General features: G+C 43.2%; 2 protein-coding genes across 2 annotated transcripts in view; both read left to right on the forward strand.

The window, feature by feature from the left end:
- The first annotated feature begins 2637 nt into the window (after positions 1-2637).
- LOC115103178 (protein FAM110B-like) lies at positions 2638-46868 on the forward strand. Its single transcript, XM_029623909.2, has 2 exons — positions 2638-2911; positions 42868-46868. The coding sequence occupies exon 2, from the start codon at positions 43211-43213 to the stop codon at positions 44447-44449; it is 1239 nt and encodes a 412-aa protein (XP_029479769.1). The 5' UTR covers positions 2638-2911; positions 42868-43210; the 3' UTR covers positions 44450-46868.
- A 24888-nt stretch (positions 46869-71756) lies between these two features.
- The window catches only part of bpnt2 (3'(2'), 5'-bisphosphate nucleotidase 2), a 1306-nt gene continuing 973 nt past the window's right edge, over positions 71757-72089 (forward strand). The window contains exon 1 of the mRNA XM_029621272.2: positions 71757-72089. This exon is cut by the window's right edge and continues 108 nt beyond it. Coding sequence (XP_029477132.1) covers positions 72020-72089 — 70 coding nt within the window. The 5' untranslated portion in view covers positions 71757-72019.

The raw sequence follows: 72089 nt of genomic DNA on the forward strand, positions 1-72089 counted from the left end.
CCCCTGATTCGGTTCAACCAAGAATCAAAGATGATTCAATTCACAAGACTCTAGACAACATGGGGATGCTGTGGGAGTTGAATCCTCGGTCTTATCTAATTCGGCTCACTGTGAACAATTGCTGGAAGTGGCGCAAGGATATTTATTTCCATTTTCTGTGATCAGGTTTTCCTGCGCTTTCCGATGTAACGCACGTTATGTTATAGCCACAGTCGTGATTTAACCAGTTTTAAAAACGTCCGAGTGTTTCCTATCCACACATTCTAACCATATGAACATACTATATTCCTGGCATGAGTAGCAGGGCGCTGAAATGTTGCGCGATTTTTAACAAAATGTTCAAAAAAGTAGAGGGTAGGAGCAACAGGTTATTTAGCTAGGCAAGTCAGTTAAGAACAAATTCTTATTTTACAATGACGGCCTCGCCCGGCCAAACCCTCCCCTAATAACCAGGATGACGCTGGACCAATTGTGTGCCACCCTATCGGACTCCCAATCACAGCCGGTTGTGATACAGCCCGGGATCGAACCAGGGTCTATAGTGACACCTCTAGCACTGAGATGCAGTGCCTTAGACCGCTGCGCCACTCGGGTCAATGCCCTGCTCTCTTGCTGTGTTCCATGGGAGAATCAGAGTTATGTGCTGCCACCTTAAATTTCCTGACTTCTGTTCCATGCGCCACTAAATCATCAGATGTGGTTGTCCTACTTCCTGTTGTTCTATTGTTCCCATTTCTCCAGATAGACATCAAATCTCCAATAACACCCTGTTGCCCATAGTGCATTGCAGAGCTCTAATGTGGCTCTGGTCAAAAGTAGTGCATTATTAGATACAGGATAGGTTGGGAAATGAGATGCATAATGAGCGAATGGTATCTGAAACCCTTCCCCATTATATTAGATATTCAATACCAAATGCCTCAATGTCTGTCCTGAGATGTCTTTTGTCTGAGAAGCATCTAAGGATATCCTCGAGAAAGGAAGGACTCAGTGAGTCTGAATATCTAGTAAGATGCTTCATGGATTGCAGTACAAGCATTGTTTTATTGATTTCATTTTTCTTCATTCTGACAGTCTCCCAACAGTACCCCCGTCTCTCATGCAGTCATGGAAACCCCTGGAGTGTCTGTGCCAATGGTGCCAATATCCATCCCCATCAGCTCAGAGGGAGCTGATGGCATTGTAGGACAAGCCTGGCACTGGTAGGGTTCCAGCAGGCCTGGCATGGGACACACAAGGGAGGGCATCCTAAATGGTTATTTGTGTAACAGTGGAACAGAGCTTAGCGTCATGTGTTTCTGAAGGTCCCTTTGGTGAGAGGGGGAATGAAGGAGCCGTAATCCTGTGGTGAGAGGGGGAATGAAGGAGTTGTAATCCTGTGGTGAGAGGGGGAATGAAGGAGCTGTAATCCTGTGGTGAGAGGGGGAATGAAGGAACCATAATCCTGTGGTGAGAGGGGGAATGAAGGAGCTGTAATCCTGTGGTGAGAGGGGGAATGAAGGAGCTGTAATCCTGTGGTGAGAGGGGGAATGAAGGAGCTGTAATCCTGTGGTGAGAGGGGGAATGAAGGAGCTGTAATCCTGTGGTGAGAGGGGGAATGAAGGAGCTGTAATCCTGTGGTGAGAGGGGGAATGAAGGAGCCGTAATCCTGTGGTGAGAGGGGGAATGAAGGAACCATAATCCTGTTGCATCTCCATAAATCCTGCAGCAATTAACATTAATGAGGCTGGTGAAAAGGCAGATGGGATGTTTACTGAGGGCCCTGAGACAAAAGAGGGTCTTTTGTACCAATCTGTGACTGTTCTGTCTAAAATACGAGGAAACCAGAATCTTAAGAGTTCTCAAGTGACTGCTTGTATTCACAGTGACATAATTTGAGGATTTTACTTTTCAAGGAGAGTGTTGGTTTATTTCTGACTGTGTAAGCAAGCATGGGTTGATGGTGAGTATGGATGTGGTAGAGACTGGGAACAGCACAGCACAGCTGTGTGTGTGTGTGTGTGTGTGTATTCAAGTGTCTCTGTGTGTGTGTGGGTGTGCATTCAAGTGTGTGAGCGTGTCTATGTGTGTGTGTGTGTGTGTGTGTGTGTGTGTGTGTGTGAGAGAGAGAGAGAGAGAGAGAGAGAGAGAGAGAGAGAGAGAGAGAGAGAGTGTGTCTGTGTGTGTTTTGGAGGTATTCCCTGTCTGTGTAGCCTACTTATAAGTGACCACTTTCATTCTTGCATAAAGAAGAAAAAGAACTTCGAGGCACATGATCATATGTGCTTTTGTTAAAAAGTCACAAGGCGCATCTTTCATTTCAAGGCACAGATTGGATCATGCTCTCTAATTATTCAATTAGGCTGATTAAAGTGATATGAGATGGACAAAATGAATATTAATATATAAACGAATGTATATGCCAATGCCTGAAGATCACCGGGTTATGGTTAGGGAAATGGTTATCATTAAATGATGTCACAGAAATATATCAAAACTGGAACATTTGCTCCGTTATTGCTTTGATGAAAGTGTATACCAGCCAGCATGATCCGTCTTCATAAAAAGGACGCATCTCCTTTAAGAGAAAATGGAGCGCAACATCTACAATGGTAGGGGTGCACAATCGACTGAGAATGAAAAATAGCATCATATCTCTAGCACCAATTATTTATCGTTAACAATTCATCAACAGTTATGTTATAATAATCAAGCAATGTGAACTTAAATCCTTATACGAAGATTCATATGCAAGAACATTTGGAATATGTCCCTTGTTACCCCTTTCCCTGGCGCCGTCATTGTATGGATACGGACTGTACAGTGCGCTGCAGATTGCGTTGAATTAGCTGTTTGGTGTTGCCCTCCCCACACGTTCCGTATAACGGAACGATATTGCAGGATCCTTTGTTTTCCTTCGCTGGGTATCAAGGTAAGGAATTGACCTATGGTTTACCATATGCTTGTCTAGTAGCCGATATATTCTGCACAGACTGGCGTTGCCATGCGTTCTTGACTTTTTTTCGTCCGTTTCCCTCAATTCTCCATCACCGTAGGCTGAATGGATTGTTTGAATGATGTCAACTAGCTAGCTAGTTATTAAACACAAAATATGGAATAAAGTCAAGTCTGAGTAAAGTCAATTTCAGAATAAATTCGTGATCATGTGCGACGTCGTGTTTCAATTGGCATGCAAGCACCAGGCAACGTTCGTGTGTACTCCACTGTTGTTTTTTTTTGGCTCACAATGCTCCATACAGGTTGTTGGTGGCTGTAATTTAGTAGCTACACTAGTTCTACAACGTTGCGTCATTACACCAGCCTGAAGCAGCAGGTCACAACGAAACGATGCAACTAAACCTCAATGCTGCTCTCTTTTTTTTGCGGTTTTAACATTCTGTCATTATGATGTTTTGGGTGGCTCGAGCGCTGGGGAATTGCGTAGTCAGCATCGTTATTGTATGGGGTTATGAGATGTGATTGCCCGCTAACAAGCAGGGAAACTTGGACTCGCCAGTCCACTGAGAACATGGCATACAGGACAATGTTATGGTTCTTCTGAGATATTGTGGTGTTTTTCTGTTTTGACTGACATTTTTAGAATGAAATTTTTAGTCTTTATTACATTAGTGGAAATTAAGTGCAAGTGTATTGCATTGATTATATATTAGCATTAGGTCTGTTTGCATCGAGTGCCAATAGTTTAAAGCGGCAATCAGAAGTTGAAACATTAACTAAGTGGATTCCCCGCCCCTGTTTCTGGTAAAAAGCTGAAGGATGGTGCTGGAGAATTGTAACAACTCTCAAATTCATAGACAGAGCTATGGCTGCAAGTACTGACCGTCCATGATATCAACATCATAGTTTTAACCATGTTTTGAGGCTCCTATATAGTGTTTGTTAACATTTACTTTGTTTACAAACATTGGATTGAAACAAGCTTATATTTAGGGTCTGATGGGGTACAACAGTGGAACTAAGTTGAACTAACTCTGGCTGAATCATTTGATCTACAGTACCTGGTACACAGCTGCACACAACAGGTTTAGTGTCAAAAGCTAAATATTGGGATTAGAGTGTGTGTGTTCGTTGGTAGGCTGGCGTGGAAAATGCATTTGGGTATTTTATATCATTGTGAACAGGTTCTCAGGAGAATACGAGGGAAAAGCATTAGGCTTGGATGAATTTAGCAGAAACACTTTATTTGAATGTTCCGTCATACTGCCTGCATAAGTCATAAACATGACTTAGTTTAACATAATATGTTTCCTATTGACAGTATGTTAAGCATGATATGCTTATATCAGGTTTATGACAGAGACCAACAGTGGGGTCATAAAGTAATGTCATGCCCCAAGTCCCTTTTATTACACATCAAATGTGTGCATTAAAAGTTAAGCAACCATTTAAAAAAAATATGCATTTGGCCCTGGCCTAATCATTTTAAAGGGATACTGCGAGATTCTGTCAATTATCTCTACAGGTATGCTAGCGTAATGCTACTGTACTTGTAGACTTCCAGTCACTGCGCTACTGCTAGTTAGCTTTGGCTCGCAAAACTAACTTCCGTCGCACTGCACGCAGAGACATTAAAATGGTATCCACGAGTTCTTCTGACTGTAGAAAAACGGCTTACTTGCCAGAATCTCACAGTATCCCATTAAAGCTTGACACTGTTGTGATGCATATTGCATAACAGCAGTAGCCGAACATTTTAGGCAAAAAACCTGACTGTGTGCGTCATAGGTTGCCGACTCGAAACAACACATTATGACACCGTTGACACATTCTGTCCCTGCTGTGTAATTGGACAATTTGAATTCCCCTCTTGATCACATGAATATTAAACACTAAACCTGCCCAGTTGCTCACCAATAAACTCATCCCTTATCTGGCCTGGCCATGCACACCTGGGCTGGCACAGCCAAGACAACAGCAGCTGTTGATTCTAGTGTTCATCACTAAAACGTTTTATTTGTGAGGAATGCTGAACCTTGACGAATTGGAGAGACTGACATGTCTAACATATGGGTCTCACAGTCAATGCCAGGTCAGTGTGATACATTTAATTCATTTCACTATTCCCAGTTATCTGGAGTAGTAGGCTGTGCTATTATAATCACTACATGTTTGTTGCCCCTTGCAAAGGGATATCATTTCGGCTAGCCTACACTCTGCTATGGCAAGCAGCAAGGGATAATGTCAAGAGGAACACAGAAAGGCAGTAAATGCTAACTCTAAATTGTATTACCTTCACTAGGGAGTCATTAGCTTCACTCCTGAAAGTGTTATGACTGCTGCTTGTACTGAATGTCCATAGTGCTGCTGCCTCTCTATGCCATAAACATGAACCAAAAGTACCCCCTTAACATCTGTTGGGTTTACATTAAAACAAAACATGAAGATGATAAGCTAGCCTACACATTTTTTTGCACAGGGAAAACCAGTAAGTCACTTGAAAATATGACTTGTATGAACATGTAGGCATGTTCCTAAAAACATTGAGGACATACAGTGCCTTCAGAAAGTATTCATACCCCTTGACTTATTCTACATTTTGTTGTTACCGCCTGAATTCAGAATGGATTAAATAGATTTGTTCTCTCACATGTCTACACACAATACCCCTAATGACAGTGAAAACATGTTTTTAGAAATGTTAGCACATTTATTGAAAAAGAAATACAGATATCGAATTTACATAAGTCAAATCAAATCAAATGTTATTTGTCACGTACACATGGTTAGCAGATGTTAATGCGAGTGTAGCGAAATGCTTGTGCTTCTAGTTCCGACAATGCAGTGATAACCAACAAGTAATCTAACTAACAATTCCAAAACTACTGTCTTATACACAGTGTAAGGGGATAAAGAATATGTACATAAGGATATATGAATGAGTGATGGTACAGAGCAGCATACAGTAGATGGTATCGAGTACAGTATATACATATGAGATGAGAATGTAGACAAAGTAAACAAAGTGGCCCATGAGTCAGTACCTTGGCCCATGAGTCAGTACCTTGTAGAAGCACCTTTGGCAGCGATTACAGAGTCTTTCTGGGTAAGTTTCTAAGAGCTTTCCACACCTGGGTTGTGCAACATTTGCCTATTATTATTTTCAACGTTTTTCAAGCTCTGTCAAATTGGTTGTTGATCATTGCTGGACAACCATTTTCAGGTCAGGCCATAGATTTTCAAGTAGATTTAATTCAAAACTGTAACTCAGCCAGTCAGGAACATTCACTGTCTTCTTGGTAAGCAACTAAAGTGTAGATTTGGCCTTGTGTTTGAGGTTATTTTAAGGTGAATTATTCTCCCAGTGTCTGATGGAAAGCAGACTGAACCAGGTTTTCCTCTAGGATTTTGCCTGTGCTTAGCTTCATTCCAATTTCGTGATATCCAATTGCGATCTTGTCTCATCGCTGCAACTCCCCAACTGGCTCGGAAGAGGCAAAGGACGAGTCATGCGTCTTCCGAAACATGAACAGCCAAGCTGCGCTTCTTAACACCCGCCTGCTTAAGCTGGAAGCCAGCCGCACCAATGTGTTGGAGGAAACCATAAAGGAAAACATAAAGCCCCCCCCCCCCGGGTTTGGACCAATTGTCCGCCACCCTATGGGGCGATCAAACCCCAGGCTGTTGCGATGCAGTGCCTTAGACCTGCTTTTTCTATCCTAAAAAAACTCCCCAGTCCTTAGTGATTACAAGCATATCCATAACATGATGCAGCCACCACTATGCTTTCAAATATGGAGTGGTACTCAGTAATGTGTTGTATTGAATTTGCCTCAAATATAACACTTTGTATTTAGGACAAAAAGTTAATTGCTTTGCCACGTTTTCCAGTATTACTTTAGTGCCTTGTTGCAAACAGGATGCATGTTTTGGAATATTTTATTCTGTACAGGCTTCCTGTAGTGACTGGGTGTATTGATAAACCATCCAAAGTGTAATTAATGACTTCACCACGCTCAAAGGGATATTCAATGTCTGCTTTTATTTTTACCCATTTACCAATAAGTGCCTTTTGCAAGGCATTGGAAAACAGCGTTGGTCTTTTTGGTTGGATATGTGTTTTGAAATTCACTGCTTGACTAAGGAACATTACAGATAATTAATTGTGTGTGGGGTACAGAGATGAGGTAGTCATTCAAATATCATGGTAAACACTTATTACACAGTTATTACACACAGTGACTCCATGCAACTTATTGTGACTTTTCTTGCAATTTTTTACTCCTGAACTTATTTAGGCTTACCATAATAAAGGGGTTAAATACTTATCTTTAGAAGTGAAGCTCTAAGCTGCTGCAAATGCCTGACCTGGAACAATCTGCGAACACATGAGCATCCATACATCATACACTGAGAATCATCAGACTACTAAAGCAGAGAGTATTAGCCGACGTAAAAGACCATCTTACACCTGTGTTTTTCAACCATTTCTGTGCCAGGGACTAGCAAGCTGTGGTTCTCCGCCTTATAGCTGAGTTTAAAGCTATTAGTTGAGAACTGATGAAATAGTGAGTTGACACTATCTGACAGAGCAGACAAGTTAGCAACATAATATGGACCGGAGCTGGTCAACAGAATAGAGGGTTGAGAAACCTTATCCTACTCCTCCTCTGGTCCTCTGCTGATGTAGAGGTTAACCCAAACCCTGCAGCCCCCAACATCACTCCCATTCCCCAGGCGCTCTCATTTGACTTTTGTAACCGTAAAAGCCTTGGTTTCATGCATGTTAACATCAGAAGCCTCCTCCCTAAGTTTTTTTTTTCTTCACGGCTTTAGCACACTCCACCAACCCGGATGTCATAGCCGTGTCTGAATCCTGGCTTAGGAAGGGCACCAAAAATGCTGAAATTTTCATCCCTAACTATAACATTTTCCGCCAAGATAGAACTGCCAAAGTGGGCGGAGTTGCAATCTACCGCAGAGATAGCCTGCATTGTTCTGTCATACTATCCAGGTCTGTGCCCAAACAATTTGAGCTTCCACCTTTCCAGAAACAAGTCTCTCACCATTGCCGTTTGTTATAGACCCCCTTCAGCCCCCAGCTGTGCCTTGGACACCATATGTGAATTGATTGCCCCTTATCTATTTTCAGAGTTCATACTGCCAGGTGACCTAAACTGGGACATGCTTAACACCCCGGCCGTCCTACAATCTAAGCTAGATGCCCTCATTCTCACACAAATTGTCAAGGAACCTACCAGGTACAAACCTAAATCCGTAACCATGGGCACCCTCTTAGATACAGTGGGGGAAAAAAGTATTTAGTCAGCCACCAATTGTGCAAGTTCTCCCACTTAAAAAGATGAGAGGCCTGTAATTTTCATCATAGGTACACTTCAACTATGACAGACAAAATGAGGGGGAAAAATCCAGAAAATCACATTGTAGGATTTTTTAAATGAATTTATTTGCAAATTATTGTGGAAAATAAGTATTTGGTCAATAACAGAAGTTTATCTCAATTCTTTGTCATATACCCTTTGTTGGCAATGACAGAGGTCAAACGTTTTCTGTAAGTCTTCACAAGGTTTTCACACACTTTTGCTGGTATTTTGGCCCATTCCTCCATGCAGATCTCCTTTAGAGCAGTGATGTTTTGGGGCTGTTGCTGGGCAACACGGACTTTCAACTCCCTCCAAAGATTTTCTATGGGGTTGAGATCTGGAGACTGGCTAGGCCACTCCAGGACCTTGAAATGCTTCTTACGAAGCCACTCTTTCGTTGCCCGGGCGGTGTGTTTGGGATCATTGTCATGCCGAAAGACCCAGCCACGTTTCATCTTCCCTTGCTGATGGAAGGAGGTTTTCACTCAAAATCTCACGATACATGGCCCTATGAATTCTTTCCTTTACATGGATCAGTTGTCCTGGTCCCTTTGCAGAAAATCTACGATATTATCTTCTGGGGATGAGTAGCAGGCAGTTGAATTTGGGCATGCTTTTCATCCAAAATTCCAAATGCTGCCCCCTTTCCTAGAGAAGTTAAATAAAGGTGAAATAAATAAATAACCATTAGCCAAGGCACAACCAGTTACTTTCCCACTTTCATGGTTAGTGTTCCTCCTTAGAAGAGAGAGGCAGGTATTTTGGGATGCTGATGTTTTACGTCCAACATTCTGTTTTATTGCTTGGCGTCTTGTTGAACAGTAAGACCTGCTACAGCTGTGAGAGAGTGAGTTTCTGCTGTTTTCCAAAAGGCACGACCAGACAGTCAGGTCTTCTATCCCCCTCGTTCTTCTTGTCGGGCGCAGCATGGGGTGCATCGTAATAGTCTAGAAAGGGCTTCCTTTCCCTCTCACTCTCCTCTTCATCTGCACTGATCTGAAAAGAAAGGGTAGATGAATCGTGAAAGGAAGTCCCTGGATACCTGCTGGGAATGCATAGTAGCCATCTGATTAATAGACTTGCAATGTGGTGGTTTTAGTCATTATAAAACATTTTATTGCAACACAATCACTTGCCAATCAATAAGGGATATGCTTTGGCTTTATGAAATAGCAGAGGTAAATCTACCATGTACATGGTGGTCAACTTCTGATCTCAGAGGACACAAAGCAACTTATTGTGACTCTTACAAAGGTTAGTTATGTCATTGAATTACACATCAAACAGATGTGGTACAGGTCCTGCTGAACATAGCACATGTCCTCTCTTCTATAATCTAGGCCGTTCCTTTCTCAGCCCCAGGGCATGATGTGGTGGTCAGCGAGACGTCACACATTTTGATTAGGACATTTTAAGGCTGGCTATGTTTGTCTCGAACATTTGGAGTCAAAGAATTGTTGGCACTGGCAGTGACATTAAATATCCATGGTTCCTGAGATAACTATGACTGCATAGCTACTCTACCTGGGGTCCAGCAAACACTGCTAACCAACAACCTCAGTTTCTGTACTCAAACAATAGGGCACTCTTGTACATGAGTACGCTACAGTGTCTGAGGCATGTTAGCATGCCGTCTGAGGAGCAATAGAGAGAGACTGGGTCAGTCAGACAGCGTTCACTAGGACAGCTCCACTGATATGATCCTGGAGGGAGAAGAAAAATGGGGAGAGAGGGAGAAAGAGGGCAGAGGGAGGAAGGGAAAAAGAGGGGTGTGAGGGGGGGTTTAAAGTGGAGCAGTGGAGTTTTACTGAGACTGGTTATAAAGCTGGCACTCAGGAGGGAGGAGGAGGAGAGGTAGAGGAGGGGTAGGAGGGAGAGTGAGTAGAGTACAAATACTTTTGGGAGTGGGCATTTACTGTAGACCGTGGGAGTCTTGAAGGTTGACCATAGACATCTCTAACTGTAGTGTAGAGAATCATTGTACCATCTAAACCGCTGTGAAATATATTTTCCATTACCAAAAATATTGTATTTTCAGCTGTTTGAAGCTGGGGTACAAAACCGAAAGTAAGACGCAAAAACAAAACTTTAAAACGGGAAGCATAGAAATAGCGTACATAACCGATCTACTGCTTCTTAGACTTGCTTTCAATGAGAATGACAATCTATAACTCACATTTCTATTTTGAATTTTGTCTGGTCACCCAAAAAAGTTACATATTGCAGCTGTAATGCGCTAAAACTAAGCTAGCTATAATAAAGCCTTGCAGTTGCTGCTGATGCTCGTGAATTTTCTCTGATGGTTGTACTATACTTGAGTTAATTTGCTGTTTACATTGTATGATAGTGGCATTTACTGGCTAGGTTGTATTGTGTCACTGTTATAGGCGTTGTTAAAGTGTGGCTGTAGTCTCAGCCAGGCTAGCTATTTTTATGTCTGGGCTGTTTGAGTTGGCTGGGCTAATTCAGAGATTGCTGTGGTGATAACATTGTGGCTCATTAGAATTCTCTGGAAGGTTAGGCTATGTGAAAATGTGACTGTGAAGTGTCAATTTAGGATTGTGATAATGCGACTTGATTGTGGTAATGAAGTTTTTGTCTGCATTTTGCTACAGATACTGTCTCTGTGTCATATCGGAGATTAAAGTGTGGCCATTTTATTTATGGTTATGTGGCTGTCTCATGTTTCAGTTATGTTAGTGTGTACTACTGAGTCACTTTTGTGATTGTCTGGCCATCTAGGCTAGGTTGTGTTATTGTGTTGATTGTTTCATTTTTCGGTTGTGATAGTGTGGCCATCTAGGCTAGGTTGTGTTAGTGTGGCCATCTAGGCTAGGTTGTGTTATTGTGTTGATGGTTGTGATAGTGTGGCCATCTAGGCTAGGTTGTGTTATTGTGTTGATGGTTGTGATAGTGTGGCCCTGGTCTCATATTTCTCAGCTCATGTGAATCCTCTGGAGGCAATTTAGACCCATCTGTCTGATTCCTGACACATCAATGGAGACGCAGCTGTAAAAAAACAGGGCCCCTTCAGGCTTTTTCCTGACAGTGAACACATCTCTGTGTGTGTGTGTGTGTTTTGCCTCCAGTCAACGGTTGCCCTACCTGCTGCTTGTTTTTTTAATGTCGAGTGCATCTGCCTCTGGAGAGACAAGCGAATTAGCTGATCTGATCATGTGGCCTAACACACCAGTGTGAGGCCTCCCGGATGGTCTTTTGACTCCCAAAACCCTGATACCTCAACCATTCAACACATAACAGGCCAATCAAACACTCCTGAGCCCTGGAAAATAGGCCTACTAATAATTTGCATACTGTACACATTTAGTGTAGAGCCCTGTGTAAGAACTCCTTGTCAGACACTGTGTATTTGCGCTTGATTGCGAGGAGAGCTACTTTCAGCAGCATTCAGGATAGAGGAACCTCCTTTTTTTTTCTGGGATGTGGGCCTAGGCCCAATGTCTTGTAATTTAAGTTAGTGTACATCTAAGCTACTTGACTTCCTGCCGTGCTGTTATGTGAGGAGGGTGCACATCATGCCCCTTTGTGCACACTGACTGATTCTCAAAGGGCCGAAGCCTCGACAGTGAATCATCTCGTTTTAGGATTAGATCCAGAGTGACATTTCTGTCCTGCTGGGGTTGTGCTTATGCCTCACCTTTGGTCTGCTTCTGCTTGGCGTTAAGCCTTCCTGGGTCTCAGGCTGTTATGTTGTGACTTCTAAAGGCCTCTCAGGCAGACCTGTTCATATGCATGTTCAAATGCAAATCTATTGTTTTTACCCTCCAAGAAACAACAAACACTGATAGGCCTGGCCTACATAGGGCTGGGTGATTTTGTTTGACATTCATGGCTATGTATTCATGGCTATGATTTTCAATGCATTCCTTGTCGATCACCAAACATTTCTGTAGAAAATCCAACGATAAAGGCTTGCGCTCCATTTTGTTCCATTTTTATTCGTGTTGTGAATTTGGCGGTAGGTGCACTTGATTCATAAGCCCTGCGCAGCAGGTACTCAGTGTTCACATTTTTAACTATTTAATTTGTTACAGAAGATAAACTCTGCCTACCTGGCAGACCGGTGACTAAATTGAGTGCTGCGACTACTCCGCTGGCCAATCGGATAGCTCAAATCACCATGCCCACAGAACTCTCATGACCCACAGCAAAGTTTGATAGGCTACTAGCCTATGTAAGAGTTAATAACTTTTAAAACCATGACCACATAGAGACCGTCCAAATTATACAGCAAAGAGCTGCTGTTTTTATGAGTGAGTTCATGTTACATTTTTTATTCAGGACTGTCAACACTGTTTTTATTCGACACTATTACAAAACATAAAACGCACTTCTCCTTACTTCCACTAGCGCTGCAATGAATGAGTAGCCAAGTGTAGGCCTATCAACGGCCCCGCGTTTTAGTATTAGTAGCTTGTCGTGTCTATTGTAATATCGTGGAATATTTAACTTTCTCATATGAACAACATGAATTTGTGCATGAGGCAGATGCAATCCGACTCGAGTTTAGTCATCAGGTGGAAGACCTTTTCCACCTCACTCTAGTCATCAGGTGGGAGACCTTTTCCCCCTCACTCTAGTCATCAGGTGGGAGACCTTTTCCCCCTCACTCTAGTCATCAGGTGGGAGACTGTTCCCCCTCTCTCTAGTCATCAGGTGGGAGACTGTTCCCCCTCTCTCTAGTCATCAGGTGGGAGACTGTTCCCCCTCTCTCTAGTCATCAGGTGGGAGACTGTTCCCCCTCTCTCTAGTCATCAGGTGGGAGACCTTTTCCCCCTCACTCTAGTCATCAGGTGGGAGACCTGTTCCCCCTCTCTCTAGTCATCAGGTGGGAGACCTTTTCCCCCTCACTCTAGTCATCAGGTGGGAGACTGTTCCCCCTCTCTCTAGTCATCAGGTGGGAGACCTTTTCCCCCTCACTCTAGTCATCAGGTGGGAGACTGTTCCCCCTCTCTCTAGTCATCAGGTGGGAGACCTTTTCCCCCTCTCTCTAGTCATCAGGTGGAAGACTGTTCCCCCTCTCTCTAGTCATCAGGTGGGAGACTGTTCCCCCTCTCTCTAGTCATCAGGTGGGAGACCTTTTCCCCCTCACTCTAGTCATCAGGTGGGAGACCTGTTCCCCCTCTCTCTAGTCATCAGGTGGGAGACTGTTCCCCCTCTCTCTAGTCATCAGGTGGGAGACTGTTCCCCCTCTCTCTAGTCATCAGGTGGGAGACTGTTCCCCCTCTCTCTAGTCATCAGGTGGGAGACCTTTTCCCCCTCTCTCTAGTCATCAGGTGGAAGACTGTTCCCCCTCTCTCTAGTCATCAGGTGGGAGACTGTTCCCCCTCTCTCTCGTCATCAGGTGGGAGACTGTTCCCCCTCTCTCTCGTCATCAGGTGGGAGACCTTTTCCCCCTCTCTCTCGTCATCAGGTGGGAGACTGTTCCCCCTCTCTCTAGTCATCAGGTGGGAGACTGTTCCCCCTCTCTCTAGTCATCAGGTGGGAGACTGTTCCCCTCTCTCTCTGTTCCCCCTCTCTCTAGTCATCAGGTGGGAGACTGTTCCCCCTCTCTCTAGTCATCAGGTGGGAGACTGTTCCCCCTCTCTCTAGTCATCAGGTGGGAGACTGTTCCCCCTCTCTCTAGTCATCAGGTGGGAGACTGTTCCCCCTCTCTCTAGTCATCAGGTGGGAGACTGTTCCCCCTCTCTCTAGTCATCAGGTGGGAGACTGTTCCCCCTCTCTCTAGTCATCAGGTGGGAGACTGTTCCCCCTCTCTCTAGTCATCAGGTGGGAGACTGTTCCCCCTCTCTCTAGTCATCAGGTGGGAGACTGTTCCCCCTCTCTCTAGTCATCAGGTGGGAGACTGTTCCCCCTCACTCTAGTCATCAGGTGGGAGACCTTTTCCCCTTCACTCTAGTCATCAGGTGGGAGACCTGTTCCCCCTCTCTCTAGTCATCAGGTGGGAGACTGTTCCCCCTCTCTCTAGTCATCAGGTGGGAGACTGTTCCCCCTCTCTCTAGTCATCAGGTGGGAGACTGTTCCCCCTCTCTCTGGTCAGTCTCACCGGAGGAAAGAAAGGAGAGCTCAGGGACCGTGAGAGGCGGGACCCTCTTCTGTTCTCTCCCTCTCTCCACTGATACTAAATCCGTGTTCAAAACAACTGGGAACTCAGAAATCTCAGACAACTGGGAACTACTGGGGAAAACTAGCTCCGACTGGGAAACATAGTTTTGAACGGTCATCCAACTCGGGATTCCAAGTCAGAAACTCTGGCATCTTTCTAGACCTCCGACTTTCCAACCTTAAGATCACTGACATCATGATTTTACCTTGGGCCCCAGTTGTCTTGAAAGCACCTTGACCAAACGCACATTTCAATTTATGCTCAGCTGTGTCTCACAAGTGCAACACCAACTGATCTATTTTGTTATCAAAGCTTGAGTTGTGAAATATAATATGGTCTGATTAACAATTTTGGGAGGCCAGTCATATAGCCAATATGCTGTGATAGTCCTACTGCACAAACCTCATTCCTACACAACTGGTTTTATTAGGTTCATCAAATCACATTTTATTTGTCACCTGCGCCGAATACAGGTGTAGACCTTAGTGAAATGCTTACTTACAAGCCCTTAACCAACAATGCAGTTAAGAAAAATACCTAATAAAAATAAAAGAAACAAAGTAACAAATAATTACAGAGCAGCTGTAAAATAACAATAGCAATGTTAAGGTAAAAAAAAAAAATAGTGGTAGATCTCTGCTTGTTTTTAGACTGCGAAAGTGATCTTACTGCACCAGTAACCGAAAGGTTGTTTGTTCGAATCCCCTAGCCAACTAGGTGAAAAATCTGTCTATGTGCCCTTGAGCAAGGAGCTTAACCCTAATCGTTTTGGATAAGAGCCAATTTTTGCTTGACACAATTTCATCTGTCCTGAAGGTAGAACTCCGCCTACCCGGCAGGCCCAGAGAGCAAATCAATTACACCTATAGGCCTGCCGCTGGCTAATTGGACAGCTCTGATCACCGTGTCTGCACAATTTTCTCGTGCCATAGACTGTAAAACAAAGCCTTGAACGCACAGCAAAGTTGATAATGTAAGATTTCAAAACTTTTAAGAGAATGACTATAGAGAGACTCAACGAATATAGCAAAGAGCTGCTGTTTTTATGAGTAAGTTCATGCTTAAGTTATTGAGCACTGTCAACACCTTGTTCAGCACTTTTTTTTTACGAGACATAAAATGTGAGCTCTCTCTACTTTCACTCACGCTACAACCAGCACTGCACCTGCAATGAATCAGTCTAGTAAAGTGTTTCCATAAGCTTGCGTTGCTTTTATTATTGTCTTGCCTTTTTTTAATATCCAGGAATATTTTACTTTCTCTGGTCATAGGAGTAACAACATTAATTGGTGCATGAGGCAGAAATAATGCAATGCGACTTGTGTTTCGCCATCAGAAGACTGTGTCCCATTTTCTCAGTGGAGGAAGGGAGAGAGGAGGGACGGTGAGTCTGGTGAGAGGCAGCCTCACTGCTGCTCCATCCCTCACCTCAGACTGACCATCAGCTGGAAGACTGTCTCCTTTTCTCAGTGGAGGAAGGGAGAGCGGAGGGACGGTGAGTCTGGTGAGAGGCAGCCTCATCACTGCTCCCTCCCTCACCTCAGACTGACCATCAGATGCAGGTCATCAGTCCAGTAAAAAAAGGAAATGATTATGCTCACTCAGCTGTGCCTCACAAGTAATAAAACAAAATGACCTATTACCAGTGTGATCATATACCTACAATTTTGAAATATCATTTGAAAATGGTCTGAAAAGAACCACATTGGCAGGGAATTTCAAGCATAGCCAATATGCAGTGATAATGTATTGGGCCTATAGCCTTCTGCACAAACAGAACTGTTTTTAATTGGTCAATGTTGCATAGGTTTACGTTTTTTATGTCACGTTTAAATCAAATCTGAGCGGTAGATCTTGACCTGCATTTTGAATTAGAATGTGGTCTTGACTCAGGAAATCTTGGTGACCACTGGTGTAGAGACTTATTTACAGATGGCTGGGCATGCTACCAGAGTCGTGAGATTATTCCAACATCAAGTCGAATGAAGGGGGATTATACGGCAGCACTGCTGTGAGTGTGAACGACCCACCAGAAGGTACTGATGAGACAGACCATATAGTACCCTGCCTGAGCAGATGGTCTCAACCAAAGGTCTCCACAGGAACAGTTGAAGGGTGCCAGGTAACGAGCAGTTCCATATTTCCCAAACACAAACAAGCGGTGCAGAGAGCCAGAGAAGAGCTGTGTCTGCAGTAGCACTGTGGACGATTGTGACATTGACAGTATTCGGATAAAGTCACTAACTCCTTTCTGCTTGTAAAGGCCAATTGATTTGGGTTTCAAATTACAGTACCAGTCAAAAGTTTGGACACACCTACTCATTCCAGGTTTTTTATTTTTTTAAATCAAATATTTTCTACATTGTAGAATAATAGTGAAGACATCAACACTATGAAATAACACATATGGAATCATGTAGTAACCAAAAAAGTGTTAATTAAACAAATCAAAATATATTTGAGATTCTTCAAAGTAGCCACCCTTTGCCTTGATGACAGCTTTGCACACTCTTGGCATTCTCTCAACCAGCTTCATGAGGTAGTCACCTGGAATGCATTTCAATTGACAGGTGTGCCTTGTTAAAAGTTATTTAGTGGAGTTTGAGCCAATCAGTTGTGTTGTGACAAGGTAGGGGTGGTATCAATGGTGTAAAGTACTTAACTTCTCTAGGGTAGGGGGCAGCATTCTGAATTTTGGAATGAAAGCATGCCCAAATTACACGGCCTGCTACTCGGGCCCAGAAGATATGATATGCGTATAACTGGTAGATTTGGATAGGAAACACTCTAAAGTTTTCAAAACTGTTAAAATAATGTATGTGAGTATAACAGAACTGATTTGGCAGGCGAAAACCTGAGAGAAATCCATTCAGGAAGTAGTTTCTTTTTTGGTTTTGTAGTTTTCTATTCAATGCCATTACAGTATCCATCGACTTAGGATTCAAATTGCAGTTCCTATGCCTTCCACTAGATGTCAACAGTCCCATTGAAATATTATAGAACATTTAGGCTAAAAACAACCTGAGGATTGAATATAAACATCGTTTGACATGTTTCTATGAACTTTACGGATACAATTTGGATTTTTTTGTTTGCCTGTTTTGACTGCGTTTGAGCCTGTGGATTACAGAAGAAAACGCGCGAACAAAACAGAGGTTTTTGGATATAAAGAGACTTTATCGAACAAAAGGAACATTTATTGAGTAAATTAATGTCTTCCGAGTGCAACCATATGAAGATCATCAAAGGTAAGGGATTAATTTTCTCTATTTCTGACTTGTGTAACTCTTCTACTTGGCTGGCTACTGTTTGTAATGATTTGTCTGCTGGGCTATTTTCTCAAATAATCGTAAGGTATGCTTTCGCCGTAAAGCATTTTAAAAATCTGACACCGTGGTTGGATTCACAAGAAGTTAATCTTTAAACCTATGTAAAATATGTTTTTGTTTTCTGAATTTTTATAATGACTATTTCTGTATTTGAATTTGGCGCTCTGCAATCTCACTGGATGTTGGCAAGATAGGACGCTAGTATCCCACATACCCTAGAGCGGTTAAAACATCTTAAGGCTCCTTTTATCTCAATTTCCGCCTGAATGACGTGCCCAAAGTAAACTGCCTGTTGCTCAGGCCCTGAAGCCAGGGTATGCATATAATTGGTACCATTGGATAGAAAACACAGAAGTTTGAAGAAATGTTAAAATATTGTAGGACAATCAAACACAATAGATATGGTAGGAGAAAATCCAAAGAAAAACCAACTGTAATTTTGTTTCTTTTGAGAGACCATCCTCTTAGAATGGCCAGTATAAGGGCATACTGAGAATTAGCTACCTGGATGTGATTCATGTGGCTTCCACAGGGTGTCAGCAGTGTATGTTAAAGGTTTCAGGCTTGTAAGTTCAAAAATGAATAACAAATATCAGTTTTAGTACAGGGACACAGTCTTGGAAATTAGTGTTTGCGCGCGCTATGAAGATAGGACGCACCTGCTAAAATCGGTTTCCTATTGAACATACTACTTTCCGTAAGAAATAATAGTTTGATTACATTTTAGGGTATCTGAGGAGTAAATAGAAACATATTTTGACTTGTTGAAACAAAGTTTAGGGGTAGATTTTCAGATTCCTTTCTCTCCATGTTGAACGAGTGGATTACGCAAATCGATGGCGCCAACTAAAGACTTTTTGGGATATAAAGAAGGATTTTATCTAACAAAACAACACTACATTTTATAGCTGGAACCCTTTGGATGACAAATCAGAGGAAGATTTTCAAAAAGTAAGTGAATATTTAATCGCCATTTGTGAATTTATGAAACCTGTGCCGGTGGAAAAATATTTTGATGTGGGGCGCTGTCCTCAAACAATGACATGGCATGTTTTCACTGTAATAGCAACTGTAAATCGGACAGTGCAGTTAGATTAACAGGAATTTAAGCTTTCAACCAATATAAGACACGTGTACCTAAATGTTTAATATCCATAATATTTATGATTATTTATTTGAATTGCGAGTCCTCCAGTTTCACCGGAAGTTGTCCCGCTAGCGGGATGCCTAGGCTTAAGAATTAACTGACTTGCCTAGTTAAATAAAGGTTAAATAAAAACATCTGTGAGATTGACTAACAAAATCAATGGGGGGCCCATTGATAATGTACTTTTTTACATTTTCCCTGACACCCAAAAGTACTAGTTACATTTTGACAGGAAAATGGTCCAATTCACACACTTATCAAGAGAACATCCCTTGTCATCCCTACTGTCTCTGATCTGAAGAACTCACAAAACACAAATGCTTAATTTGTAAATTGTCTGAGTGTGCCCCTGGCTATCCGTCAATAAAAAAATCTAAATTTTGCAGTCTGGTTTGCTTAATATAAGGAATTGTAAATGGTTTATATTTTTACCTTTACTTTAGGCACACTGCTTCAGTGTGTGCAAACCTGGTCAAGAACTACAGGAAACGTATGATCTCTAATTGCAAACAAAGTTTTCTGTATCAAATATTAGGTTCTGCTTTTCTGATGTATCAAATACTTATGTCATGCAATAAAATGCAAATTAATTACTTAAAAATCATACAATGTGATTTTCTGGATTTTTGTTTTAGATTCCGTCTCTCACAGTTGAAGTGTACCTATGATAACAATTACAGACCTCTACATGCTTTGTAAGTAGGAAAACCTACAAAATCGGCAGTGTATCAAATAGTTGTTCTCCCCACTGTAAGTACATTTTAGAAATTCAATTTACTTTTGATACTTAAGTATATTTAAAACCAAATACTTTTAGACTTTTGCTCAAGCAGTATTTAACTGGGTGACTTTTACTTGAGTCATTTTCTATTATGGTATCTTTACTTGTACTCAAGTATGACAATTTAGTACTTTTTCCCACACAAGGTGGTATACAGAAGATAGCCGTATTTGGTAAAAGACCAAGTCTATATTATGGCAAGAACAGCTCAAATAAGCAAAGAGAAATGACAGTCCATCATTACTTTAAGACAAAGTCAGTCAATCTGGAACATTTCTGTCGGGTCTCAACTTACTGTTATAGAATAATACACAAGGTGCCATTTCGAAATTTGGTTGTGCATCAGCAGTTTTTCTCTTATGTCAAGTCACTCAATTATCCCAAGCCTGCTAACTTTAGATTGGTAAGTTATTCTAGCCAGCTATTTTATTTTTATTTAAACTTTTATTTACATTACAGGTCGAAGAAACATTTCAAACTGAGTATAGAATCAATCATTGGGATGTTTTTATCATAATGTTCCAACCGGAGAATTCCTTTGTGTCTAGAGGAGCAATGGAACGCAGGTCGATATCATGTGGAATGCGCATGACCAGGAAATGGCTCTCTGCCAGTAACCTGACTCATTCAGCTTGTATTCAGTCCCACAACACAGTAGAAGCCTCATTCAAGTTTCTAAAGACAGTTGACATCTAGTGGAAGCCCTAGGAAGTGCAACTTCATTCATATCCCACTGTGAATTCAATAGGGCCTGGGTTGAAAGTCGACCAACCTCAGATTTCTCACTTCCTGTTTGGATTTCTTCTCAGGTTTTTGCCTGCCATATGAGTTCTGTTATACTCACAGACATCATTCAAACAGTTAGAAACTTCAGAGTGTTTCCTATCCAATACTACTACTAATATGGGCATATTAGCAACTGAGACTGAGGAGCAGGCCGTTTACTCTGGGCACCTCTGGGCACATTTCATCCAAGATACTCAATACTAGAGGTCAACCAATTAATCGGAATGGCCGATTTTAATTAGGGCCGATTTTCAAGTTTTCATAACAATCGGAAATCGGTATTTTTGGACACCGATTTGGCCAATGTAAAAAAATATGTATTTTTAAATATTTGTATTTTTTTTACACCTTTTTATTTAATATTTATTTAACTAGGCAAGTCAGTTAACCTCTTCAACCTATGGGGGCGCTATGTCATTATTGGATAAAAAGACGTGCCCGTTTTAAGCGCAATATTTTGTCACGAAAAGATGCTCGACTATGCATGGAATTGACAGCCTTGGAAAGACAAAACTCTGACGTTTCCAAAACTGCAAAGATATTATCTGTGAGTGCCCGAGAACTAATGCTACAGGCGAAACCAAGATGAAACTTCAAACAGGAAATGAACAGGATTTTTGACGCTGTGTTTACTAACGTCTCCTTATATGGCTGTGAATATGCTGTGAACGAGCTTATGCGCTCTGCCGTTCATCCAAGATGTCTGCAGCATTGTGGTGTATTTGTAGGCATATCATTGGAAGATTGGCCATAAGAAACTACATTTGCCAGGGGGCCGTCCAGTGTCCTTTGTCTAAATCGGTGCATAATTCCCAGCGGCAACCATTGTACCTTGCGTTACAGAAGGAGACTCACTTCCAGGAACGATACATCATTGAAGAGATATGTGAAAAACACCTTGAGGATTGGTTCTAAACAACATTTGCCATGTTTCAGTCGATATTATGGAGTTAATTTGGAAAAAAGTTTGGCGTTTGGATAACAGAATTTTCGCTTTTTTTTTTGGTAGCCAAACTTGACGCACCAAACGGACCGATTTCTCCTGCACAAAAAATCTTTCAGGAAAAACGGAACATTTGCTATCTAACTGAGAGTCTCCTCATTGAAAACACCCGAAGTTCTTCAAAGGTAAATTATTTATTGAAAGTTTTTGCTGGTTTTTGTGAAAATGTGGCCTGCTAATGCTAAATGCTAGTTTGCTATGGTGGAGAAGCATATTTTTGAAAATCTGAGATGACAGTGTTGTTAACAAAAGGCTAAGCTTGAGAGCTAGCATATTAATTTCATTTCATTTGCGATTTTCATGAATAGTTAACGTTGCGTTATGGTATTGCGCTTGAGGCTATGATTACGCTACCGGATCCCGGCATGGCTCGACGCAAGAAGTTAAGAACACAGTCTTATTTTCAATGACTGCCTAGGAACGGTGGGTTAACTGCCTCGTTCAGGGACAGAAAGACAGATTTTCACCTTGTCAGCTCGGGGGATCCAATCTTGCAACCTTACAGTTAACTAGTCCAACGCTATAACCACCTGCCTCTCGTTGCACTCCATGAGGAGACTGCCTGTTACGCGAATGCAGTAAGCCAAGGTAAGTTGCTAGCTAGCATGAAACATATCTTATAAAAAAACAATCAATCATAATCACTAGTTAACTACACATGGTTGATGATATTACTAGTTTATCTAGCATGTCCTGCGTTGCATATAATCTGACTGAGCATACAAGTATCTGACTGAGCGGTGGTAGGCAGCAGCAGGCTCGTAAGCATTCATTCAAACAGCACTTTTGTGTGTTTTGCCAGCAACTCTTCATTGTGCGTCAAGCATTGCGCTGTTTAACTTCAAGCCTATCAACTCCCGAGATGAGGCTGGTGTAACCGAAGTGAAATGGCTAGCTAGTTAGCGGGGTGCGCGCTAATAGCGTTTCAAAGGTCACTCGCTCTGAGACTTGGAGTAGTTGTTCCCCTTGCTCTGCATGGGTAACGCTGCTTCGAGGGTGGCTGTTGATGTTGTGTTCCTGGTTCGAGCCCAGGGAGGAGCGAGGAGAGGGACGGAAGCTATACTGTTACACTGGCAATACTAAAGTGCCTATAAAAACATCCAATAGTCAAAGGTTAATGAAATACAAATGGTATGGAGGGAAATAGTCCTATAATTCCTATAATGACTACAACCTAAAATTTCTTACCTGGGAATATTGAAGACTCGTTTAAAGGAACCACCAGCTTTCATATGTTCTCATGTTGTGAGCAAGGAACTTTAAACTTTAGCTTTCTTACATGGCACATATTGTACTTTTACTTTCTTCTCCAACACTTTGTTTTTGCATTATTTAAACCAAATTGAACATGTTTCATTATTTATTTGAGGCTAAATAGATTTTATTGATGTATTATATTAAGTTAAAATAAGTGTTCATTCAGTATTGTTGTAATTGTCATTATTTAAAAAATATAAAAAAATTGGTCGCTTTTTAAATCGGTATCGGCTTTTTTTGGTCCTCCAATAATCGGTATCGGCGTTGAAAAATCATAATCGGTCGACCTCAACTTCTTATGGCTGCAGGAGCAGTATTGAGTAAACTGCAGAACGACAGATTTTTACCTTGTCAGCTCAGAGATTTGATCCAGCAACCTTTCGGTTACTGGCCCAACACTCTAACCACTAGGCTACCTCTCTCCCCCAGATTTCACATTAAAAACTGCAAACATTTCTCCCCACCCTATGAAAATAATGTGTAGAGTTGCAGGAAATTTGCTTTAAAACGGCTAATTCTTCTTTCCGCCCCATGGCAAAATGTGTGGAATTGCAGGAAATTAACTTAAAGCTAAAATGTTTAGCTTGCAAGATGGGGGGAAACACAATTTCACTTGGAACCCCCAAAAGACTAGGGCCCATTCTGACTATGTGTGGATGTGGGTACGCCGACCGGCGAGCCTCTGCAGCCCCTCATGATGAATTCAGATCCCCCCCCCCCCCCTAGAAAACCTTTCTAGTGTTTTTATGTCAATGATTTGTGATCTCTGCAATACTAACAAGGGACATATGAAAGTAATAGGACCAAAAACAGACAAATTTCCACCTACAGGTGTGCATAGTAGTGAAAATATTTGACAGAACTTCCCTTAATGCAGACAGGTCTTCCTGGGATAAGGATTGAGTCACTACCATTCTAACTCCGTTCAAAAGATTTGCATAGAAGGAAATGAGCTGTTTCTATTCAGCATCTGAACTGACTTGACCCCAACCCCGCCGGAGGGTTATTTTGAGGTCACTTCATGACCTAGTACACTACACAGTATCCCTGGTTCACCCATAATGTTTATCTGTGCGGTATAACATCGTAAGCTCTTAAGACCTTTTGGGGCCATGATCCTCTTGGCTCTCTAAGACTTTTAGACTGAGACCACGGCTGTTTCAGAAGGCTCATCATTCTTTATGAGTGTGCGTGAGTTTATTAGCCCTCTCTGATTTGAGCCAGGGTTGTTTTGTTAGCCTATTATTTGTGGATGGGGCAATTTTGTCTGATCTTCCTCAGTGAACTCCGTCACCCGCTGTATTTGGACAATAGGCAGTGATTACTGTGCTGTACAGTCGATCTTTGTGAATTAACCTCAGGGCCAGTGAGATCAGTCTAACAGTCTGACAAGGGGATTAAAGGATGACCCAAATCCTCTGCATGGGGGGTGGGGTACTACTGTACCAGGCACTAGAACACGTTTTCTGGGTTTCCACAACTGACTTTTTTGTTTCTCTCATTCGATCACTCCTACATAGGTCATAACGAGGGCAGTTGTCTCTAAAGTCTACTTTTGTTAGGTGGCATCTACTGGCCTTCAAGTATTTGGTATTCCTGAAGTAAACTGCTGCATAAAAGTAGTTGAAAATAGGAATTGACTGGCGGTCAAGTATCTCAATATAACATAAAAAGCCTGTCTTCAGTTAATATATATACACACACGCGCGCACCGTGCATTCGGAAAGTATTCAGACCCATTCACGCTTTCCACATTTTACGTCACAGCCTTATTCTAAAACGGATGAAATCGTTTTTCCCCCTCGTCAATCTACACACAATACCTCATAAGAATGGGAGAAACTCTCCAGATTCTGGTGTGCCAAGCTTGTAGCGTCATACCCAAGAGGACTTGAGGCAGTAATCGCTGCCAAAGGTGCTTCAATAAAGTACTGAGTAAAGGGTCTGAATACTTATGTAAATCTTATGTACATTTTATAAATATGCAAAAAATTCAAAAAATGTACTTTTGCTTTGTCATTATGTTCATTTAAGAATAAGGCTGTAACGTAACAAAATGTGGGAAAAGGGGTCTGAATACTTTCCAAATGCACTGTATATATGCACCATTTAGCAGATGCTTTTATCCAAAGCAACTTAGTCATGCGTGCATACATTTTAAGTACAGGTGGTCCCAGGAATCAAACTCACTATCCTGGCATTGCAAGCACCATGCTCTACCATCTGAGCTACAGAGGACCAGGAGGGTTTTTGCATGGACCTCCCCTTGGATACAGACTGACTGTCATCCAGACTAAGTAGTTTTCCGGCGAATCAAAAGAAGAGGATTAGTACTAGGCCTACTCAGGTTGGTGGATTCAGCTCCCCTCAGCCAAATAGGTTTCTCTGCCATAAAAAACAGAACCTGGCCAAGTTAATACTCACCTCAATAACCAGATCCTGTCCACGTTAATACTCACCTCAATAACCAGGTCCTGTCCACGTTAATACTCACCTCAATAACCAGGCCCTGTCCAAGTTAATCCTGTTGAAGTTAATATTTACTTATCATTTTTGTTAAACAACTCTGTAATGACAAGCTAGGACCTAATAGTGTTTTAACTTTGGTCATTCTGGTTGTCTCTCATAGTCAGTTAGTGTAGTAAGGCTTTAACCAATGTCTGTTAGAAGTAGGGTGCAGTTTCTCCTACAGACACTGAGTGTTAATCATTTACCCCCAAAATTTTTCAGGATAGGATTTAGGGAAGGCCAGCTGCTGCTAGATCTGTGCCTAGGTACAGCTTTTACCCTGAGTGATGTGTGAAATGGCTCTGAAGGATAGGTCTATTAGCAGCTTTTATCCTGAGTGATGGGGTGAAATGGCTCTGAAGGGTAGGCCTATTAGCAGCTTTTGTCCTGAGTGATGGGGTGAAATGGCTCTGAAGGGTAGGCCTATTAGCAGCTTTTATCCTGAGTGATGGGGTGAAATGGCTCTGAAGGGTAGGCCTATTAGCAGGGTCATGTTGTGCTAAATTTGAAGAAGCAATTAGGCTAGTGAAATCAGGTACAGGGTGGCCTGACAGCTTTTTAAAGTTTCTCATCGATGACAGTCTTTGTTATTTCTGAAATATATTTGCCCACACCAGTTGGTTTCAGATGAACCATGCTTTCTTTGCCAGTATAAATAGAAAGCGTTTTGCATGGTGCTTCTTATCTCGGTTGGCAACACCATTATCTGGTCTGAGTGTTCTCTAGTCTAGGTGTTAGCGAATTAGGTTGTGTTCCTCAGACTTTACCTGTGGACAGGGTCAAGCTTTGGCCTTTAATGTTGTTAACCCTTCATCATCCCACTTTGGAGAGATCATTACCCTGAGAGCCATTGGCCTAATCTGTGTTGAGGGAAGCACTGAGATTATTTCTCTCCTGTGCACATTTGCAGAATGTCCAAGTGATCTTGTACTTTCCATACTGAAAATACAGAGTAAGTTACTTTTGCTTTTCTGTGTTAACTTGGTTAATGATGGAATCCGCAGTAGGTGGAAACAGTGCCACTGTCACCCATTGTTTTTGCTTTGTTGACGAAGCATAGACAAAGACTGGGAGCTCTGGGGAGCGTCAAGTTTTTAAAAATGCAGTACATATTCTCCTGTTTTATCATGCGTGCAATGATGATCTTGAAGAACGATCTGGCCTTAATGACCATGTATTCTTATCTCCACTGGGCAAAGCCAGAAGAGGACTGGCCTCCCCTCAGAACTTGTTCCTCTAGGTTTCTTCCTAGGTTCCTGCCTTTCTAGGGAGCTTTTCCTAGCCACCGTGCTTCTGCATTGTTTTAGGCTGAGTTTCTGTATAAGCACTTTGTGACATCTGCTGATGTAAAAAGGGCTTTATACATTTTAAAGAAACTGTTTGTTTGCAGTAACTTCTTTGTTGTAATATCGCAAACGGTCAGTTTCACCATTAGGGAATCCAGCTTCAAGGTGTGGTTACAAGAGTCTTAGTCTTGCCGTAAGGGTCTTGCCACATGGTTTGGCTAGCAGTACTAGCATTTTCATTAGGCAGGATGTAGAGCTGTGATTAAGGCCCCAGGTAGATCACACTGTATTAGGCTAATGGGGTCTGAAAGCAGGTTAGCTCATGTCCTACTCAGTTATTTTCCTACGTGTGGTTATACTGTTAGGGTTGTAAAATGCTCCCATTCTGTACTGTGATTCTCTTTTTCCTGATACCGCAGCTCTGGAAAGTCCTTCAACATTTGAGCTGCTAGGAAGATCTGCTTAAGCAGTAAGTTTGTATGCTAATTAGCTTGTTTCTTGTATCAGGCAAAGTGAAAACAACCTGTTAGGGATGTTTATTGTTTCCTAGTAAGATGTGGCACATAGTTTGACAGTGTTGAACGTTTTCATTTTGATAAAGGCTAGTAGAGCAGTTGTGATTATTTTGCAATTGGTCTAGGCCCTACACAGGTCTGTCTTTCCCCTTTGACTAGTCTACCGTCCAATGGTATCTATGGCTACGCCTCAAGTCTTTTTCCAAGTAAGTCAGTGTCTCATGGCCCTGTTCAACTTACACAGAAAATCCCTGGTTTAAGGTAAAATAGCAATTCCTCCAACATTGCAAGAAAGTGCATGAAATTGACAATCATACAGTCAACTTATTTATTTTACTCTAGCCTGTTGTTGAATTATGTATCCAAATGTAGTTTGCTGAAGTGAAGTGTTATTTTCTCATACCCTTTCAACTTCTAGATACCAGTTTGTTTGAATACTGTCTGCCAGTGTCTTGTCTATCTTGATTTCATTGTGTCTCAGTACAACTGTTGAAGGTCAGGAGACATCCCTCTATCCTTTAGTGTCCTTAGAAATAAAAGCAGACAGAGGTAATACTAGCTAGTGGAATACAAACAGGGCATCATTGTCCTATTTTATTGCGTAGTGTCTGCGCTGGTTTAGATGATGGATTAATCATCATGCATTTGATTGATCAGACTAAACACATGTTTTATATGAGAAGATAATTGGCCTGCAATGGCCCCCAGTTGAGGGCAGTAATTTAGGCCTACCTCACAAAGAGGTGGCTGTATTGGATCTTAATACACATATGGTTCTTTTCCTGTGGTCCTGTAGGTCCTTTGTTGCAAAGAAGGTTACCCAGTACTTTATGCTAATAATGAACCAGCTATGGTTACGATTAGGGAGAGTCTAAGACAGATGTTCTGGGCATACTTGAACCAGTGCAATGACTCAGACCTTTTCATTTCGGTCACTGCAAAATTAAAATCTTAAAAGGAGAACAAATATTTTACGTAGACAAGTAGCCTACATTCAGTATCTTTCACGATCTCACTTCCATGCGCACACACACACACACTTAGGAGTGATGTTACACTAGCATTCACTGCTTCATGAGGTCATGGCAGGCAGACACCGTATCCGTCGCCATTATGTCTGGGCTGGCTAGTCTAAACACACAGGCTCCCTGTCCACGGGGCTGGATCGACTTCTTTGTGTCTCCTCTCGACAGCGTTATTAAGAATGGCTGCTTCACGTCGTCTCCTGAGGATTCCATTTATAAATGTATAGTACTGGTGCTGCACCCCCCTCACCCCACCAGACTATCGGAACGGTCCACTGAAGACCTGGAACTAAACGAGGAGAAGAGGAGAAAGCCAGGGGTGAGAGGGGGCTGTGCTGCAGCCTGTAGTCTTTTAGATCTCAGCGTCATGGGTCTGCCTGGTGCTGCAGGTGTCAGTGGCCAGCCGATGTCACAGTCTGACAGGTGGACCGCCCCCCCCAGTGCTCTAATCCTGACACTGTGGGTCCTCGCTGCTGTTGCAGGCGGTCCATCTTGATGCCTGCGGGGAAACCGTGGGCAGGAAAGGGGAGGAAGAGGGAGGTGAAGGGGGTGACTTTGTTTTAAAGGTCAGCATAAAGTATTCAGCAGCAAGCGGCGGTGGTAAGTGTGAGTGTGTGGTGGTCGGTAACTAGATACTGGGCCACAAACCTGAGTTAGGCAGATAGCCTAGTGGTTACGTGTGTTGGGCCACTAACCAAAAGGTTGCTGGTTCAAATCCCTGAGCTGACTAGCTGTTGATGCCCTTGAGCACGGAACTTAACCCTAATTGTTCTTGTAAATTACTCAAATGTAAATGGTATGGCTGTTTTAATTCAAGTGTGTGCTATCATGTCTGAGTGGGAGCCTGTTTCCAGGCCGTGTGTCAAGTGGCTGTTTGTGTGTATATTTCAGCACTGGAAGCTTGTAGATTCAGAACCCTAAGAGCTTTTCAGAGGGTGCTGCTATGTTTTAAGTACTGTGGTGTGTTTGTGTGGGATGGGGAGTATTGCTTAATACTGCTACAGCACTTCTAAAGTGGCTGAGGCTGTGTAATGGGAATTCATTGAGGCTTTATCTTGGTTGTTTATTTTCGTATTATAAATGATGTAATGACTTGGCACCATTTCAGTAATTGTTTCTGGATTGAACCATTTGTTTTTACCTGCCGCCATTTCATTGTTGACTGAACTAAACCTAATATTTTGTTTAGCATGTTGTTCCTCTTTAAATGCCCTCAGACATCTGACTGCGGTCTCATGTTAGAGGATACGCCACATCATGTATCAAGGTTTGGTTCAATAAGACCACTGTTTCCATGCCAGAGCTGTCTTATTTTGATGGCTTGTGTGTATTTATTCAGCTTAGCTAGCCCCTTCTCCAAGACTGTGTGTGTGTGTGTGTCATGTTTGGGCCGGTCTTGTTGCACTGAAACGGGCAGCAAACAGAGCTACTCCTCTCTGCTCCAGATTTGTGAAAACAAATGAGAATATTTTGTGATTATAGAAAAATGATGAAAAAATGATTATATGTTTGTCACAAGATTCTGATCAAGGCTGCATGAATTTCATGTTCATGCATGACTGTGATTTTTACTATTGACTACTGTAGTACAGCAGACCAAGCCTACCTTGATTTTTTTCACTTACTAAGTAAAAAGAGTCTCAAAGTCAGATGGACGTTTCCAGCTGAATGATGATGGGAGTTTAGTTCCTCCAACGGGAGTAGGCCTTACTCAGCACTACACACACACAGCACCTTCCCCTTTCTCTGCAGTCTAAACACTCCCCTGTCTGTTGTGTGGAGGACTCTATTCTGATGCTGCCAGTCTGTCTGACAGAGATCAGACACTGCTGCAGCGAGTAGCCAAGCTAATAGGAATATAAGCAACTTCACTTAGAAAAGCTTAGCTTTGAAGCGTCCAAGCCTAGGATAGGAAAGGAACTAATGGCTTTCGAGCTTATTCAGTGCAGTAGAATTACAAAACAATCTATTATATGCAAAGAAAGCATTCCTTGACAGCAGGTTCAGTAGCCTTGATTATATTCTACAGCCTGGTATTGTTGCATTCAAAACAATGTTAATGACTGGAGATTTGGTGCCTCTATTCAAACTAAAATGTTCACCTCTGAAACATGACATTCTCCCCTTTTGATCAAAACCATTAAAAGGAACAAATCTACCAAATCCAACCACTAACATATTCCACCTGTCTCCCTAACTAAAAATACAGGATCCAGGGATAAAGTTGTCCATCAACCGTATCTGTTCGCCTCTTCGTCTAAACACCTTCAAAGTAGTTGTGATTTACATTTCTTCAGAGATCCTGAACAGACCTCATTCCTTTCTCCCAGTACACACCCTATCCTGCCAATCCCTGAAGTACTGTAACTATCTAGGCCTAGCACTGCTGAACAGAGGAGCATCATCCCAAATGTTTTCATTACTTCAGTGCAACAGTGTTTTTCCACTCTAGCACCAAGGCCAACAAGCAGCTAAGCTAACAGGCAGCAAGGTAGCAGCAGTCTTCTGCAGAAGAAGAAAGACAGACCCATCTTTTCAGAGGTGGGGTTTTTATCCTAGGTGTCTCTCCGGAAGGTGGTGATTGACTCGCTGTCCTGGCGTCGAATGTTATTCCAATGTGTTCAAGATAATGTCAGGACAGAGGAAAACACAAGTGGACTAAGTTCATCACTCACTGGTGGTGATGATTTTCCACTGTTAGACACCGAGGCCGATTGGAACTTATGTTCTCCTTTTAGCCAGCCGAATTATCTTGCATTGAGATTCATCTGCTTTCAGCTGAGACAGTGTTCTATCTATGGCTGGGACAGCTTCCCTGTCTATCTGTACTGTAAGCTAGTATCAGTACTGTAAGCTGGTATAGCTGATAGAGCAATATACTGATCCCCCACTGTGCCAAGAAGCAGGGACTCTCAAACACGCCCACCTCGCTCCTGCTTCTGCTGGTGTTAGTAAACAAACGACAGATAATGTATCACAACTGTGACTATCTCTGCTAAGAACAGGATGGATGTATCACAACTATGAGAAGGCAAGCTGTTAAGAACAGGGTAGGATGCTACTGATCTAAGTCAGTTCTGTGTTAGTAGGCCCACCTTCTCAAATCCTAACCTATCTTCTACCTGCAGCATTTAGAACAGGGAACAGAGGAAGCCAATGATTCTGGCCATATGTTGCATGTAGTGCAACATCCTTTGTTCCAGCCCAGAACCCTAAACACCTGACTCAACTAATTGTGGTTTTGAACCAGTACTGTCAAGACAATGATTAGGTGCTTAGGTGCTGCGGTGGACCAAAAGCTTTACTCCGTACTAAACAGTCATAGTAACAGTAACCTTCAGTGGAGTCAGTGTGCTGAACAGTCATTTTGGCCTAGATCAGATCTATCCTAGATTAAGTGATCACAGTGGGCAGAGAGGCTGGTTAGTGTAACTACCTGAATGGCAGCATGTTATGTGTAGCAAAGACCCTAAAGAGCAGAGGGTCAAAGTCGTTAAGAATTCAGCTCTAACAGACGGTGTGAGGCTGAGTCCTGGTGCCAGTTTCATTATGCCCTCTAATGGTCATGGTCTTTTGTTAGTTTTGGTCTTGCCTCATCACTCCAACTCCCGTACGGACTCGGGAGAGGCGAAGGTCGAGCTTCATGTGTCCTTCGAAACACAATCCAACCAAGCCACACTGATTCTTGACACAATGCTCACTTAACCCAGAAGCCAGCCGCACCAATATGTCGGAGAAAACACTGTACACCTGGTGCATTGCGCCCTGTCCGCCACAGGAGTCACTAATGCGCAACGGGACAAGGACATCCCTGCCAGCCAAACCCTCCTCTAACCCGGACGACGCTGGGCCAGTTGTGCCCTGCCCCATGGGTCTCCCGGCTGCGACAGAGCCTGGACTCGAACCCAGAATCTCTAGTGGCACAGCTAACACTGCGATGCAGTGTCTTAGACCACTGCGCCACTTGGGAGGCCATTGGTCATGGTCTTTATGGAATGTTTGGGAAACATCCTGAAACTGCTTTCCTACATCAACGGATGTTATTCAGCCTCTTTATTTCTCCTATGACTCCAACTGTCCTACTTTTAAAGGACTGAGGCTGAGGAGCTGTTTTTGTGGAGGTGGTGCCAGGAAGAAGATGGGAGGACTACTCTCCTGTTTTCCCCCTGTTCTCTGTGGCGTGACCATAATTAACACCACTGAAACGCACAGCATGCTGGGAGGGAGGGGGAGAGAGGCGAAGTCAGGCGGGGTAGCGACTCAAGCAGGCGCACGTGTGTGCGTGGTCTGCCAGGAACCCTGTTTATAAATATCCCTGCCTACACTGCTGCATCGTGGGATGCTGAGGCTCATCGTGTGGAGGCTGTGCTCTCCGCAGTGTATGAGATAATCTGCTGTTTTTTATGAGGGAAGAAGAACCGATATTATGAGGCTATGCCCCCGTACTCTTACAAATTGAGAGAACAGATTTTAAAAAAGCATTTAAAAAAAGCTTTAGCCTACTTCATTTGCAGGCAATTTGAAAAAGTTTTAATTATTAGGCTTATTTGTCAACAAAATAGCCGATGCCACGTCTGGTAATTTAATTGTATTCTCTCAAAAGACTTCCATGTGAAACTAAAGTAAATAAGTTATGAATAAGTAGAATATCCAGTATTATTATTTTTATTATTGTAATAACTAACCGGCTTCATTGCAGTAATTTAGTTCAGAGCCATATTTCTGGCTATAAGGAACTGAATCTGCCTCATTGTTACAGGTTAGTCATGGTTGATTTGGGAGATTGCTATAGTGGAGCGCTTGTTCCACATTTTGTTACATTACATCTTTATTCTAAAATGTATTAAATAAATAAAAATTCTCAATCTACACACAATACCCCATAATGACAAAGCATTGTAGACATTTTTGCAAAAAAAAAAACAGAAATACCTTATTTACATAAGTATTCAGACCCTTTGTTATGAGACTTGAAATTGAGCTCAGGTGCATCCTGTTTCCATTGATCATCCTTGATGTTTCTACAACTTGATTGGAGTCGACCTGTGGTAAATTCAATTGATTGGACGGGATTTTGAAAGGCACACATAAGGTCCCACAGTTGACAGTGCATGTCAGAGCAAAAACCAGGCCATGCAGTCAAAGTAATTGTCCGTAGAGCTCCGAGACCGGATTGTGTCAAGCACAGATCTGGGCAAAAGTACCAAAAAAATTCTGCAGCATTGAAGGTTCCCAAGAACATAGTGGCCTCCATCATCCTTAAATGGAAGAAGTTCGGAACTACCAAGACTCTTGCTAGAGCTGGCCGCTCGGCCAAACTGAGCAATCGTGGGAGAAGGGCCTTGGTCAGGGAGGTGACCAAGAACCCGGTGGTCACTCTGACAGAGCTCCAGAGTTCCTCTGTGGAGATGGGAGAACCTTCCAGAAGGACAACCAGGAATGGCTTCCGGACAAGTCTCTAAATGTCCTTGAGTGGCCCAGGCAGAGCCCAATCGAACATCACTGGAGAGACCTGAAAATAGCTGTGCAGCGACGCTCCCCATCCAACCTGACAGTGCTTGAGAGGATATGCAGAGAATAATGGGAGAAACTCCCCAAATACAGGTGCGCCAAGCTTGTAGCATCATACCCAAGAGGACTCGAGACTGTAATCGCTGCCAAAGGTGCTTCAACAAAGTAATGAGTGAAGGGTCTGAATACTTATGTAAATGTGATATTTCAACAACTTAAAAAAAAACATTTGCTAAAGTTTCTAAAACTTGTTTTTGCTTTGCCATTATGGGGTATTGTGTGTAGATTGATGGGGGGGGGGGGGGGGACAATTTAACACATTTTAGATTAAGGCTGTAACGTAACAAAGTGGAAAATGTCAAGGGGTCTGAATACTTTCCAAATGCACTGTACCCCCCCAGTTGTTCTAGTAAATAAACATAACTGCTGGCGTGAATAGAGCTGGATAAGGTGATGTGCTGGCAGACATTGTAAAGAAGTGTCTGTGTTGAACAAACTGTCCCAAAACAGCCTCCCTCTCCAATCCCATTAGCAATATTTGTCGGCAGCCGTTAGGCCTGCTGATGGTGGGATCACATTTACGGAGTGTGTGTGTCCACCCACTGTGAATGTGTAAGTGTGTGGAGGGGATGGGAGGTTTGTGTGTGTGTGTGTGTGTGAGTGAGAAAAGATTGTCAGTATTCTCTCCTAAAGAATAATGACAATCTCTCTCACACAGTAGCATCTATGGTTGTAGCTCACCACTAACACATCTAGGCAAGGACTTGATGATCAGTTGAATCAGGTTGTTAAACATCTGTGGAGTTTAAATGAAGACTCTATGCATGCTATATAAAGCCTTTGTTTATGGGACCAAGCCTGAGCACCACATGAGACTAAGTTTAAAATGGGTCTGAGTGTGTGTGTGTTTTTCTTGTACTAATAGAGACTACGGTGTTTGTGTGTTTCTATCTCTATAGGAAACCCTGCCTGTCTGTCCTGATGCCCTTTGCAGCCGTTTGCCTGGGATTACAGATTAACACAGAGACTTCACTGACTAATTCCTGAATTGATCTTTGTACCATAAATATTGATTCTCACCATCCAAAATAAGTAACACAGGCCTGCTTGTACAGTCGTATCGGCGCAAATATGCTCTAATGGAAAAACTGGCAGTTTCGGACCAACAAACGCTTTTAGTTTCTCTCTGTTCTTCCAAATAGTATAAAATTCAATAGACTTACACTCAGCCCAAAATACTTTTCCTGTTGCGTAAAATTAATATTTTATTCTAATCAGTTTTCCGACTGAAAAATGTTAGGTTTATTTACACGGTGGGATGGTCAAGATGTAACGGGACAGCTGAAGTGTACAGGTACAGCAGACCTATTCTGTAACAGATCTATTGTAGTGTCTTTTGGCTGAAGACACAGCGCTGGCTGCCGTCAATATCTCCAGATCTCCTCAGAGTAACAGATCTTCCAAGCCTTGTATTGACATTGGAAAGTATTGGCAGTTGATAACTGTCGCTGCAATTCTTGAGTTTTTCATGAGTTTTACTGTCACTTTGAGCTCAAGCTTTTTCCCATCTTGCTTTTGGAGAGAGTGCAGACCAACGTTGAAGCAGAAAGAAACCTAGAAAGTTGTAAAGTATATGTTTACTACTAAAGGAGAATCGAGTGCTTAGATGATCAGTGTGATGAACCAGAAGGGAATTGGAATGTCTTTTCCTTTGACATTTGTGAATGGAGAATCCTGACTGGTTTTGTGGTCCCCTTTTTGATGTGTGCACTGCATTCTGATTCTACGGCAACAGCGCCATCTACAGCCATTTTCTACAAACTACTTTGCCATCTAATAGAGCCTCATCTACAGCTTCTAGAATCATCATCGTCGCCTCATTTTAATAGAGGGACATTTGACTGGTACATCGTGGGAGGAACTGATCTGATAGGAGTGCACTCACATTTTATTATTACTGTATTGGACAAAACTATTGTTGTGAATGAATGTGCATTGAAAACAAACTATTTCAACAGTAGATTAATTGAAACATTTGTCACTTCCTTCAGTAGATATTACATGTTTTCCCTTGCCTTTATGAGATAACATTGCTTTAGATCGCAGTCCCCTTTTGTACCGCAATAGACTGTATGCACATTGTACATAGTAGCTCTAAAGTAGTTCCTACAGTGTGTTGCACAATGTTTTTGGGGAAATAAAGGTATTATTTTATATTCTCTGCTACCCCAAAATCTAACAAAGACTTTCTGGCCTAAAATCTTACCCACTCTTCTACACTCCTTCATGTAAAAGGGGTGAGCCCATCCCTCTATCCAAAAGCACCGCTCTGGGCCTGCAGCCATCCCCAAACTACCATCCCCAAAGACCAGCCCCCTTCAATCCCCCTGAGAGGAGAAACCTGGGAGTGTCGTGTTGTGGTAACAACATGCAGATAAAGATTCTTTTAACCATGTTCAGAGAACCACACACAGAGATGAGGGAATGGGCTCCATCCCCCCAGGGAGATGTGGTGCAAGCACATATTCAGTCTCAACCAATATCTGGAAGGAAGGATGGAGTAAATCTGTAAACACATGGAACCATTTGGGGGAAATTAGGAGACATGCTATGGGTATCTTTTCATTATAGTAAATGTACCATGAGTTTACAATGACAACCTGACATATTGTGGCTCTGAATCTTCTCCTGTCTGTTGCAGATTTGTGTACAAGACCTTGGCAGATGGTAGATTTGCAAAGCCTATTAAAGTCAACCGCCAGTTGAATGACTCAACACTCAGAGACTGTCGTTATTTGGGGGTTTGCAAACATCTGAGTCTTGAGAATTAGCGATGGCTCCAAGCTGATCCAACCCCCGTTGTGCGGCTCAAAGCTGATCCAACCCCCGTTGTGCGGCTCAAAGCTGATCCAACCCCCGTTGTGCGGCTCAAAGCTGATCCAACCCCCGTTGTGCGGCTCAAAGCTGATCCAACCCCCGTTGTGCGGCTCAAAGCTGATCCAACCCCCGTTGTGCGGCTCAAAGCTGACTGTCATTTTTTATTGTCAAAACATTTGTGGTCTTCATCCACTCTCAATCAGTTTAGATCTAACAAAGTGATTTGAGGAAGATTCTTTACATCACCACAGTTTAAGTAGTAGTAGTAACATTGTGGACTTCATTGTAGTTTGTAATGAGTTTTGATTTTGCATGTGCAGTACTTCTCTCTCTACATGCTGCAATGGTCATTCAGCTATACTGTACGTAGTTCTTATTCTGTCTCAATTTGTCGCAACAATACCATTATTTAACTGAACATGGGCCCCTAGCCATGTCAGTGCAGTCATCACCAAATGTCTGGGTGCCTACTTACTGCCTAGTACGTAACACACTGACCATCATGTGTTTGGGGCCTGGGGTGAGAAAACAAAAGGATTGTCTGCCTCTCCCAGACCCAGCAATGAATTTGAGCTCTCAGCTGATGTGGGGTTTTTCTGTTGGCCTTTGATTTATTTTTAAGGAAGAGAATGGAATGTTAGGCTAATGCGGTTATGAGAATGAAGGATTCTGTTGGGTCGAACATTCCAAACATACGCCGCTGTTATGGATGTGCTCATTCTGGTCAAAGGACACTATGCATCTCCTGTGTTGATCAACCCCGGCCAACGGCTCTGCACCCCCCCTCTTCTCCTTCTTCCAAATCCAGACAGCTGATGTTCTGAAAAGAGCTGCAAAATCTGGATCCTTACAAATCAGCTGGGCTAGACAATCTGGACCATCTCTTGCTAAAATGATCTGCCTCCATTGTTGCAACCCCTATGACTAGTCTGTTCAACCTCTCTTTCCTTTGGTCTGAGATTCCTAAAGATTGGAAAGCGGCCGCGGTCATCCCCCTTTTCGAAGGGGGCGACACTCTAGACCCAAACTGTTACAGACCTATAGCCATCCTGCCCTGCCTTTTTAAAAAGTCTTCGAAAGCCAAGTGAGCAAACAGATTTCGAAACCCACCGTACCTTCTCCGCTATGCAATCTGGTTTCCGAGCTGGTCACGGGTGCACCTCAGCCACACTCAAGGTCCTAAACGATATCATAACCGCCATGGATAAAAGACAATACTGTGCAGCCGTCTTCATCGACCTGGCCAAGGCTCTCGACTCTGTCAATCACCGTATTCTTATCAGCAGACTCAACAGCTTTGGTTTCTCTAATGATTACCTTGCCTGGTTCACCAACTACTTCTCAGACAGAGTTCAGTGTGTCAAATCGGAGGGCCTGTTGTCCGGACCTCTGACAGTCTCTATGAGGGTGCTCAGGGTTCAATTCTCGGGCCAACTCTTTTCTCTGTACATATCAATGATGTCGCTCTTGCAGCTGGCGATTCTCTGATCTACCTCTATGCAGACGACACCATTCTGTATACATCTTCTTTGGACACTGTGTTAACAAACCTCCAAATGAGCTTCAGCTTCATACAACTCTCCTTCCGTGGATTCCAACTGCTCTTAAATGCTAGTAAAATTAAATGCATGCTCTTCAACTAATCACTGCCTGCTCCCACCAGCATCACTACTCTGGACAGTTCTGACTTAGAATATGTGGACAACTAAAAAAACTAGGTGTCTGGCTAGACTGTAAAATCTCCTTCAAGACTCACATTAAGCATCTTCAATCGAAGGTTAAATCTAGAATCAGCTTCTTATTTCGCAAACAAAGCGTTGTTTGTTGCAATGTTTTTTTTAACTATTTATTTTTTAGTTATTTCACCTTTTCTTTAACCAGGTAAGCTAGTTGAGAACCAGTTCTCATTTACAACTGCGACCTGGCCAAGATAAAGCAAACCAGTGCGACACAAACAACAACAGAGTTACACATGGAATAAACAAGCGTACAGTCAATAACACAATAGAAAAAAAAGAAAGTATGCTGCCAAACATACCCTTTTAAAACTGACTATCCTACCGATCCTTGACTTCGGTGATGTCATTTACAAAATAGCCTCCGACCCTCTACTTAGCAAATTATATGCTGTCTATCACAGTGCCATCTGTTTTGTCACCAAAGCCCCATATACTACCCACCACTGCGACTTGTATGCTCTCGTTGGCTGGCCCTCGCTTCATATTCGTCGCCAAACCCACTGGCTCCAGGTCATCTATAAGTCTTTGCTAGGTAAAGCTCCGCCTTATCTTAGCTCACTGGTCACCATAGCACGCACTCCAGAAGGTATGTCTCACTGGTCATCCCCAAAGCCAACATCTCCTTTGACCGCCTTTCCTTCCAGTTCTCTGCTTCCAATGACTGGAACGATTTGCAAAAGTAACTGAAGTTGGAGACTTATCTCCCTCACTAACTTTAAGCATCAGCTTAAAGCAGCTCACCGATCGCTGCAGCTGTACACAGCCCATATGTAAATAGCCCATTAAACTACCTACCTCATCCCCATATAGTTTTTATTGACTTTTTTTGCTCTTTTGCACACCAGTATTTCTACTTGCACATCGATCACTCCAGTGTTAATTTGCTAAATCGTAATTACTTCGCTACTATTGTCTATTTATTGCCTTACTTCATTTGCGCACACTGTATACATATTTGTCTATTGTTTGTTTATTCCATGTGTAACTCTGTTGTTGTTTGTGTCGCACTGCTTTGCTTTATCTTGGCCAGGTCGCAGTTGTAAATGAGAACTGGTTCTCAACTGGCCGACCTGGTCAAATAAAGGTGAAATAAAAAATCTTGATAAGATCCATGGATAATATACGTCTAATAAAGAGGTAGTATGTTAAGGAGAAAGACATGGCAAATGGTATTTATTAGGAGGAATCGGCTTCCTCAGACAGAGGGGGAGAGAGAATCAGGTGTGCGTGGACTTATCTGACTTAGTGACTTTTGCTTTGAGTAATTAAATCAAAACTGTAGGTCACTGACCGTAAACATGTGTATTATATCATCCATTCTCTGGTTGAATGTCAGGTGAAAAACTACTGAACTCTTTGCTGACATCATATACATACACTACAAACTCACTCTACAACCCCCCACCAAACAACGAGTGTTGCAGGGCAGACAGGACAAAAGGCCCCCACAGCTGGTTGGTTGGCATAGCCCTGTTGAGAGGGGTGGGTAAGGGTATTGTGAGGGGGGGTTAAGACTGTAGCCTAGTAGTCCAGGGGGTGATTATAGTCATTTGTATTGGCTTGAGGAGAGTCTGGTATTTACTGGTATTACTGTGTATAGTACTGGCTCTGACCCCTCCTGCTCTTTAATTACGGTATGGTGGTGTGTGTGTGTGACTGCAGACAGTGTGGTGGCCGACTGCGGCCTCATATGTATGGGCCCTGCCACTGACCCACCCACTTCTAATGAGAGTTTCCTTTAATCATGCTGTTTTACACAGTCCTCTGTCTCCCATAACATTCATAGTCATAGTCCTATAATCCTCTCATGTTTACATTATAATATAGGCAATCTACAGGGTCCTTTAGCTCTAAGGTCTAGCCGTGACCATATCTATGGAGGAAATGGGGCCTGGGAGAGTTTCTGTTCATTCAGACGTCCTTCTGTGGATGACCCTGCAGTGTTTCCCCGATGTATTTTCATGTAGGCGTGTTGCAGAGGCCCCTGAATCTGCATCCGGGGCTAACCAAACAAATGTATTCCATTGAAGAAAAATGTAAGTGGGGTCAATGGGCAAGGTAGCCCTCCTAATTTATAATAAGGGGAAACACTGTCCCTCCGTATTAACCACTAGGGACTACAATGGTTTGGTTTATTCTCCTGGAGTGTCTTACCTTTAGATGATGAAATGGGTCCCCACGGTTACCCCGCGGCCACTGCTGTGTTTCGGCTGGAGCTGGGAGTCTGTCATTGCTCGATTGAATTATGTAAATATTCCTTTGCAGATTGCTGTGGGAGTCCCCAGACCCCTAATGTGATTATATTACTAAATAGAGGGAAGCAGGCTCGCCTCAGGTCTTTTTGTGTGTGACGGGTCAGGATATAAACTAGTAGTGTGTTTCTATGCTGTACGACAGGGGGGATTGGGAGTGAGGCTTTGGATCTCAATCTAGTCTGGACTATAGTCCCCTCTCACCCCATCTCGTTTGTATAATTAGTGATTCGGGTGGATAAAGTTGGAGATATTGGATTCAGGCATGTGTATATGAAACAATTATTTCTGATATGATGAGGAGTGTGGGTGTGGAGAAAGTCACATGTTGTTTGCAGATTGTGATTAAATTTTTTTGAAGTATCAACCCTCCTAATTTCAGTGATTGAGGGGATTCACAAATTAAAAACAGTAGCATCCAAAGCTGCCTCTGATAATTACATTTCCATAGTAGCAAATTGAGGTACCACAACAAGTTCAATCCAGAAACAAAGGAAAACCCACAACAAAATGGTTAGATTTGCCCTGATCCATGACCCCATCACACCCTCCGTCCAGGCAGTGCCACCACTTGAAAATGACAAAGTAAACTACAAATTGTCCCCTTTAAAAGGAACTCATTAGTCTACTCTTATGTGTAGTAAGCCAGACATCAGGATGGGTTTTTGGTTTGACTGAGGCAGTCCAGGTGTCTGCTCCGCATCGCTCCCCCAGACTCCTCCCCTCAGTAATGTGTGACGTGTCACAAGCAGCGCTGCCTCAAGATCAAAGCAGACACACATACACAATACGGTGGGGCTATAAAACTGGTTTGTCACTGCAATTTCCCTGTCCATCAGCGGGCACACACACAGCCACTGTAATGAGGTTTTATTTATGACAGCCCTCTCCCTGATGCCACTGTAATGAGGTTTTATTACAGCCCTCTCCCTGATGCCACTGTAATGAGGTTTTATTACAGCCCTCTCCCTGATGCCACTGTAATGAGGTTTTATTTATGACAGCCCTCTCCCTGATGCCACTGTAATGAGGTTTTATTACAGCCCTCTCCCTGATGCCACTGTAATGAGGTTTTATTACAGCCCTCTCCCTGATGCCACTGTAATGAGGTTTTATTACAGCCCTCTCCCTGATGCCACTGTAATGAGGTTTTATTACAGCCCTCTCCCTGATGCCACTGTAATGAGGTTTTATTACAGCCCTCTCCCTGATGCCACTGTAATGATTATTTATAACAGCCCTCTCCCTGATGCCACTGTAATGATTATTTATGACAGCCCTCTCCCTGATGCCACTCTAATGATTATTTATGACAGCCCTCTCCCTGATGCCACTGTAATGATTATTTATGACAGCCCTCTCCCTGATGCCACTGTAATGATTATTTATGACAGCCCTCTCCCTGATGCCACTCTAATGATTATTTATGACAGCCCTCTGATGCCACTGTAATGATTATTTATGACAGCCCTCTCCCTGATGCCACTGTAATGATTATTTATGATGCCACTCCCTGAACTGTAATGATTATGATTATTTATGACAGCCCTCTCCCTGATGCCACTGTAATGATTATTTATGACAGCCCTCTCCCTGATGCCACTGATGCCACTGTAATGATTATTTATGACAGCCCTCTCCCTGATGCCACTGTAATGATTATTTATGACAGCCCTCTCCCTGATGCCACTGTAATGATTATTTATGACAGCCCTCTCCCTGATGCCACTGTAATGATTATTTATGACAGCCCTCTCCCTGATGCCACTGTAATGATTATTTATGACAGCCCTCTCCCTGATGCCACTGTAATGATTATTTATGACAGCCCTCTCCCTGATGCCACTTCATTCTTTTTTCTGTGAAGTTCCCTGAGGTTCTGGTCAAGGCTGAGTGCTTCAGTCTATACTTCACTGCACTCTCTATTTCACTCTACACTCTCGCTCTCCTTCTCTGTCATTCCCTTTCTCTGTCTTCCTGGCCCTCTGTCTCTCGTGTGTGTGTGTGTGTGTGTGTGTGTGTGTGGTGAAAAAAAGCACACCACTGGTGGCAGTGTCAGCACTTTCTCGTGTGTGTGTCTGAGGGAGAGGAGGAGAGAGAGTGAGTTGGAATAGTCTGACTCCTCTCACTGACAGACATCTTATCCTTCATAATAACTCTTCTGATGTTAGAGCAAAATGTACTGTGTGCTTTTCTACTCAGTCTTTCTTCCTTTGACTAACACCATATTTCTCTCTGTGTGTGTGTGTGTGTGTTTGCATCTGCATGTATTCCTTTGTATGTGTGTTTTATATAGTGTTCCCCTCAACAGACAAGTACATGCATGTCTCCCAGCTCTTCATGTTGTTGTTATGACCTGATGTCACCTGATCTCCTAACGCAATTGGTCCGTCTGTGTTTCAGATCTGCTGCCTCCAGTCGGGCGAACAAAGGAGGGGAGAAGAGGCTGATCCTTCCCACAATCCTTCAGTCACTGGGCCTACTGATCCGGACCACTGCTCTGCCTTCTCACTCCCCTCTCCCCCCCACCCTAAGGCAGGCAAGCTGTGGGGCAGTAGGATCAGGGCAGCAGTAAGGGCTGATTGATGCTCTGTGGGGATGAGACCTGGCTGCTGAAGGCCAGTGGAGACGGCTCCCATTCTCCGCTCGCCTGGCTTTATGTGCGTGTCTGCAGGCTGCCCTACGCGCAGCAGCAGCAGAGCCACCCCCCACGTCAGCCACGGTGGCCAGCCCGAGCCATCCAGACATGCCCACCGAGACCCTGCCGTCGCTGGCAGATAGCAAACCCACCGGCCCTGGGGCAGCGTTTGTCTCCGCTGTCCCCCTGCGCATACTCAACAAGGGACCCGAGTACTTCCGGCGCCAGGTGGAAACCAACCCTAAGCGGCTGAGCGCCGTGGAGCGGTTGGAGGCGGACAAGTCCAAGTACGTGAAGAGCCAGGAGGTCATCAACGCCAAGCAGGAGCCTGTCAAGCCCCAGCTGCTGGCCAAGCCACCTGTCTGCCCCGCCGTGGCCAAGAGAGGGGCGAATGGGGGCGGTTGTGGTGGGGTGGCCCTCAAGACATTCAATAACAACTCCAAGTCGGACACGTGCGCCACCACCAGCAAACGGGAGAACCTTAACCTGGAGATCCTCAAGAACCTCCTGAACAGCTCCGGCTCGGTCTCTGAGGGCCACGCTAAGAGCGCTACTCTAAAACCTGGGGCCAGGAGCTTGGCCCCCCACCGCTCCACCCCCACACCCACCACAGACTGCACTGAGCCCACCAGCCTCCGTTCCGTCGCCAAGTCCCTCAAGGTGCCTCCGCCTGCACCTGGCCGACAGAGCCCCCAGGGGGGGAACCTGAACCTCAGCCGCCGGCTGCTGGAGGAGCGGGGCGAGGGCAATCACTCACCCCTCCATGCCTCCCACAGCTCCTCCGACATCCGCAGGCTGTGCAACGGTAAGCCTCTAAGGGCGGCCCGAAGCAGCAGCAGCTCCGCACCTCCCTTACCCCCCAAGCCCAGTACCAAAGTCCTGGCCCCCCTCTGCGACAATGCCCCTCAGTCCCCTGAGAGGGAGCCTCCGCCGCCCTCCTCTGCCACCCCAGATGAGCAGCTAGAGTTGGGGAGCTCGTTGGCCCGCCGGCCCTCTCTGCACCGCTCCAAGTCGGACCTGAGCGACCGGTATGCGCGGGCAGGCGCCGACGTGGAACGCTTCTTTAACTACTGTGGGCTGGACCCTGAGGAGCTGGAGAGCGTGGGCGTGGAGAGCTTTGCCCGCGCCAACTCCGACATAATCTCCCTCAACTTCCGCAGCGCTAGCATGATCAGCTCGGACTGTGACCAATCACGGCATAGCAACGAGGACATGACGGACGAGGAGGAAGACGTGAGCGAACGCGTGCCGTACGGAATCTCGGCCGTGGAACGAAACGCCCGCGTCATCAAATGGCTGTACAGCATCAAACAGGCGCGCGAGTCGCAGAAAGTGTCTCATGTCTAAAAGAGAAGGAAGAAACAAACTATTAGATGGTCCTTGCAACAAAACAAAACAAAAAAAGACTTCCGATGGAATGAAGGTCTTTGGACACTCTGAATCTCTGAATGTCAAAGTATTGACTGGCAAGACGCCCTTGGATGGATCTTGCGGTCGCTATTGCGTTCAGTGTTTGTTGTCCTCTGAATCTGCATGACTCCTCCCACCCACCCGTCACTGCGGCCTCCAGCTAAAGCAACAGGTTTAGGAAAATATTGCCTTTTTCAAGATGGCAGCAGTTCAGTTCCGTCTCTTCGAGCAGTACAGCTCTCTCTCATTGTTATGCTTTCTGTCTGTTTAGACCAGCACAATGACGCCAGCTCTTTTTAGATGTCTTCTTAATGTCCTTTCTTTCTGAACAACACTGAGCCTGGAAGCCATACGGGTGTGAATGCAGCGCTTCAGTGTGTAACCAGTCTTTAGTCTGATAATTCTGAGCTTTGAGTGTCTATAGAAAAAAACTTCCTTGAAAAAAGGGCTGTGAAAGCATGGTACAGTCCAAACCTGCTTCACCCCTTTGGTACCAGGAGAGTTTGTTTGGTACATTCCAGACCCTGCCCCCTTCCCAGGGAAACCCCATATTTATCCCCTTTTTCAGTGTTACTATGGTGATAGCATTCAGGCAGCATCATGAAATCATTCAGCATTACGTGGTTTTTGCTTCTGTTTAGTTTGTTGTCCATAACATTCTCATTGGCAGTTTGATTTTGTGGTACTTGCTTTTTTTAAAGATATGTGTAAATGCTGTAAGAAAATGTATATAATTTCAAAACTGTTAGATGTTTGTCAGAGGGCGCCTGTTAAGCTAACTTACTACATTGTTCAGTCTTCTCTCTTGGCTTGACTGTGAGACTGTGTCAAACCCAGTTCATGATCAAATTTTTACGACGTTATGATGACATACACTACCGTTCAAAAGTTTGGGGTCACTTAGAAATGTCCTGGTTTTTTGAAAGAAAAGCTTGTTTTTTTTGTACATTAAAATAACATACAATTGATCAGAAATACAGTGTAGACATGGTTAATGTTGTAAATTACTATTGTAGCTGGAAACGGCAGATTTTTTACGAAATATCTACATAGGCATACAGAGGCCCATTATCAGCAACCATCACTCCTGTGTTCCAATGGCACGTTGTGTTAGTTAATCCAAGTTTATCATTTTAAAAGGCTAATTGATCATTAGGAAATTGCAATTGTTAGCACAGCTGAAAACTGGCCATTAGACTAGTTGAGTATCTGGAGCATCCGCAATTGTGGGTTAGATTTTTGAAGATCTCTTACTACTCCCTTCACAGAACAGCACAAACTGGTTCTAACCAGAATAGAAAGGAGTGGGAGGCCCCGGTGCACAACTAAGCAAGAGGACAAGTACATTAGTGTCTAGTTTGAGAAACAGAAGCCTCAAGTCCTCAACTAGCCTCTTCATTAAATAGTACCCAGAAAACACCAGTCAACAGTGAAGAGGCGACTCCGGGATGCTGGCCTCGCAAAGACAAAGCCATATCTCAGACTGGCCAATAAAAATAAAAGATTAAGATGGGCAAAAGAACACAGACATTGGACAGAGGAATTCTGCCTAGATGACCAGCATCCCGGAGTCGCCTCTTCGCTGTTGACGTTGAGACTGGTGTTTTGCAGGTACTATTTGATGAAGCTGCCTTTTGAGGCGTCTGTTTCTCAAACTAGACACTAATGTACTTGTCCTCTTGCTCAGTTGTGCACTGGGGCCTCCCACTCTTTTTATTCTGGTTAGAGCCCGTTTGTGCTGTTCTGTGAAGGGAGTAGGACACAGCATTGTACAAGATCTTCAGTTTCTTGGCAATTTCTCACATGAAATAGCCTTCATTTCTCAGAACAAGAATAGACTGATGAGTTTCAGAAGAAAGTTCTTTGTTTCTAGCCATTTTGAGCCTGTAATCAAACCCACAAAGGCTGATGCTCCAGATACTCAACTAGTCTAAAGAAGGCCAGTTTTAATGCTTCTTTAAATTAACACAACAGTTTTCAAAGGAGTTTTCCTGTGATCAATTAGCCTTTTTAAAATGATAAACTAACACAATGTGGCATTGGAACACAGGAGTGATGGTTTCTGATAATGGGCCTCTGTATGCCTATGTAGATATTCCATTAAAAATCAGCCTTTTCCAGCTACAATAGTCATTTACAACATTAACAATGTCTACACTGTATTCCTGATAAATTTGATGTTATTTTAATGGACAAGTGACCCCAAACTTTTGAACTGTAGTGTACATGTTCAGTATATTGGAGTTGGAACTGTTTTGGTACTCAGTACTTCAAAATGAAGGCAATGAATTGTGTTCACTTTCATTTATTTTGCATTATTTCAATAAATGGCTTGTTTTGCCGTCTACTTCGGAAAGTTTTGTGAGTATTATTTCATAAAAATGTGTATGTGGACACCCATTCAAATGAGTGGATTCGGCATTTTCAGCCACACCCGTTGCTGACAGGTGTATAAAATCGAGCACACAGACGTGATCTCCATACACAAACATTGGCAGTAGAATGGCCTTACTGAAGAGCTCAGTGACTTTCAACATGACACATCAGCACAAGAACTGTTCGTTGGGACCTTCAGTGGAAATGCGTTCTCTGGAGTGATGAATCACGTTTTACCATCTGGTAGTCCAACGGACAAATCTGGGTTTGGCGGATGCCAGGATAACGCTACCTGCCGCAATGCATAGTGCAAACTGTAAAGTTTGGTGGAGGAATAATGGTCTGGGGCTGTTTTTCATGGTTCAGGCTAGACTTCTTAGTACCAATGAAGGGAAATCTGAACACTACAGCATACCATGACATTCTGTGCTTCCAACATTGTGGCAGCAGTTTGGGAAAGGCCCTTTCCTATTTCAGCATGACAGTGCTCCCGTGCACAAAGTGAGGTCCATACAGAAATGGTTTGTCGAGAAATTTGACTGGCCTACACAGACAGAGCCCTGACCTCAACCCCATCTAACGCCGACTGCGAGCCAGGCCTAATCGCCCAACGTCAGTGCCTGACCTCACTAATGCTTTTGTGGCTGAATGGAAGCATGTTCCTACATGTAGTGGAAAGCCTTCCCAGAAGAGTGGAGGCTGTTATAGCAGCAAATCGGGGCCAACTCCATATTAAGGTCCATGACTTTTGGTCTTGTAGTTTATTTGATGATAAAACGGTGCGCTTTGTTCATTTTCTGTACTACATTATGTATGGTTACTGCAGGGCATTGCATTTAAGGGTTACCATTACGTCATCCATCTAACTGCTCTACAGTGCATCAATTTGACTTGCATATGCGCCTAATATTTTGCTGTGCGACTTGTAATTTTTATTTAGGAACACGGTGCACCTAGAAAAATGAAGGATTCTAGCTTTATTACCTCAATTATTTTGCATTATGCTCCTAAATGTATTTTTGTGCGCCTACACTTTTCAACGTAGATGCACACGTGCTCATTGCAAAAAAGGGTCCGTGTACAGCACTGACCATGTGAGTGGAGTCTGTTCAGAGGATACCAATATCACCTTCCTTGGGCGGTCCTGGAAAGCGAAAACCTGTCGTCATTTTCCATGCTTCTGTGTATCGCTTCACTGGCTGTACAAGGAACCTGAGCTAGTGTGTAAAACTGTATGGCACTTGCAATGCCAGGATTGTAGGTTTGATTCCCGGGCCTATCCATATATAAAAATGTATGCAGTGCACGCATGACTGTATGTCGCTTTGGAATAAAGCGTCTGCTCAATGGCAAATGATCATCTCCACTCTCCATGTTCCAGGTTTACCAGGCTGTGGGAAATGTTACAAGAGTGATATGTCTGGGTAATGCAGCAGTTTCTTTACATAATTGTCTGTCTCCGGCTCAGAGAAGAAGTGACCTAATCAGTGGCGACCCATCATTCAGGGCCGCAAACAAATATGGTATCTTTTTTGCTTTCTTGAGTAAAGCAGCTCCAAAATGCAGGTGTTTCAGCCTAGCTCAGTGCTTTCTGTGGTGGTGGGTCTGCCAGCGGAAAATACGGAGCGTAGGGGTTGGTAATGTTCTCTAGTTGCACTGTGATTGGCTCAGTGTTTTTTCCACTCATGGGGACAGTAAGTCACTGCCAAATCTAAGCCCCTTGGGCGCTGCCTTAGAGTTACATTGGAAGTGCCCATCCTAGAAGGCTCAAGGTCATTGGCCACAGATAAAATGACGTCAAATCCCGTTATATCTAATGTAGCTTTGATTGGACTGATCATCTAAACATCATAGTTTCGAAATCTTAGCATGCAGTCATTATCATGAATCAAGTCGACAATCTACTGGCAAATCCCTTTTAATCCTTGTCATATGAAGAGAAATTAGAGATAATATATCGGTGCTCATCAGCCATTGGACATAAACATTACACAACAAGTTTGAAATCGCATATTCAACATTGAGTGGTTTGGAAGGAATCAGTGGCTCACTGCAAGCATTGCAAAGCAATCACTAGCCGACTATTCAGTGGAGTGACTGTGTGGTCCTAAGTCTGGGTTTAAGGGTCTCCTTTCCAAACTTAAAATGATAAACATTCAACATTGGCCATGCTGTCAATCCAGCATGATTTCTGCAGTGCTCAAAACAACTCTTAATTCAGATCTGGGAAATCTGACTTCGGTGAGTTGAAGACAACTGGGAACTTGGGGAAAAAATAGCTCTGACTGGGAAGATACGTTTTGAACGGTCATCCAACTCAGAATTGGGTGTCTTTCTAGAGCCACGACCTGAAGATCACCGATGTCATCATGATTCGACATTGTTTTTTTCAGTTGTCTTGAAAGCACCATATATCCAGACAATGCCATTCTTTGTTGACAAAGTTTGATGACAAAATGTGCCCACAAATGACTGCTGCGCCACCTTCCTGTTCAAGTGAGCACAGCACAACAAGGTGAGTCCAAAAATCTCTTGTATGCTGCTGCATAAATTATGAAATATGCCAGGGAGATATGTATACTGTAGCTAAGAAAGTAATACTAAGTGTATGTTGTGTAGTAAGGTGTTAGTAGCCCATGTGCCTCACCCAAATAATTTAGTCTATTTTCCCCTCTTAATTTTGCCTACTGTTCTGATTGGTGGTGCACATGTAGCCTATAACCTGTTTTAGAGAAATGTAATCATCAAATATTGTAAGAACTTTCATTGTCTGCTTATATGCTCCATTTATTTATCACACGGTTCTGACTTGGTGTACAGGGAGATCACTAAGAACGGCCCATGTTCTGAATTCTGTCGCTATACATTTAAAAAGTGCTGAGCAAATAGTTGTATTGACTACGTCCGTCCTAGCTCGTTCGTTAACGTTTTAATTGAAATTACGGATTGCCTCTTATCCGCTTGTCATCCCCTTATGCCATAGTTTGTACATCTCAATCGTCAGTAAAACCACATTTGTTTAAGCAAGTCAGCCATATCAGCTATGTTTTTTTATAAAAGGCAGTAAAGGAGACTGAATGAATTGTTTCGCTGCCAGACAAGGCTCCGCTGATAGCCAGGTGTAGCAGTGATGGAACAGCTTTATGTAGGCCCTAACAGTTTGTTGGCGCTGTTTGTCACCGTTATAGTGCAATGAATGTCATGTTTAGTGTTGTGTTGTGCAGTGTCTTTGCTGCATCCCACATTATTTTGTTTTTGTTTGCCCCACCAAGATTTACATGCTAAAATCGCCACTGTACCTAATCCAAAACCAATGTGATATGGCTAAGATTCACTCATCTATCAAGCACAGTTTACTCAACCCATGAAGCACAAGGTCCCACGTTAGGCTACACTGTGAAACATTACTGATGGAAGCACCTCACTCATTGAATGAAAGATAACATGCTCACCCTCAGATTATTTCTCAAATGTAATTGGTCCAGTCACCACACCCTAAGGTTTGTCACCAAGGGCACATCAATTGACCTCACATACCCATACTATACTGTAAAACTACAACTGCTAGAGGGACAATGACCACGTTTACATGCACACCAATATCCGGTTATTATTCGGAATACTCAAGTATTCTGTTTTTGAGTTGATGCATATAAACATGATTTCCTGTTTAAAATGACCTGAATAAGTTTGTATCCCGGTTTTGAGAAGTCTGAATAAAATGCCTGGGATATGCTGATATTAGATGTGATACTGTGGCATGTAAACATATTATCCCATTTACTGTTGTTTTTGCAGTTGCGAAGGCTGTTTCAAATAGTATCACTTTTGAAGGTCAGATGGAAATGGTTATAGTTGGAATACTGACCGTAGTCTGGACATTGATTGTAGCCCTCACGTAGCCTATTATAATATTAATTCCTGCAGAATTAAGTGTTGTAAAATTATAGACCAAATGTTAATTTTGTCTCGGGAACAGGCGTGGAGAAATGAGATTAATTTCTTTCATCTTTAAAAAATGAGAACATGCGATTAGGGACCGTGTTGTGTATCCTAAACGTGCAATTTTTTTCAGCAACATAAAAGCTGAAAGTATTTCACATTTAACCACAAAATATGCATTCAAGATTAAAAGTGAAATACTATCAGAAACATGTTGGATCGTTTTCACAGATTTTCATTTCCTTAAAACCGGTCAACAAACTGATATCGTTTGGAAATGTTGCACTGAAGATCTACCTGGTCCCTAACTGTCTTTTGCTCCAGGAGAGAAGCAGAAATTAAAGAGAGAACTTTGCTGATGTTAACTAGGTTGTTGATAATGCATTCATTTATCGATTTATGACATCATTCTAGTGAGCAAGGCTTTATTTAGTATTCTAGAGCATTGTTCCCCAATTGGTGGGCCACGGGACAAATTTGGTCCGCTGGTGATTTTTATTTGGCTCCCCAAGTTTTCTGAGAATTTTTTTATATTATTGGACATAAGACAAATCAGCTCCCACAGATTCTTTATTTGGAAATCTGTTCCAAAGTATTCCCACACATAATAGAGAGATATGTGATCGTATAAAGCAAGGTTTGAAATGATTATGTTTTAGTCAAATATTATATATGTTTAGGCTTCCTTCAGTCAATTTGCAGTCTACAAATGATTTGTAATTATGTTCTGGCCCCATGACCATCCGCTCAAGAAAAAATTGTCCCGTGACTGAATCTAGTTGATGATCCCTGTTGTAGAGCATCAAGTAATGACAGCAGATAAACTGCATGTACTGTATCTAATTATAGACAAGTTGACTAACAAATAGCCTACATAATTTCAGAAATTATAAGCAGAAAAATAGAGGCTTAACTTTTTTCCCCCGCACCCCTTGTCAAAAAAATTGTACTGCTGTCCCTGGGCTAATTAGGAATATGTTTATTCATGGGTACAGGGATACTTGTGAGCGGGATATCAAAGGTGCATTTAAACAGTTTATCCTGAATTAGACCTTAAAGCTGCAATATGTAACTTTTTGGGAGACCTGACCAAATTCACATAAATGTGAGTTATAGATCTGTCATTCTCATTGACAAAGTCTAAAAAGCAGAAGATTTGTTCTATGTGCGCAATTTCTATGATTCCCATTTTTAAGTTTCGCTTTTGTAAACCAGTTTAAAACAGCTGAAAATACAATATTTTTGATATTTTTGATAAAGATATTCCACAGCGGTTTAGATGGTACAATGATTCTCTACACTGCTGGCTTGTTTTGCCACATAAACTGAAATTAGGCAAACTATTTGCATTTTAGCAACCAGGAAATGGCAGAGATTTCTGCATATTACATCTTTAACAGGAATAAGAGCTATTATCCGGAATACTCTGCGGATGTAAACGGATGTAAACGTAGTCAATGTGGTTACAGCTTCTACAGTATTCTCGGGAGAGACATTCCCGGTCTTCATCTACTCACAACTGGTTGATTTAAGAACAGCATGACCTCACCATGACCTCAGCCTCACCCTGGAGTCTCAAATGGTAGCTTCTGTTTCCTGGTGTGCTGCCAGGAGAGTAAATATGAGTGTTTGACAGCCCTCTTAGCTTGGCTGCCCTGAAAATTAACTATAGCCTACATTCAGCTAAAGTACGGCCTGTTTCAATATCATAGGATCAAACAACAACATCACAGACTCAAAACAAACAGCTTCTGTTTGGTTAGTTGGACATTAAAATGAAGTGAAACGACACCTGACGAGGCTGTAGCTCTAATAATCACAGAAAGTTGAATATAATATACTGAACAAAACTATAAATGCAACATGTAAAGTGTTGGTCGCATGTTTCATGAGCTGAAATAAAAGATCCCAGAAATGTTCCATAAGCACAAAAAGCTTATTTCTCAAAAATATGCACCAATTTGTTTACATCCCTGTTAGTGAGCATTTATCCTTTGCCAAGGTAATCCATTCATCTGACAGGTGTGGTATATCCAGAAGCTCATTCAACAGCATGATCGTTACTCATGGCTCCCGAGTGGCACAGTGGTCGAAGGCACTGCATCTCAGTGCAAGAGGCGTCACTACAGTCCCTGGGTCGAATCCAGGCTGTATCACATCCGGATGTGATTGGGAGTCCCATAGGGTGGCGCACAATTGGCCCAGCTTCGTCCGGGTTTAGCCGGAGTAGGCTGTCATTGTATAAGAATTTGTTCTTCACTGACTTGCATAGTTAAATACATTTTTATTTTATATTACACAGGTGCACCTTGTGCTGGGGACAAAAAAAGGCCACTCTAGAATGGGCAGTTTTGTTATACAACACAATGCCACAGATATCTCAAGTTTTAAAGGAGTGTGCAACTGGCATTCTGATTGCAGGAATGTCCACCAGAGCTGTTGCCAGAGAATTGAAAGTACATTTCTCTACCATAAGCCGCCTCCGTCATTTTCGAGAATGTGCCTGTATGTCCAACCGGCATCACAACCGCAGACCATGTGTAACCACGCCAGCCCAGGACCTCCACATCCGGCTTCTTCACTGCTGGTTCGTCGGACCAGCCCACCGGACATCTGATGAAACTGTGGGTTTTCACAACCTGAAGATTTTCTGCACAAACTGTCAGAAACCGTCTCAGGGAAGCTCATCTGCATGCTTATCGTCCTCACCAGGGTCTTGACCTGACTTCAGTTTGACTTCAGTGGGCAAATGCTCACCTTCGATGGCCAAGTGTGCTCGATGGAGAAGTGTGCTCTTCACAGATGAATCTCGGTTTCAACTGTATTGGGCAGATGGCAACTGTATACATGTGTGGGTGAGCGGTTTGCTAATATCAACGTTGTGAACAGAGTGCCCTATGGTGGCGGTGGGGTTATGGTATGGGCAGGCATAAGCTACAAACAACGAACACAATTGCATTTTATCGATGGCAATTTGAATGTGTAACCGATGCGAAATGGCTAGCTAGTTAGCGGTGGTGCGCGCTAATAGCGTTTCAATCGATGACGTCACTTGCTCTGAGACCTTGAAGTAGTGGTTCCCCTTGCTCTTCAAGGGCCGCGGCTTTTGTGGAGTGATAGGTAACGATGCTACGTGGGTGTCAGTTATTGATGTGTGCAGAGGGTCCCTGGTTCTAGCCCGGGTATGGGCGAGGGGACGGACTAAAGTTATACTGTTGCAAATGCATAGAGATACCGTGACGAGATCCTGAGGCCCATTGTCGTACCATTCATCTGCTGCCATCACTTCATGTTTCAGCGTGATATTGTTGCAAGGATCTGTTCACAGTTCCTGGAAGCTGAAAATGGCCCAGTTCTTCCATGGCCTGCATACTCACCAGACATGTCACCCATTGAGCATGTTTGGGATGCTCTGGATCAATGTGTACGACAGCATGTTCCAGTTCCTGCCTATATCCAGCAACTTCGTACAGCCATTCAGGAGGAGTGGGACAACATTCCACAGACTACAATCAACAGCCTAATCAACTCTATGCAAAGGAGATGTGTCGCGCTGCATGATGCAAATGGTGGTCCCACCAGATACTGACTGGTTTTCTGATCCACGCCCCTAATCTTGTTTTTTTAAAGGTATCTGTGACCAAGAGATGCATATCTGTATTCCCAGTCGTGAAATCCATAGACTAGGGCCTAATTAATGTATTTAAATTGACTGATTTCCTTATATGTAACTGTAACTCAGTCAAATCCTTGAAATTGTTGCATGTTGTTTTTATTTTATTTTAAATTTAGTTTAAAATCCCACTCTCTGTGCTGATGTCCCGCTCTAGTATCTCTGTCAGGCTATTGGATTCGTCAGCTTCTTTCCTCCCACACCTGCACACACAGTAGAAAGACAGACGCTGCTTTTTAAGCCTTCTGAGACATTCTACTCAACTGCAGAAGCTTAGCCTAAGTCCATCCGCTGTGCGAAATAGAGAGGAGACGTTTAGCTCTGAGTAAACAGCTGACAGGCTCCTTATCTCCTTAACTCAGAAACGTGCTGTCACCACCACCATCATGGAGTCTCCTCCACTGAGCTCCATGGAGTTGTGTTTTAAGTGGTGGGAATAATCAATCTTTCAGTGAGGAGCCGCTTAACTGGAGGGGAAAAGAGCCTAGAAGGCCACTCTACTGTACTCCCTGTGCAAAAGTAACTGTCCAGTGAAAATCTAACTTTTAAAAGTTCACATTCTGTTAACTCATACCCAAATAATTTTGTTGATTTCCTATGCTCGTATTTGTGGCCAAAGCATAAATCAGAGAAAAACACATTCAAAATACCTCAAATTTTAAAAAATGCTTGCAATTTCCTCAGAGGATGATGTCATCTTCCTGAGGAGAATGAGCTGGCCAATCAGCAGTCTACTCGCATGAATATTTTTTTTATTATTATTATTATTTTTTAAATTTTACCCCTTTTTCTCCCCAATTTCGTGGTATCCAATTGTTTAGTAGCTACTGTCTTGTCTCATCGCTACAACTCCCGTACGGACTCGGGAGAGACGAAGGTTGAAAGTCATGCGTCCTCCGATACACAACACAACCAAGCCGCACTGCTTCTTAACACAGCACCATCCAACCCGGAAGCCAGCCGCACCAATGTGTCGGAGGAAACACAGTGCACCTGGCAACCTTGGTTAGCGTGCACTGCGCCCGGCCCGCCACAGGAGTCGCTGGTGCGCGATGAGACAAGGATTTCCCTACCGGCCAAACCCTCCCTAACCCGGACGAGGCTAGGACCTCCCGGTCATGGCCGGCTACGACAGAGCCGGCGCAAACCCAGAGTCTCTGGTGGCACAGCTGGTGCTGCAGTACAGCGCCCTTAACCACTGCGCCACCCGGGAGGCCCATTGCATTAACATTTGTAATTACTGGTATAGGCCCACACCATTCTGTCGTTAGAGTATACCATTCCAACACAGAAAAGCTGCTTTTTAACATACTTAATCTGCCTGGTTATATAAGGGTATAAAATGTACAGTTGAAGTCGGAAGTTTACAAACACCTTAGCCAAATACATTTAAACTCAGTTTTTCACAATGCCTGACATTTAATCCTAGTAAAAATTCCCTGTCTTAGGTCAGTTAAGATCACCACTTTATTTTAAGAATGTGAAATGTCAGAATAATAGTAGAGAGTGATTTATTTAAGCTTTTATTTCTTTCATCACATTCCCAGTGGGTCAGAAGTTTACTTACACTCAATTAGTATTTGGTAGCATTGCCTTTAAATTGTTTAAGTTGGGTCAAATGTTCTGGGTAGCCTTCCACAAGCTTCCCACAATAAGTTGGGTGAATTTTGGCCCATTCCTCCTGACAGAGCTGGTGTAACTGAGTCGGGTTTGTAGGCCTCCTTGCTCGCACAGGCTTTTTCAGTTCTGCCCACAAATGTTCTATAGGATTGAGGTCAGGGCTTTGTGATGGACACTCCAATAACTTGACTTTGTTGTCCTTAAGCCATTTTGCCACCTCTTTGGAAGTATGCTTGGGGTCATTGTTCATTTGGAAGACCCATTTGCAACCAAGCTTTAACTTCATGACTGATGTCTTGAGATGTTGCTTCAATATATCCACATAATTTTCCCACCTCATGATGCCATCTATTTTGTGAAGCGCAACAGTCCCTCCTGCAACAAAGCATCCCCACAATATAATGCTGCCAACCCCGTGCTTCATGGTTGGGATGGTGTTCTTCGGCTTGCAAGCATCCCCCTTTTTCCTCCAAACATAACAATGGTCATTATGGACAAACAGTTCTATTTTTGTTTAATCAGATGTGAGCGTACCAAGTAATTAGGCGTCACTCTAAAGCGGGAAGGTGGAATAAACGAGTCAGGAAAAAGGTTTTTCTGATTGAACACGGTTCTCTATTGAGAGTATTTTGTCAACAAAAACATTCAAACATAATCAATGAAAAATCTTCCAAGGAAAAACACACATCTTCTTCTCCAGATGAAACAAGAACACAATAGGATAATCTTTAAACTACAACAAACATAAATCACGGTTTTGTCACCTTCTTAGTGGTTCTTTCAGCACAGCTTCTCTCTCTCGGTGGCCATCTTCCAGAGATAGTTTCCCCTCTCTCTTCTGGTTCCATTCTCTCTTTTATAGGGGAAGGAGAGTATCTCATTAGTACCGTCAGCTGTGCTTAATTGACTCTGGTTACCTTGTCTCCCAGGCTCTGTTGGGCAACTATCCATGAGCCCAGCCTGCCCTCTAGTGGTCCGTCCACACAGAGAAGAGGACATTTCTCCAAAAAGTACGATCTTTGTCCCCATGTGCAGTTGCAAACCGTAGTCTGGCTTTTTTATGCCGGTTTTGGAGCAGTGGCTTCTTCCTTGCTGAGCGGCCTTTCAGGTTATGTCAATTTAGGACTTGTTTCACTGTGGATATAGATACTTTTGTACCTGTTTCCTCCAGCATCTTCACAAGGTCCTTTGCTGTTGATCTGGGATTGATTTGCACTTTTCACACCAAAGTACATTCATCTCTAGGACACAGAACACGTCTCCTTCCTGAGCGGTATGACGGCTCTGTGGTCCCATGGTGTTCATACTTGTGTACTATTGTTTGTACAGATGAACGTGGTACCTTCAGGTGTTTGGAAATTGCTCCCATGGATGAACCAGACTTGTGGAGGTCTACAATTTTTTTTCTGAGGTCTTGGCTGATTTATTTGGATTTTCCCAGGATGTCAAGCAAAGAGGCACCAAGGTTGAAGGTAGGCCTTGAAATACATCCACATGTACACCTCCAATTGACTCAAAGGATGTCAATAGCCTATCAGAAGCTTCTAAAGCCATGACATAATTTTCTGGAATTTTCCAAGCTGTTTAAAGGCACAGTCAACTTACTGTATGTAAACTTCTGACCCACTGGAATTGTGATACAGTGAATTATAAGTGAAATAATCTGTCTGTAAACAATTGTTGGACAAATTACTTGTCAAGCAAAATTACTTGTCATGCAAAAATGTTGTCACAGGCCGGCTCATAGCCTGTGGCAAAAATAAGGGGACACGAACAACAGGCCAATCAAAAAGGTTCTTTATTATAAACCAAAAACTATTAACTTTAAACAAAGAAAAAGGAATGAGGTGTGAAAGTATCATAATGTAGGGTGTATGTAAAGTGCAGGGATGCATGAATCTGTGTGTGTGAATATGACTGAGTGAAAACTACGTAAAACTACAAAGGAACAAACAAAACAGGATCATACCTGGAGGAGCAGAGAGAAGATACAAACTAGGTTAAAGGAGCACGGGACAGAGCATCAGCAATGAAATTATCATTACCACTAATGTGTCTAATATCAAGGTTGAATGGTTGCAAGAACAAAGCCCAACGCATCAGGCGCTGGTTGGGATTTTGGAGGGATTGTTGTTTGTGTCCCCTCATTTTGCAGGGATTGTTGTTTGTGTCCCCTCATTTTGCAGGGATTGTTGTTTGTGTCCCCTCATTTTGCAGGGATTGTTGTTTGTGTCCCCTCATTTTGCAGGGATTGTTGTTTGTGTCCCCTCATTTTGCAGGGATTGTTGTTTGTGACCCCTCATTTTGCAGGGATTGTTGTTTGTGACCCCTCATTTTGCAGGGATTGTTGTTTGTGTCCCCTCATTTTGCAGGGATTGTTGTTTGTGTCCCCTCATTTTGCAGGGATTGTTGTTGGTGTCCCCTCATTTTGCAGGGATTGTTGTTGGTGTCCCCTCATTTTGCAGGGATTGTTGTTTGTGTCCCCTCATTTTGCAGGGATTGTTGTTTGTGTCCCCTCATTTTGCAGGGATTGTTGTTTGTGCCCCCTCATTTTGCAGGGATTGTTGTTTGTGACCCCTCATTTTGCAGGGATTGTTGTTTGTGTCCCCTCATTTTGCAGGGATTGTTGTTTGTGTCCCCTCATTTTGCAGGGATTGTTGTTTGTGACCCCTCATTTTGCAGGGATTGTTGTTTGTGTCCCCTCATTTTGCAGGGATTGTTGTTTGTGTCCCCTCATTTTGCAGGGATTGTTGTTTGTGTCCCCTCATTTTGCAGGGATTGTTGTTTATGTCCCCTCATTTTGCAGGGATTGTTGTTTGTGTCCCCTCATTTTGCAGGGATTGTTGTTTGTGTCCCCTCATTTTGCAGGGATTGTTGTTTGTGTCCCCTCATTTTGCAGGGATTGTTGTTTGTGTCCCCTCATTTTGCAGGGATTGTTGTTTGTGACCCCTCATTTTGCAGGGATTGTTGTTTGTGACCCCTCATTTTGCAGGGATTGTTGTTTGTGACCCCTCATTTTGCAGGGATTGTTGTTTGTGTCCCCTCATTTTGCAGGGATTGTTGTTTGTGTCCCCTCATTTTGCAGGGATTGTTGTTTGTGTCCCCTCATTTTGCAGGGATTGTTGTTTGTGTCCCCTCATTTTGCAGGGATTGTTGTTTGTGTCCCCTCATTTTGCAGGGATTGTTGTTTGTGTCCCCTCATTTTGCTGGGATTGTTGTTTGTGTCCCCTCATTTTGCAGGGATTGTTGTTTGTGTCCCCTCATTTTGCAGGGATTGTTGTTTGTGTCCCCTCATTTTGCAGGGATTGTTGTTTGTGTCCCCTCATTTTGCAGGGATTGTTGTTTGTGTCCCCTCATTTTGCAGGGATTGTTGTTTGTGTCCCCTCATTTTGCAGGGATTGTTGTTTGTGTCCCCTCATTTTGCAGGGATTGTTGTTTGTGTCCCCTCATTTTGCAGGGATTGTTGTTTGTGTCCCCTCATTTTGCAGGGATTGTTGTTTGTGTCCCCTCATTTTGCAGGGATTGTTGTTTGTGTCCCCTCATTTTGCAGGGATTGTTGTTTGTGTCCCCTCATTTTGCAGGGATTGTTGTTTGTGACCCCTCATTTTGCAGGGATTGTTGTTTGTGTCCCCTCATTTTGCAGGGATTGTTGTTTGTGTCCCCTCATTTTGCAGGGATTGTTGTTTGTGTCCCCTCATTTTGCAGGGATTGTTGTTTGTGTCCCCTCATTTTGCAGGGATTGTTGTTGGTGTCCCCTCATTTTGCAGGGATTGTTGTTGGTGTCCCCTCATTTTGCAGGGATTGTTGTTTGTGACCCCTCATTTTGCAGGGATTGTTGTTTGTGTCCCCTCATTTTGCAGGGATTGTTGTTTGTGTCCCCTCATTTTGCAGGGATTGTTGTTTGTGTCCCCTCATTTTGCAGGGATTGTTGTTTGTGTCCCCTCATTTTGCAGGGATTGTTGTTGGTGTCCCCTCATTTTGCAGGGATTGTTGTTTGTGTCCCCTCATTTTGCAGGGATTGTTGTTTGTGTCCCCTCATTTTGCAGGGATTGTTGTTTGTGTCCCCTCATTTTGCAGGGATTGTTGTTTGTGTCCCCTCATTTTGCAGGGATTGTTGTTTGTGTCCCCTCATTTTGCAGGGATTGTTGTTTGTGTCCCCTCATTTTGCAGGGATTGTTGTTTGTGTCCCCTCATTTTGCAGGGATTGTTGTTTGTGTCCCCTCATTTTGCAGGGATTGTTGTTTGTGTCCCCTCATTTTGCAGGGATTGTTGTTGGTGTCCCCTCATTTTGCAGGGATTGTTGTTTGTGTCCCCTCATTTTGCAGGGATTGTTGTTTGTGTCCCCTCATTTTGCAGGGATTGTTGTTTGTGACCCTCATTTTGCAGGGATTGTTGTTTGTGACCCCTCATTTTGCAGGGATTGTTGTTTGTGACCCCTCATTTTGCAGGGATTGTTGTTTGTGACCCTCATTTTGCAGGGATTGTTGTTTGTGACCCTCATTTTGCAGGGATTGTTGTTTGTGTCCCCTCATTTTGCAGGGATTGTTGTTTGTGTCCCCTCATTTTGCATTTTGGGGATTGTTGTTTGTGTCCCCTCATTTTGCAGGGATTGTTGTTTGTGTCCCCTCATTTTGCAGGGATTGTTGTTTGTGTCCCCTCATTTTGCAGGGATTGTTGTTTGTGTCCCCTCATTTTGCAGGGATTGTTGTTTGTGTCCCCTCATTTTGCAGGGATTGTTGTTTGTGTCCCCTCATTTTGCAGGGATTGTTGTTTGTGTCCCCTCATTTTGCAGGGATTGTTGTTTGTGTCCCCTCATTTTGCAGGGATTGTTGTTTGTGTCCCCTCATTTTGCAGGGATTGTTGTTTGTGTCCCCTCATTTTGCAGGGATTGTTGTTTGTGTCCCCTCATTTTGCAGGGATTGTTGTTTGTGTCCCCTCATTTTGCAGGGATTGTTGTTTGTGTCCCCTCATTTTGCAGGGATTGTTGTTTGTGTCCCCTCATTTTGCAGGGATTGTTGTTTGTGTCCCCTCATTTTGCAGGGATTGTTGTTTGTGTCCCCTCATTTTGCAGGGATTGTTGTTTGTGTCCCCTCATTTTGCAGGGATTGTTGTTTGTGTCCCCTCATTTTGCAGGGATTGTTGTTTGTGTCCCCTCATTTTGCAGGGATTGTTGTTTGTGTCCCCTCATTTTGCAGGGATTGTTGTTGTGTCCCCTCATTTTGCAGGGATTGTTGTTTGTGTCCCCTCATTTTGCAGGGATTGTTGTTTGTGTCCCCTCATTTTGCAGGGATTGTTGTTGGTGTCCCTCATTTTGCAGGGATTGTTGTTTGTGTCCCCTCATTTTGCAGGGATTGTTGTTTGTGTCCCCTCATTTTGCAGGGATTGTTGTTTGTGTCCCCTCATTTTGCAGGGATTGTTGTTTGTGTCCCCTCATTTTGCAGGGATTGTTGTTTGTGTCCCCTCATTTTGCAGGGATTGTTGTTGGTGTCCCCTCATTTTGCAGGGATTGTTGTTTGTGTCCCCTCATTTTGCAGGGATTGTTGTTTGTGTCCCCTCATTTTGCAGGGATTGTTGTTTGTGTCCCCTCATTTTGCAGGGATTGTTGTTTGTGTCCCCTCATTTTGCAGGGATTGTTGTTTGTGTCCCCTCATTTTGCAGGGATTGTTGTTTGTGTCCCCTCATTTTGCAGGGATTGTTGTTTGTGTCCCCTCATTTTGCAGGGATTGTTGTTTGTGTCCCCTCATTTTGCAGGGATTGTTGTTTGTGTCCCCTCATTTTGCAGGGATTGTTGTTTGTGTCCCCTCATTTTGCAGGGATTGTTGTTTGTGTCCCCTCATTTTGCAGGGATTGTTGTTTGTGTCCCCTCATTTTGCAGGGATTGTTGTTTGTGTCCCCTCATTTTGCAGGGATTGTTGTTTGTGTCCCCTCATTTTGCAGGGATTGTTGTTTGTGTCCCCTCATTTTGCAGGGATTGTTGTTTGTGTCCCCTCATTTTGCAGGGATTGTTGTTTGTGTCCCCTCATTTTGCAGGGATTGTTGTTTGTGTCCCCTCATTTTGCAGGGATTGTTGTTTGTGTCCCCTCATTTTGCAGGGATTGTTGTTGGTGTCCCCTCATTTTGCAGGGATTGTTGTTTGTGTCCCCTCATTTTGCAGGGATTGTTGTTTGTGTCCCCTCATTTTGCAGGGATTGTTGTTTGTGTCCCCTCATTTTGCAGGGATTGTTGTTTGTGTCCCCTCATTTTGCAGGGATTGTTGTTTGTGTCCCCTCATTTTGCAGGGATTGTTGTTTGTGTCCCCTCATTTTGCAGGGATTGTTGTTGTGTCCCCTCATTTTGCAGGGATTGTTGTTTGTGTCCCCTCATTTTGCAGGGATTGTTGTTTGTGTCCCCTCATTTTGCAGGGATTGTTGTTTGTGTCCCCTCATTTTGCAGGGATTGTTGTTTGTGTCCCCTCATTTTGCAGGGATTGTTGTTTGTGTCCCCTCATTTTGCAGGGATTGTTGTTTGTGTCCCCTCATTTTGCAGGGATTGTTGTTTGTGTCCCCTCATTTTGCAGGGATTGTTGTTTGTGTCCCCTCATTTTGCAGGGATTGTTGTTTGTGTCCCCTCATTTTGCAGGGATTGTTGTTTGTGTCCCCTCATTTTGCAGGGATTGTTGTTGGTGTCCTCATTTTGCAGGGATTGTTGTTTGTGTCCCCTCATTTTGCAGGGATTGTTGTTTGTGTCCCCTCATTTTGCAGGGATTGTTGTTTGTGTCCCCTCATTTTGCAGGGATTGTTGTTTGTGTCCCCTCATTTTGCAGGGATTGTTGTTTGTGTCCCCTCATTTTGCAGGGATTGTTGTTTGTGTCCCCTCATTTTGCAGGGATTGTTGTTTGTGTCCCCTCATTTTGCAGGGATTGTTGTTTGTGTCCCCTCATTTTGCAGGGATTGTTGTTTGTGTCCCCTCATTTTGCAGGGATTGTTGTTTGTGTCCCCTCATTTTGCAGGGATTGTTGTTGGTGTCCCCTCATTTTGCAGGGATTGTTGTTGGTGTCCCCTCATTTTGCAGGGATTGTTGTTTGTGTCCCCTCATTTTGCAGGGATTGTTGTTTGTGTCCCTCATTTTGCAGGGATTGTTGTTTGTGTCCCCTCATTTTGCAGGGATTGTTGTTTGTGTCCCCTCATTTTGCAGGGATTGTTGTTTGTGTCCCCTCATTTTGCAGGGATTGTTGTTTGTGTCCCCTCATTTTGCAGGGATTGTTGTTTGTGTCCCCCATTGTTGTTTGTGTCCCCTCATTTTGCAGGGATTGTTGTTTGTGTCCCCTCATTTTGCAGGGATTGTTGTTTGTGTCCCCTCATTTTGCAGGGATTGTTGTTTGTGTCCCCTCATTTTGCAGGGATTGTTTGTGTCCCCTCATTTTGCAGGGATTGTTGTTTGTGTCCCCTCATTTTGCAGGGATTGTTGTTGGTGTCCCCTCATTTTGCAGGGATTGTTGTTGGTGTCCCCTCATTTTGCAGGGATTGTTGTTGGTGTCCCCTCATTTTGCAGGGATTGTTGTTTGTGTCCCCTCATTTTGCAGGGATTGTTGTTTGTGTCCCCTCATTTTGCAGGGATTGTTGTTTGTGTCCCCTCATTTTGCAGGGATTGTTGTTTGTGTCCCCTCATTTTGCAGGGATTGTTGTTTGTGTCCCCTCATTTTGCAGGGATTGTTGTTTGTGTCCCCTCATTTTGCAGGGATTGTTGCAGGGATTGTTGTTTGTGTCCCTCATTTTGGGATTGTTGTTTGTGTCCCCTCATTTTGCAGGGATTGTTGTTTGTGTCCCCTCATTTTGCAGGGATTGTTGTTTGTGTCCCCTCATTTTGCAGGGATTGTTGTTTGTGTCCCCTCATTTTGCAGGGATTGTTGTTTGTGTCCCCTCATTTTGCAGGGATTGTTGTTTGTGACCCCTCATTTTGCAGGGATTGTTGTTTGTGACCCCTCATTTTGCAGGGATTGTTGTTTGTGTCCCCTCATTTTGCAGGGATTGTTGTTTGTGTCCCCTCATTTTGCAGGGTGTTGTTGTTTGTGTCCCCTCATTTTGCAGGGATTGTTGTTTGTGTCCCCTCATTTTGCAGGGATTGTTGTTTGTGTCCCCTCATTTTGCAGGGATTTTGTTTGTGTCCCCCTCATTTTGGGGATTGTTGTTTGTGTCCCCTCATTTTGCAGGGATTGTTGTTTGTGTCCCCTCATTTTGCAGGGATTGTTGTTTGTGTCCCCTCATTTTGCAGGGATTGTTTTTTGTGTCCCCTCATTTTGCAGGGATTGTTGTTTGTGTCCCCTCATTTTGTGTTGTTGGTGTCCCCTCATTTTGCAGGGATTGTTGTTTGTGTCCCCTCATTTTGCAGGGATTGTTGTTTGTGTCCCCTCATTTTGCAGGGATTGTTGTTTGTGTCCCCTCATTTTGCAGGGATTGTTGTTTGTGTCCCCTCATTTTGCAGGGATTGTTGTTTGTGTCCCCTCATTTTGCAGGGATTGTTGTTTGTGTCCCCTCATTTTGCAGGGATTGTTGTTTGTGTCCCCTCATTTTGCAGGGATTGTTGTTTGTGTCCCCTCATTTTGCAGGGATTGTTGTTTGTGTCCCCTCATTTTGCAGGGATTGTTGTTTGTGTCCCCTCATTTTGCAGGGATTGTTGTTTGTGTCCCCTCATTTTGCAGGGATTGTTGTTTGTGTCCCCTCATTTTGCAGGGATTGTTGTTTGTGTCCCCTCATTTTGCAGGGATTGTTGTTTGTGTCCCCTCATTTTGCAGGGATTGTTGTTTTTTGTGTCCCCTCATTTTGCAGGGATTGTTGTTTGTGTCCCCTCATTTTGCAGGGATTGTTGTTTGTGTCCCCTCATTTTGCAGGGATTGTTGTTTGTGTCCCCTCATTTTGCAGGGATTGTTGTTTGTGTCCCCTCATTTTGCAGGGATTGTTGTTTGTGTCCCCTCATTTTGCAGGGATTGTTGTTTGTGTCCCCTCATTTTGCAGGGATTGTTGTTTGTGTCCCCTCATTTTGCAGGGATTGTTTGTGTCCCCTCATTTTGCAGGGATTGTTGTTTGTGTCCCCTCATTTTGCAGGGATTGTTGTTTGTGTCCCCTCATTTTGCAGGGATTGTTGTTTGTTTGTGTTGTTTGTGTCCCTCATTTTGCAGGGATTGTTGTTTGTGTCCCCTCATTTTGCAGGGATTGTTGTTTGTGTCCCCTCATTTTGCAGGGATTGTTGTTTGTGTCCCCTCATTTTGCAGGGATTGTTGTTTGTGTCCCCTCATTTTGCAGGGATTGTTGTTTGTGTCCCCTCATTTTGCAGGGATTGTTGTTTGTGTCCCCTCATTTTGCAGGGATTGTTGTTTGTGTCCCCTCATTTTGCAGGGATTGTTGTTTGTGTCCCCTCATTTTGCAGGGATTGTTGTTTGTGTCCCCTCATTTTGCAGGGATTGTTGTTTGTGTCCCCTCATTTTGCAGGGATTGTTGTTGGTGTCCCCTCATTTTGCAGGGATTGTTGTTTGTGTCCCCTCATTTTGCAGGGATTGTTGTTTGTGTCCCCTCATTTTGCAGGGATTGTTGTTTGTGTCCCCTCATTTTGCAGGGATTGTTGTTTGTGTCCCCTCATTTTGCAGGGATTGTTGTTTGTGTCCCCTCATTTTGCAGGGATTGTTGTTTGTGTCCCCTCATTTTGCAGGGATTGTTGTTTGTGTCCCCTCATTTTGCAGGGATTGTTGTTTGTGTCCCCTCATTTTGCAGGGATTGTTGTTTGTGTCCCCTCATTTTGCAGGGATTGTTGTTTGTGTCCCCTCATTTTGCAGGGATTGTTGTTTGTGTCCCCTCATTTTGCAGGGATTGTTGTTTGTGTCCCCTCATTTTGCAGGGATTGTTGTTTGTGTCCCCTCATTTTGCAGGGATTGTTGTTTGTGTCCCCTCATTTTGCAGGGATTGTTGTTTGTGTCCCCTCATTTTGCAGGGATTGTTTGTGTCCCCTCATTTTGCAGGGATTGTTGTTGGTGTCCCCTCATTTTGCAGGGATTGTTGTTTGTGTCCCCTCATTTTGCAGGGATTGTTGTTTGTGCCCCCTCATTTTGCAGGGATTGTTGTTTGTGACCCCTCATTTTGCAGGGATTGTTGTTTGTGTCCCCTCATTTTGCAGGGATTGTTGTTTGTGACCCCTCATTTTGCAGGGATTGTTGTTTGTGTCCCCTCATTTTGCAGGGATTGTTGTTTGTGTCCCCTCATTTTGCAGGGATTGTTGTTTGTGTCCCCTCATTTTGCAGGGATTGTTGTTTGTGACCCCTCATTTTGCAGGGATTGTTGTTTTTGTGTCCCCTCATTTTGCAGGGATTGTTGTTTGTGTCCCCTCATTTTGCAGTGATTGTTGTTTGTGTCCCCTCATTTTGCAGGGATTGTTGTTGGTGTCCCCTCATTTTGCAGGGATTGTTGTTGGTGTCCCCTCATTTTGCAGGGATTGTTGTTTGTGTCCCCTCATTTTGCAGGGATTGTTGTTTGTGTCCCCTCATTTTGCAGGGATTGTTGTTTGTGTCCCCTCATTTTGCAGGGATTGTTGTTTGTGTCCCTCATTTTGCAGGGATTGTTGTTTGTGTGCCCTCATTTTGCAGGGATTGTTGTTTGTGACCCCTCATTTTGCAGGGATTGTTGTTTGTGTCCCCTCATTTTGCAGGGATTGTTTTGTTTGTGTCCCCTCATTTTGCAGGGATTGTTTTTGTGTCCCCTCATTTTGCAGGGATTGTTGTTTGTGTCCCCTCATTTTGCAGGGATTGTTGTTTGTGTCCCCTCATTTTGCAGGGATTGTTGTTTCATTTTGTTGTCCCCTCATTTTGCAGGGATTGTTGTTTGTGTCCCCTCATTTTGCAGGGATTGTTGTTTGTGTCCCCTCATTTTGCAGGGATTGTTGTTTGTGTCCCCTCATTTTGCAGGGATTGTTGTTTGTGTCCCCTCATTTTGCAGGGATTGTTTGTGTCCCCTCATTTTGCAGGGATTGTTGTTTGTGTCCCCTCATTTTGCAGGGATTGTTGTTTGTGACCCCTCATTTTGCAGGGATTGTTGTTTGTGTCCCCTCATTTTGCAGGGATTGTTGTTTGTGTCCCCTCATTTTGCAGGGATTGTTGTTTGTGTCCCCTCATTTTGCAGGGATTGTTGTTTGTGTCCCCTCATTTTGCAGGGATTGTTGTTTTGTGTCCCCTCATTTTGCAGGGATTGTTGTTTGTGTCCCCTCATTTTGCAGGGATTGTTTTTGTGTCCCCTCATTTTTGTTGGGATTGTTGTTTTTGCAGGGATTGTGTCCCCTCATTTTGCAGGGATTGTTGTTTGTGTCCCCTCATTTTGCAGGGATTGTTGTTTGTGTCCCCTCATTTTGCAGGGATTGTTGTTTGTGTCCCCTCATTTTGCAGGGATTGTTGTTTGTGTCCCCTCATTTTGCAGGGATTGTTGTTTGTGTCCCCTCATTTTGCATTTTGCCCCTCATTTTGGGATTGTTGTTTGTGTCCCCTCATTTTGCAGGGATTGTTTTTGTGTCCCCTCATTTTGCAGGGATTGTTGTTGGTGTCCCCTCATTTTGCAGGGATTGTTGTTTGTGTCCCCTCATTTTGCAGGGATTGTTGTTTGTGTCCCCCATCATTTTGCAGGGATTGTTGTTTGTGACCCCTCATTTTGCAGGGATTGTTGTTTGTGTCCCCTCATTTTGCAGGGATTGTTGTTTGTGACCCCTCATTTTGCAGGGATTGTTGTTTGTGACCCCTCATTTTGCAGGGATTGTTGTTTGTGTCCCCTCATTTTGCAGGGATTGTTGTTTGTGTCCCCTCATTTTGCAGGGATTGTTGTTTGTGACCCCTCATTTTGCAGGGATTGTTGTTTGTGACCCCTCATTTTGCAGGGATTGTTGTTTGTGTCCCCTCATTTTGCAGGGATTGTTGTTTGTGTCCCCTCATTTTGCAGGGATTGTTGTTTGTGTCCCCTCATTTTGCAGGGATTGTTGTTTGTGTCCCCTCATTTTGCAGGGATTGTTGTTTGTGACCCCTCATTTTGCAGGGATTGTTGTTTGTGTCCCCTCATTTTGCAGGGATTGTTGTTTGTGTCCCCTCATTTTGCAGGGATTGTTGTTTGTGTCCCCTCATTTTGCAGGGATTGTTGTTTGTGTCCCCTCATTTTGCAGGGATTGTTGTTTGTGTCCCCTCATTTTGCAGGGATTGTTGTTGGTGTCCCCTCATTTTGCAGGGATTGTTTGTGTCCCCTCATTTTGCAGGGATTGTTTGTGTCCCCTCATTTTGCAGGGATTGTTGTTTGTGTCCCCTCATTTTGCAGGGATTGTTGTTTGTGTCCCCTCATTTTGCAGGGATTGTTGTTTGTGTCCCCTCATTTTGCAGGGATTGTTGTTTGTGTCCCCTCATTTTGCAGGGATATTTGTTTGTGTCCCCTCATTTTGCAGGGATATTTTTTTGTGTCCCCTCATTTTGCAGGGATTGTTGTTTGTGTCCCCTCATTTTGCAGGGATTGTTGTTTGTGTCCCCTCATTTTGCAGGGATTGTTGTTTGTGTCCCCTCATTTTGCAGGGATTGTTGTTTGTGTCCCCTCATTTTGCAGGGATTGTTGTTTGTGTCCCCTCATTTTGCAGGGATTGTTGTTTGTGTCCCCTCATTTTGCAGGGATTGTTTGTGTCCCCTCATTTTGCAGGGATTGTTGTTTGTGTCCCCTCATTTTGCAGGGATTGTTGTTTGTGTCCCCTCATTTTGCAGGGATTGTTGTTTGTGTCCCCTCATTTTGCAGGGATTGTTGTTTGTGTCCCCTCATTTTGCAGGGATATTTGTTTGTGTCCCCTCATTTTGCAGGGATATTTGTTTGTGTCCCCTCATTTTGCAGGGATTGTTGTTTGTGTCCCCTCATTTTGCAGGGATTGTTGTTTGTGTCCCCTCATTTTGCAGGGATTGTTGTTTGTGTCCCCTCATTTTGCAGGGATTGTTGTTTGTGTCCCCTCATTTTGCAGGGATTGTTGTTTGTGTCCCCTCATTTTGCAGGGATTGTTGTTGGTGTCCCCTCATTTTGCAGGGATTGTTGTTTGTGTCCCCTCATTTTGCAGGGATTGTTGTTTGTGTCCCCTCATTTTGCAGGGATTGTTGTTTGTGTCCCCTCATTTTGCAGGGATTGTTGTTTGTGTCCCCTCATTTTGCAGGGATTGTTGTTTGTGTCCCCTCATTTTTGCCATAGGCTATGAGCCGGCCTGTGATAAGTGGGGGCTCATCCGTAAGTTAAAGTTAATTGTACTTTAGTCTTACTTTAGTATTTCTAGTTCTATTTCTATTTTTTAGACTTCTGCCTGACCAAATGAACTGACCAGGAATAACTCTAGGTCCTAGTTATGGGTTATTTTGCCATCAGGTGAGCAGGTCAAGTGGACCATGGGAGGGTAGGCAATACCAGTGTTCAGATGATACTTTATGATCCCTGTTACACCCAAATGTGTGTTCTTTTGATGTAAAACATGAAGAAATTGAAGGTCTCAGGTTCAGAAGTTGAATCTGTGAGTATTTATCTTAAATAACATTCCTGTGTGTAATGGATAGAACAGCAGTTCCCAACATTTTCTGTTCCGTGGTCACCAAATCACAGTCAAAAGCTCTTGAGAACCACTATTGTGGATTCGCAGAATTTGTTAACATTGAATATCTTGGCGGACAAATTTAGACTACATTTTATCAGGGAATGTAACAGATTAAAGACCTATTAGTGTTATTATAAACCATTTGTATTGTGAAATGTAATGTAAAATTCCTTCTAATACCATTAATACTCCCAACTTTTATTATTGGAAGAAGAAAAAAAATAAAATCACACACAAAAATATTCATTCTATAAAATAATCTTGAAAGAAATGTGTAGACCACAGGTTGAAAACCACTGGGATAGAGGAATGTCTCGTTGTCCTTGGTAGTTGATTTAGTGTAGAAATGTAGCTATTGTAGAGATGACATGATGCTGTAACGTTGAGTACAACATGATTTTGACATTCGTATGCTGCTCTGTACCATCACTCATTCATATATCCTTATGTACATATTCCTATCCCCTTACACTGTGAGTAGAGCCTCCTTTTCAGCAAGAGCATTTCACATAGTAATGATTGAGGCAGGAATGAGGTGAAATATGCATTCCTGCACCCATAGAAGGGTGTATGGGGTTTTGACTTATGGCTCTTTTACATCACCTGAAAGGATTGTAAGTCAAAACCCCATACACCCTTCTATGGGTACAGGGATGCATATTTCACCTCATTCCTGCCTCAATCATTTCTATGTGAAGTCATTGCTATGTGAAATGATCTTACTGAAAAGGGGGCTCTACTCAATTCGTTGACACACGGATGTCAAAATCATGTTGTACTCATCATTGCTATGAAATCCTGATGAGTACACTTCTTCAATGACGACTGTTCTTTGATCACACCAGCAAACATGTGGTCCCCCCTCGCTCTATCACACACACACATCAAATCCCCTCTCCACACAGCACCCTCCTGGGGAGGACATGTCTGGGGCTGGCAGACAGGAGGCCAGGAAGAGGCTGAGACAGACAAATGACTGTTACCACAGACACAGTACAACATGCCCCCATCCCCATGGGGTAACCTATTTCACATCATTATAGAGATGCCCACATAGGCTGGCATGTGTGCTTGGCATACAGATGAAATACTGTAGAAGAAAATGTAAAGTATACATTTTTTTTAAAGTTTACAATTGAGCTACACAGGCTCAGACCAGATAGGGAATTGTCTTAGGCCATGATCAATTTGTTTTCCTTCCTTCCTAATCACTATGTGCTAAGAAACAAATTAACCCATTCTGGGAAGGAGTCACATTCCCAGCCTTGTTGAAATTTGATGTATCCTAATAGACATGAGGGGTATATATTTAACCTTTTTTGTACAGGGATGATTTATTGAAGGTATTGCTGAATCAATCAAGCCTGCATATGGATCATGGTAACTCGATATAGTTTTGCTCTCCGCTATATTTTTTTGGACAAATCATGTAAAATAAGTAGACGCTGGTGATAGACCTTGTAGTATATGCTGACATCTAGTGGTTGGAAGCACGGTCAAATAAAATTCAATCATTTGTATAGCTAATAATTACGAATTCACTGCATAAATATGTCACGTGTGTTAATGTGTTATGTACGTTAAAATACGGAGTGATTGTTAAAAAAGGCTTTGCACTAACACTAGTCTTACTAGTACTCGCAGGAACGTTTTTACTAGCAATGATTGTGTTGTTGTCTTACCTACCTTAGTTGAATGCTGGAATAATATCCTTCTGGATAAGACTGTTAGCTAAATGACCAAAATGTAAACTTTTATTTGCTGAAAACAAATACATTTCGAAAGGCTATGGGATATGCATGACCCGAAAAATAAACAATTTACATTTGAACTCTGGCCCTGCCGACAGTGCGTGATTCATATACCGTTGCCGTGTTTATGTGCTAGTCGGAACTAGAAGTCGAAAATGTCCGAATTCGACTCAAAATTCTTGAGTTGTTCACCACTAGTGACATCAGAGGCTAAGTCACTCCTTTGAGGAATCACCCAGGAGGGGAACTCACTATAAGGTGTCTTTGTTGGTGAATGGCTGCATTGGGTCCCGATGGTACAGGAGGCATAGACAGGCCGTAGAGCAAAGCTCTGCTATTCGGGTGTCCAGTCCAGGCCCAACGATAATTATTTCATAACCTCTAATCAGGGACTGATTTAGACCTGGGATACTTACACAGGCAGTCTAATTCTTCTTTTTTTTCTCACTAATTGGGCTTGACTAATGACATCAGATCTTTTTCAGAGCTGATCTGATTGCGCAAAAGAAGATTTGAATACCCTTGCTCTACACAATACATATGTTACTGTCCACAGCCTGGGCCTTGGTTGGTGACGGATCTAATTTGAAGCCTCGCACCAGCTACAACA

The sequence above is a fragment of the Oncorhynchus nerka genome, linkage group LG20 (assembly GCF_034236695.1).
Source record: "Oncorhynchus nerka isolate Pitt River linkage group LG20, Oner_Uvic_2.0, whole genome shotgun sequence".
NCBI classification, from domain to species: domain Eukaryota; kingdom Metazoa; phylum Chordata; class Actinopteri; order Salmoniformes; family Salmonidae; genus Oncorhynchus; species Oncorhynchus nerka.

Bases quoted from the DNA above. Each gene is read 5' to 3' on its own strand.
- LOC115103178 (XM_029623909.2), top strand. From the start codon at position 43,211: ATGCCCACCGAGACCCTGCCGTCGCTGGCAGATAGCAAACCCACCGGC.